The sequence below is a fragment of the Buteo buteo genome, chromosome 2, assembly GCF_964188355.1.
Source record: "Buteo buteo chromosome 2, bButBut1.hap1.1, whole genome shotgun sequence".
In the NCBI taxonomy this organism is placed as follows: Eukaryota; Metazoa; Chordata; class Aves; order Accipitriformes; family Accipitridae; genus Buteo; species Buteo buteo.
The window spans coordinates 33,143,276-33,215,364 of NC_134172.1; the positions used below are offsets into that span (position 1 = coordinate 33,143,276).

The following is a 72,089-nucleotide window of genomic DNA, read 5'->3' on the forward strand; positions in this document are numbered from 1 at the left end:
TCTTCAGTGGCTCAAGAGGGACAACCTAGGGAGTCCGGGCTTGGCTTTTTTTTTTTTTTTTTTGTAACATGCGTGTGGTGGAATTAACAGTAGCCACGGAGGCGGCCGTTAACTGGTTTAAATCAGGATAACGCATCTATTGATCACTGACCAAAGAGGTGCCTACTGCGGAAACGTTCTGTTCCTTAGCCCTTCCTCCTCCTCCTCCTCCCCCCAAATCAAAATTCAAAATAAATAAATAAATAAATGAATAAATAAATAAAAGGAAAACCATTGCGCTCCTGCAATTTAAGTCTAAATTCTTGGGTCCATGTGCGAAAGATAAAATGAATTTGAATTGCTATTGGAAAAAATCAGGAATTGTATGAGATTTGCAAGAGCGAGTTTCTTAAACGGAAATTGAGTCCTATTTTGTGGGAAATTAGTTTTGCAGACTTTCTAAAAAAAAAAAAAATCTAAAACTTTTGTTCAGCAGCTGCTCCACTTTTCCCTGCAGTTTCAGACTGAGCTGGAACCTGCAGCAGTCTTTCGACGGTAAGATTTTCCCCCCTTTTCTGACATCTAATGCTTTTTTAAAATTGTCTTTAGCTTTAACTGTAACAATGCGGTCTTTAAAAAGAGAGTGGCGTCCAAAGCAGAAGTTGCTGCCTCTGTGCACTGGTCAAAACTTGATATTTCTTCAGAATAAAGGAAATATACAGTTACAACACCGATGAAATATTTTGTGCTTTTCATTGTGTTTATCGTTTCAATATGTGCTCTAATATTAAGAGAGAGGAGTACAAAGGAAACTCGGTGGCTGAACCCCTCTTGGGCTTGCCGACTCGCCGGGCTGCCAGCACAGGGGTGCGTGGCGGGGGTCCCCCAGCAGCAGGCACTGCCATGAGGCGACAGAGTTACCGGCGCGGTGCGGTGCGGTGCGCTGCGTCGCGCCCGCCGTGGCCCCGCCGGCCCTGGCCCGTCTCCCCGCCGGCGACGGCCCGAGGGCTGCGGGGGCGGGCGGCGGGCGGCGGGGCCGGGCGCGGGCGGCGCCAGGTGGGAGCGCGGGGAGCGGTGGGGCGGCCCCCCCGGCGGCCGCCCCGCTCCGCTCCGCACCGCACCGCACCGCTGCGCTCGCCGCCGCACCGCTCCCCGCCGCGGCTCGCCAACCTGCTGCTGCTGTCAGTCCGCCCGCCCGGGCCGCGGGGGCGAGACGCCGTCGGGGGGGCCGGGGCCGGGGCCGGGGCCGGGGGTGGGGGGGCAGGAATGCCAGGACCCCTCCTGCAAGGGCCGCCGCCGCTGAAGCCCTGACACCGCCACAGCTGCGAAGGGGCCGGGGAGGTCCCAAACCCAAGCCAGTGTAAAAATGCCTCTTTTTTTAATTCTAGGGGATGGCCGCACAGGATTTCTCGCACGGGATAAAAAAAAAAAAAAAAAAAAAAAAGTCAAATAAGTGAAGGACAATGAAGAAAGTGAGAGGGTGCGAGGGGGAGGGAGAAAGATTAGGTTTCCAAGAGAAATAAGAGACGGAGCCAAATAGCACTTTTTAGGGAGAGGTAGGACAGGCTCCAAAAGGTGAAGAGGAAAAAAAAAGAAGAACACAATAGCAAAGTTATAATGGCACGGCTAAGTGTTTGCCATTAGCTTCGTAATCAAACCTCAGTATTCGGGACTGTGCTTCCTTGGGCTCCTGAGTCCCCTAGTAAGTACACAAGTCCTGCATCAAGTGTTCTTATTACTTCTTCAGTAAGAGGTTTTAAGCACGCAAGAACTGGAAATACAAACCTCTGTAGAGCTTTATGCTTTCATTTTGAACTATCTAAGGAGAATGCAAATATAGGCAACTAATGTAAAGGCAAATAAACAATTTCAAATGCTTATTGAAATGATTCAAAAAGTTTCTGTCAGAGTTATCAGATAACTGTGGCTATACGATACCATCCTTTGTAAAAATTTATGACTTTTCAGTCAAAGAAAGCTTCAGTGTAAAGCTTCTCAGTGAAATAATTGCTGAAGAAAGTGTAAGCACTTATTACCTCTCAGTATTAATGATTGAATTCTTGTTCATATTATATCTTTTCAGAATGTGCGTTTGACCTACATGTGGTACAAAAGCATAACTTAAATCAATGCCAGCAAGTTTGCCCAAAGCTTGTAACATCAAGTGAAAAAATAGAATGTTTTAAATATATGAAAACAGTAAACCGTTTAACTCATAAAAACATCTGGAGCCAACACAGTTTGGAACATCATTTATATTTTCATGTATGGGCTAATATTTGCATTTGCTTTCTGTTTTTCCGGTTTGGTGATTTTTTAATTATTTTTTTTTTAAAACTTATGATTTATGGGGAAAGAGATCGTATAAAATTGACCTGAATGAACCAGTGTACAATGCCTCCTCTTCAGGACTTTTGTAGTCTTGCTTGTATTTTTTACGTTGGAGGCTGAAAGAGCCATCTTCCTGAATATTTATCAGAATGTAAGTAGGATTCTTGAACAGTTCTTTCTAGTGTGCAGTTTGCATATTGGCAATACGCATACCCCAGGAAAATCAGACAGATAGGCATACTTGGGGACCACTGTTTGAGTGGTATAAATTGTCATAACTTTGTTGAAGTCAGCAAAAAGATGGCAATTTACGCCATTTAAGAATATTTTCCTTACTGTCAAAGAGAAAGCTTACAAATATGAATTCAGTTTATTTTAGCCAAAGATTTTATTGTACTCAAGAGCCTACCAAAGCAAGAGGACGAGGTTTTATTGTACTGTAATTATGATCAGTTCGTATTTTTCCATGGCAATTTGGTGAAGGCAGGCATCATTATTTAACCTTAGAGTCAATCCAGATTCACAACAGATGTATGTTTATTTTCAGGCTTTTCTTTTTTTCCCTAAATTTTGCCTGTTTAACTCCCATAGAAGCAATATAATTCGTTTCTCTTGATACCTGTGCTGCAATGGAAACCTACAGATATAAGCAATAATAAAGCCTGAGGATTATGCATCATTTCAGAGATGCTTGAATGCCTTAACTGAAGATCCTTGCACAGAAAATGAATAATTTGTTGACTGACTTGTCAAAAATACTGAATCCCTGACTAGTTAAGAATGACGATAATCACATTTACCATTCATAAACCTACGGTATACCAGTATCTTCACTATACTTCACCATAAAAACATTTTTTGTGAGAAATTACGCTACCACAATGCGTACCACATAACTTTAACATTGCATTTCTGTGGTGTACTTCTATTTCACTCTTTTTAACATTTACATGTGCCATGGTTTAACACTTATCAGACATAATTTTTGCTTTAAAGACTACAACATATGTATAAAAACTTCAAGCCTGAATCCATATTTTCAGCTACTTCTCCCATATACATATGGATTGTGTTCTAATTTTCATGATCTCCAAGTATTACAAATTTTAAAGCTATGCCAGCAATTTAGTATATTACATAAAAGTTGTGCTGAAGTATGAGGCCCTCATTGAAAATGATTTACAAGTTTGCATTACATCATTAAAAGTTATTTGAATTGCCAGCCCACTCTAACCAGTAAAATACCTTATGCTTCCTTTTTAATTTAAATAAACCAATGAAATACTAAAATGCTTAATGTACTTGAGGCTTCACACCTGAACTATGATGTTTCAGGAATGCCTTTAGAGTTTAAGCTCTAGGAAACTTGCATTCTACATTAGATACTCAAAAACCCCAGAACAAGTTCTCTTCAAAACTTTGGTGTGTGTTTGTTTTAAATAGATAATTTATTTGCAAACTGAACCATCTTGCACAATACTATTTGTTTCCCAATCTGCATGTTATATTGCAATTTAACAATTGTTTCATTCTTTCTAGTATTATCTCCACTTAAGAACACTGAACTAAAAAACAGTTATGACAAGCCTTGTGGGGTACTTTAATAATACGTATCTTTCATTTGTATTTAGAAATGTTTTCAAAATGCATGAGCAGGCAAGTCAACGATGCCTGAAAAATATGTTTTCCATTTTGTTTTCTCCAGACCTTGACAGTTAGACACTACACTCAGTTCATTCTCCTATTAAAATTACTAATGTAATCACAGAGAAAAAAAAGAAAAGGGCTTGTATTTTTTACATGTATTCATTTTATTATTTGATACAATTGCATTGTGGATTTTGATCTGTATAGGTATTTGAAAGACATTTTACCAGAGTCCCCATTGAAAATGCAGACACGGTTGTGCACGAAAGAAAGGCAAAGTCTACTTTCAGCACTCTGTATTTTTGACAATCCTTGCTTCTTACTGTGCTGCGCAGTTAGTATTTTGCTGAATATACTTCGAGTTTTAGTCACCCAGAATAAAAAGTACAGATGATTAAAACCTTTGCGCTTCAAATGTTTTACGCTATGACTTACACCCGTTTACTGGGTAAATACACAGTATGCTTACATTACAATGACCGAAATAGAGAAAAAAACCCTACCATTACCTGAAATATTTATTGTCCCCTGGCTGACATTTCCAGGCCCTTGCAGGACCAGCAGCAGGGGGCATATTTCATAATTCTGCCTCCATTGGGGATGTTAGGAGAGTGATAAGTCACTAATCTTCATCACCTCCTTTACACATTAATGAATAAAATACTTTTCACAGTGTGTATTCCTAGTCATTTCTAATTTTCTCTGCTCTGGAGGCAGAAAAAGACATATATGCATATATCTATGCACCAAGGATAACTAACTACAAAATATCTAGGTTTTAATAGCTGCTGGGATTATGTCACTTACTTTGCAGGTGTGTTTGCTTATGATTTACAGTGTGATGAGCTCTAGACTTGGAGCAGAACCCCCTAACTAGCTAGTATTTGGAAAAGAAAGATATTCACTGCCCTGAAGAGCTCCAGCTCTATTCGTTTCACCAGTTTCACGTGGGAGTACTCCTGTGTTTTTACAGAGTTCTGTCTGCGTTCATGGCAATTTGCTTGACTAGAAGCATTTGCAGGATTGGAACCTTAATTAATAATAGCTGTAGGAAACAAAGAGCTAAAAATTGCATGTACTTTTTTTATACATAACTCCATCATGCTCCTCAAAGCCTAATATCAGATAACGCTAACAACAGATACTGGATAGGAGAAATTAAATACAATGTAACAATTGTTTGAAATGATCATTTTAGATTAAACTGTTTTTTTAGATACAGCTATTATGGCTTGTGAAAGAATGAGAAAATTAAAAAAAAAAAAAAAGGCAAGCTAGATTTCCCTAAAAAATACATGCCAAGAAGAGCTTTATTTGCAGAGCCATCACCAAAAGACAAAATTGTATCTGTCTCTAAGATTCTGATTTGGGAAACTATTTAAGTTTGCTGGTGTCAATGACACTATTGATATTAAAAAAACATCGGCAAGTTCTTAACTATCTTGAAGAAAGGTCCAAGTGGCATACTTTAAGCAGACTGACACCTTCCAAAAACATATTTGCATAAACTCATTTTTTTTGTTTTATTTCCCCAAAACAGAATGTAGCTTTATTGATGAGCTATGAATATATTATACGACTTCTTAAAATGAACCTTTCCAAGACATTTGTATTTGTTGTGCTTTATTAGTCATCACACTTGCATGTCCTTTGATACAATGCAGATAGGTCTCAGGATTGGTTCAATAAAATATTCCAGTAAGGGACTGTCTTTGATGCACTTTCACTTCATCCAAGTATACAGACCAGACTTTGGCATACTGAATCACTCTCAGAAGCCACATTCCTCTCTTCATCGATGCCTATCTCATATATTTCATTTAAATTAGATGCCCACAATAAAAGTGTGAAGCCCATTTATTCCTACCCCTTCTTTTCCAAACAAAAAGTGCCTAGCACCATGGGCTCAGTGAAGCTCAGCTGTACAGCAAAGAAGAGGTATATTATTTGGCATACTTTTTGGCTGACTGAGACACAAATGCAAAATACAGCACATGGGGACACTGTCTGGATTTGTGCAATTCCCTCATAGGCATTTTGTCCATGAACTTTACGCATTTGTGCATTTGAGCTGTAGAACGTATCACTTAGGGATTTAGATTTTATTTAATAATCCAAGTATATTTCAATACAAGATGGTTAACTAAAAATATTTTCCATTTAACTGTTTCAAAACGCCATGTGCAAGAGAACACAACAAAACGGAATTAACTCGTAACATATGCAACTCTTATTTGTGCAAGAGCAGTATATGCCCCTAAATACAGACAGCAGCATCTGGAGGCATAGCATGTCTCTAATGGAAGAGAAAGGCACGAGACATGTCAGCTTCTTGGCTATGTTACACTGAAAGCCGTGCCTTTTTCTTCATGATACCCAATACAACTCTGATTAAAACTAATAAAACAGACACTGTCCAGGTAAACTGCCTTGGAAGCATTTTGGATTTTCCTCTCATTAGCTGTAGGCAGTAGGATTAAGCTGAGATAGAAACTTACAATATAAAAAGAAACCTTATCTAAAGCTCTTTTATTTGAAACCATCAAGTCTGAATGAAAACTAATACCCCATGGTATGAATCATGCGTTCATAGTGCATCCAAACATACAAACTGCGATTTGCAGAAACAAGTTTTGTTGTCACCAAGGAAATTTGTAGTGCCTTTTTCTTATTACTGCTTTTTACCTCTAGTAGTATTACAAACAATGTATTCTTCATATACTTTTACAACTGTGATCAGCTTGGTAAAGACTCTGAAAACATTTTAGAGAAACAATTAATCCTTTAAATGTTTTACAAGATGAACTGTCTTCAGACTTGACCTTGAGAAGTGCTGAGTCCTTTCTTTTCCCCATCGACCTCGCAGGATCAACTTCATTGTTAGACTGTAACAGCAATTTAAAAAAGTGCAGCTAAAATAAATACTGTTCTTTGTGGTTACAAAAAAAAAAAACACCACTGAAAATTGCATTTTGAAACAAACTTGTATGAAGGAGACCTGGTGGATAAAACATTTTACTAATGCATTTTCAAATTTTTACTGCACTAAAATCATTAAGTGATCTGCCATAGAAGTTGAGATGTCTGATTTTAAATTTTCTTTCATTCATTTTTATCAGTTAATCTCCTCTGTTATATTCATAGTAAGCAAGGGAGAAAGTATGCCTGTCTATTGTAGTTATTCTTATTTGCAGAAAATACAAGTAGAAACTGAGAAACTGCATTGCTACAAAGATTTGTTTACTGAACTTCAAAAATCCTACCATGAACAGCATACTGGATGTATAAATACACATATGCATACACTAAAAGAGGGTGTTCAACCATGCAAAAATACGAACATACCTCCAGGCTCAAATCCTTAATGTACGATTAAAATAAATTAGGTTAGTGCCTGCTTTCTTTTAATAATAGTGAGAGTTCTTAGATGCATTACACAAAAATAGAAAGCCTCAACATTAAAGCAAATGAAGGAGCAGAAAAAGCTCTTTGCACAGATTACCAGACAAAGTTCTGACTTTGCTTCCTAGCAGAGTAAAATGTTTGGGAATGTATCTGATCTAACACACCCTATAAAACTGTACAGTAGTCCCTGGTACAACAGTGAGCTGTATGGAAGAAAAGGTCACATCCCAGAGTAAAATTCCAAGATTTCAGCCTGCGATCCAAAAACGCCTGTTTAATTTCTAAACCGTGAAGCGCTGTACCCATTTTGGAAAGCAGGTAGGTAGTCTTCACTTATACATGTACAGTAATCTCATTGTGTATGACCCCCTGCAGCTGTGGTAACGAGGCTTTTTTTTAAAACATACCTTGACTTGATGATGAGAATATTTTGCTCTAAAAATAAGTCTTATAGTGTTATATTTAATTTCTAATATGGCAGGCATGGTGTTTATCCAGGGGTGCATGCAGTAAGTTTACCCCGTGCAATTTGTAGTCAATCAGACCTTCCCAAATGAAGTCCCATAAATGTGAACATACATTGCTTGTTTGTTTTCTTTTTTTTTTTCCTCCAAGTTTCCTTTATTGGTATCATAATAGTATGACCCAAATATAAGGAAATAACCATATCATATTAAACACAGGAATACGCTTTCACAGTCGTTTATTGTGCATAGCTAGTAAACATTTCCTGGCAAACAATTTAGGGAGTCCATAAATTCCACCCTAACGCTACTTCCGTAGCTAGATGCAATGCACCATACACGAGGGTATTAGCTCAGTCTCTCTCATCCGGAATGGGTGGATTGGAATTGAAAAATCCCCACCCCCCCATTATAGCACCATATGTCTCGAAAGTCTATCCTCTCTCAGGGCAAACAGCTCCTCTAGATCCGCCTGATGGGTCACGACTAAAACGCTGCTGTCCCTCGCTATTTAATCTAACAGCATTTCTGAAGTAGCTATCAGGAGAGCACAACGAGCCAAGCATCCCTTTGGTGTTAGTGGCAGTTCCCCACAAAGAGAATATCAGGGATATGGAAAAGCAGAGGGAAAATCTACCACACCATGCCAATTTGTATGGAAATTTTGATCCTCAAGCTAGGGGTAGGGAAAAGAAGAAAGCCTCTCACTCCAGAAAATTGACACATGCTCATGATTCCCTGGTTCCTTATGTAACCAGTTAACCAGTGTTAGTAGACCAGCTTTGCAGCATCTTCAGAGGTACTGAGTCTATAAGAATTTCAAACAATTTTCTCTAGATATCTAATTTAGGTGTTTATAGATTGAAGGATTATTAGGGGAACGGTTTACTCACAAAGATTTTTGGTGGATTAGATTTCTGCTCAATCTTTTCCAGTTGTCTTTCTGCCTGTGTGTCAATTTATAATTGGAAAAAAAAAAATCCTTTAAATGACACTGAAACCATTTGGCATTTGAAAGAATTTGTGTGAGATGATCATGTTAAGGTAAAGTTCATATCGCTAATAGAAGAGAGTAAGATGACATATTTCCACCAGTTTTTGTCTTTATTACAGGTATACATTAATATCATTCCTATTACAGGTATTATTTCCAGATTATTTTGGATTGAAAACAAAGAGTTAGCAAAAATCTGGACTACTTCCAAGTTTCCAAAGACCAGCTCGCAAGCTCAAAGGGGTTCAGTCACCATGTCAATGTTCTGCTTTACGATCTTTAATTTTACGGGTTGTAATATTAAAACCTCTCCCCTGTACCCCTTGAATCAGAATCTGAGGAAGGGTTGTGTGACAACAAAGACGACTAAAGGTAGAAAGATTTTATTTCACTGGTCGTGGAAGTCTTTTTGGTTTTTAACTCCTTGCTTTTAAAATCATCTTTCATTTATTTATATCGAATAGAACCACTATTAAACAAATAGTCGTCATCTTAGTTACCAGCTTCATTATATATATTCGATAATCCATGTATATTATCATAGTCTTTCATCAAATGTGCCCTCCTTTGGAAGATTATTATGTGAACAACCAAAGGCTTTGGAGTAAAAAGTACGGTGGATTATTGCACCTTTTGAAACTAATTAACATGACCAGGACTTCAGGTCTCTAGAATTTCAGATTTTTTTCCTGTGTTCTTTGCCTACTGCTCGACAGCAGACTTTGCACAAGCATCCCTCATTTTCTGGCTACTCATCTTTAGACAACCTCCCTGTACTTCCTCCTAGTACTTCTAAGGCACTGAGTTCAGCCACGAGTCCTTCAGCGGTACTCTGAAGAGAAGTAGTTTGTGATCTGCAATTTGCTCAACTTATTGTCTGATGATGAAGCCCCTAATTCCTTTCCTGGACCAGGACCTCCGCCAGCTTCCTTTCATTGTGCACATGAGCAAACAGAGCAAGAAGAAAGATAACGCTCCGCTTGTTCAGCACAACTCCAGCAATCATTTTCTCTTTTATGTTTCCAGTGAATCTGATTGCTGGCAAAAGCTGCCAGAAAAAGACAAGTCTGATCAGAAAGAGCATGAACAGAGAAAGTCCAGTTTCCCAGATACGTAGCCACAAGGACTATTTTGTACTGGTGATAGGGTATATTAGTCACTGGGCCCGGTCAACCTTGGCCTCTCCCAAATCAAACAAGTGTTCCTGCTCATGTGGATGTCCCCTAATAATCATTTTGCTGTGAATACTTGTCTGATTGGCACAATACGCTATCTTCTCATATTTGGCATTATGCTCACGCATGGTTATATGGATTTTTTTCCTGACGCTCCTCATGGTACAGAATACCAATAACAAATTCAATTCATGTGTTTTATGTACATTAAATAGTAGGAAATACATCTGTGTAGAAAATGTAGCTAGTTCCTGTGTTTGCAGAGTCTCTCTGGATTTATTGTATTGAAGCCAAATCTATTGTTAATCCATTTAATACTGATTGTGTTCTTCAAATATGTTTGGTGTTTCCTTTCCAAACTGTCATATACGTAAGTCAGTTATTATACACTTACAAGGTACTGACATAAAATTGCTGAAAACAGGTTATATATTGTGTTCTTGCTGATAAAATACTTACAACCTCACCAATTAATTTTAGATGGTGACCAGCTGAATTATCAGTAATATTTTAATAGGATCTCTGTGGCTACCTTTGCCCTTTTGCATCAGGTGCTGTGCACTGAACGGGACAGCTTTTCATCTAAGTAGGCAAGATAAAGGGTAAAAGAAATGAAACTGGATCATTATAAGGCAACGATACCTAAAATTAGAAAAGTATACTGTAGACATGCAGTTCAGGCCTGTTGTTAAGAATAGTTTGCTTACAACACAAGTAGAAATGCAATATTCCTCTTTAAAAATGTTTCTAGGGAATCATGTAGCAAGAATTAGGAGATGCATTTCCCTGAAAGCATTCTTACTTAATACCATTTTTTAATAGGTTTCACCCTCTTAAAGAATGGGATTAAATCAGGGTGAGGTAATTGGGAGTTATGGTCCAGTTAGTGAACTTTACCATGAAGCTAGTGGCAAGTTAAATCATTATAATATGGAACAGCATTTTGTGAAGAAAACTGCTGGAAGTCTAACAGTTTGAGTGCTACTGACTTCAAAGAGGCTGGATTTCAGACCCAATTTCCAGAATTTTATAATTTGTTGTAACTGTAGCTGCATTTCCAGCATGTTATGTATTTCTGCTTAAAGCACTGAAGTGAGCAATCTGCATATGACACTGTAAATAAACAGAGGCTGCGAGAGAACACTGTGAATCCAGGTTCAGACTTTACTCCTACCAAAAAAACCCAGACGGTTCCTGTACTTTAAATCTTTCACACCTCTCAGTAACTGTGTCAATATTTTTAAAACCACACTCTATTATGAAGCAATAATTCAAATTGTAGTTGTATAAGACTGACATGTTCTATCTCACCTTTTATGCCTCGTTTGAAAGATTCTCACTGCTGTCACATTTAAATAATAATTTTAAAAGTCTGTATTTCTTCCATACAGGTCATGAAATATCTTAACATGGAAAAAATGTTTATGGGGTATGGAATAATATTAACATGAGCTGGAAACTTCAGAGTGTCCATAATAAAACATCAGCTACATTAAACAAATAAAAAATGGCAATTTCCCTAACTGCGTCCAACACGGAGGAATTCTCTACTAGACTTTGGTGTGACAGAGGAATCAGAGAATTAAAAATTAATTGCTTATGTGCACATAGCTACAACTTGATTAAATTTGTTATGAGCAAATGAATTAAAATCCAATATTTATATTTGTTGGTATAAGACAGTCAGCTTTTACAAAGTTGACAGTAAGTGTGAATGAGTTATTTGGAGAAAGTATTAAAGGAAAAAAATTGATTGACAACTTCGATCTGCTAAAGGTACTGTAAAGGACACATCAAAAAAGTCACAATCAAGGAAAAACCTCCTACGCATTTGTTGAAAATAATAAAATTACTTTGTATGTGAAGGCAGCTATGAAAAAAAGAAACAACAAAAGGGAGGAGCAGAGAAAAATGTAGCAATTAATGTAAATTAGAAGTTGGGAATTATAGAGCATTTTTAAAGAAAGCCAAAGGTCACAAAGATAAAACAGAGATAAAGACAATATGAAGACATTTATAAATTATATTATGAACAAAAAATCCTAACAATTGCCTTGCACCATTATTAAATGGAAATTACTAAGACTTTTTGTAATAACATTTTTTAAAAACGGCATTCTCAAATACTTTTCTTCTGTATTTTGGGAAAAAGTCAAGTGATGTATTCATATCAGATGATTATGATGAAGCTCTATTTCAGTAGTAGTGCAGGAGAACGTTAAATAGCAGCTAATAAAACCAGACATTTTTAAAATCAGTAGACCTGAATAATTTGCATGGAGGTATTTTAATACATTTGGCAGAGAACCTGTCTGCACGGTTAGTGAGGATTTTTAGTACGTCTTGGAGAAGTAGGGAGGTTCAAGAGAACTATGCAAAAATTTTTGTGAATAGTTAGGAAGAATAAATGTGATGACCTAAATGTCTACAGGCATTTCAACCTCACATTGATCTCAAGCAAAACAAGGAAGGGCTTCTAGGAATATTAGTTCATTTTAATCAAAGCAGTGAGAACAGAAGTTCATGGAAAATTATCTTGCCAAAGCTAACTAGATATCGTTTAATAAGAGTATATATTTGGTAGGATAAAGGTAATTTTAGTAATATTAAATATGCAGAGGAATTTTAGAAAGTCTTTTAGTTGTTAATCATAATATTTTGATGAAGAAAAAAATTATTAAAATCAATATTGTACCTATTAAATAGAGTCAAATCTCAGTCTCAAGCATATAGTATGTGGGGAAAAATAATCAGTGGTGTTTAATGGTGACCCACAAATGCATAGCCCTGTGATACTTTTTTTCTATCTGTGACTTTTTTATCAATGATAAGAAAACATATTTAGAAAGTTTGCATTTGAAATGATTGGAAGATTAGTAAATATAGAGCAAGCCAAGTCACTGTGGAACCCAGATTACTCAGGAAACTGGCCACAGTTAAACCAACTGTAAATTTTGGTCCAGACAAACATAAGACACTGCTCTAATAACAAAGACTATATGTCACTGCTGCAAGGTAGGGACCCTGCCCACAGATTGAAGTCAGTCTGAAAAAGCCTGTGGAGCAGATAATCAGCAGGGAAGAGCTGTGAGTACAAGAGGGTAGACACGGATCTGATACAACCCATGGGCACATCACCAGAGAAATATATAATATGGTTGTGTTACCTCTGTCCTTGGCACGGATGCAACCAGTTCTGGAAACACTGTGTCCACAATTCAAGAGAGATTGTTGAAAAATTGGAAAAGGTTCAGAGGAAAGCAACAAGAACGATGAAAGGATTGGAAAACATTCCTTGTAATGAAAGATTCAAGAAGCTCAATCTATTTAGGTTATCAGAGAGACGTTTAAAAGGCTACTTGATCACAGCTTATAAATAACTATGTGAGAAACAGAAATTTGATAACACTGGAGTTTTCAGTCCTGTGACAAAGGTATAACAGAAGCCAGTGGTAAGAAGATGTAGTTGGAGAAACACACTGGAAAGTTTAAATCAAGATCGAATGCTTTTCTACATTAAAATCACACACACACACACACAAAAAAGGGTAATTCAGAAAAGTTCTGGTGCCCCTTACACAGGGGGGGTAGACTGAGTAGATGACCATAATAGCCTTTTAGTTTTATAGGCCATGAATCTACGGCTTCAATTGCAGGCTTCTCTGCTCCGTATTTTCTTACGCCATCACTGGGCAGATCCAACCAGTGCGAAGTTAATCGGAACCAGGTGGAGCCTGCTTTTTGCAGCACAAGGGAGCTTCCCCCTGAAGCTACATTGGATAACACCAGGATTTGACTGGACTGAAGGAATTAATAGAGTACGAAGAGCTCATGTCTATCGTATTGACGCCTATCCTTTCTAATTATTGCAAAATGTATTGATATTTGAGTGAGTATAAAACTCTGTCTTGAGGGGTGAAATGCGGTAAATTTTATGGCAAAGTGATTTTAACCCACACACACCTTATCGGCTCCAGAGAAATAAAAGGAAATAGAAAATTATGCCAAAAACACAGAGCCCTGTTTAAGTGAGGCAGAGTACAGGAGAGAGAGCTAACTCATTTCGCCTGACTTTTGTGCTCTTGAGAGTAGCATAGGTCTGAAAACTTTCCTTCAACCACAAAAGTTTCTGAATTAACATTGTCGTTAGGAAAGACTGCAGGAGGAGGTGGAGCAACAAAGGAAAGAGAAATGCTAACGGAAAAAACACATATAAACAACATACCATATGTAGGACACTCACCATATGCCAGCCTCACTTTTTTTCTCTCTCTCTAATGTGGTCCAATAATTCCAGTCATGTAGAGGGTTATTCACACTGTCTACTTCAGGCATCTGATTTAGGTGCTTTGAATTGCGGCTGCCCCCCCTTGCCTACAGCCCCCCGGCACCTCTGTCTCTCTGCCAGCTATGCAGGGAAGCACAAACACCCAGGTTTAGTTCTTAAAACTGTGCCTAAGTTAGATAGCTAAGTTAGCCTAAAGCTGTTGTATAAATACCACTCTTTCCTATTAAATTTAAAAAAAAAAAAAATCATTGCTATGGAAAAAATTACTTGTTTAAATTACAGGGATATAAAAGTGCAAGAAAGTTTACAAATTCAAGGCCAGCTCCTTAGCTGGTACAGTTCATCTACTGGCATTCAAATAAACAGACCAATTCCCATTTGCCCTGGCAAAAGTGCAGCCTTCAAGTTGGTTTTACAAACCAAGTCGGCCACCTGATTCTGCTAGGTAAAGCACATACGTTTTCATAAAATACAGAAAAGAACATTTTACAATGTAACTCCATTAAGAAAAAACCTCAGAGGGGAAAAAAAATAAAAAGAAAAAGTTGTGTAGGAAATGGCAGCTACTGCAGTCTGCAGAAAGCACTTCTCATAAAAGCAGAGAAAAAGTGGTGAGAGATCAGCATCAGGCTCAATAACGATTGAAAATAATGTCTTTTTCTAAGGAAGTCTCTTACTTCCCTTCCTAAATAAATAGTCATTTTATTTAAAAAACATTCTAAATGCTTTAATGCCTCATATTAACTCATAGCCTTACTATATACTTCATTTTTATCGTGTGGTACAGCAGCACACTGAAGTAAGCAAAGTGTGCGGATCTCAGCTCAGTACAAAGCTAGACGTTTCACAACAGCAGAAAGGCAACTTTGCATAAATATTGTTGAAAGACAGTGAAGAGAGAAGAGGAAATTCTGCATCTTTGGTGCAAGGTCTTTAATGCTAATATATATCAAAATGCTGTGTATACTCCTGGAACCCTTCTGTTAAAATGTCTCTAACTCTAGGGACACATTGTATGAGGCAGTTATGCACCATTTAAATGTGAAAAATGCACACTTTACTTGGAAAAAGATGTGTGATGTGAAGTGTTTTTAAGAATAATTGAATGATTTTGTGATTCATTAAATGCTTTTTCCTCAGCAAGCAAGTAATGGCTTTTCCACTAAGCACCCAAAGGGTGAAAAGTCAAACAGTTAGAAGGAGTAAAGCATCCTTAGAAAGAGGATCATTTACAGTGCTTTTTGTTTTATTCCTTATCTCTTTTTTGTTCCAAGAGGAACAGAAGAAAGAGGGAGCAAAAAAAGAAAAGGGAGTAACTGCATGTAGGAAATTAAAAAGATTGAATGCTGGGGACAAAAGGGTATGTGGCAGTTGTCTATTCTTCGGTTTAAGAGGAAATAGAGAAAAATTGTGGCACCTAAGGTTTATTGAATATGACTTCACGTACATATCCCTGCTGAGACCATGGGATCAGTTCTTTTATGGGAGAGAAAAAAAAAAGAGCTGTTTTCATATACCCAATATATCTTTAAGCCAAAGTGTAAATCTTCAGTTTCTTTCCCTTTTTTTTTCTTTTCTTTTTTCTTTTTTTTTTTTTTTAATCTAGGGAAACAATACACACCTTGACTGCTGCAAAAAAGATCTCTGGCAAAATCACAAGACGCCTGCTTAAGTAATACCCAAAAGGTAACTCCATGCATTCCACTGGCCAGAAATAATTCACAGCACGATGAATCCACAAGAAAGTCAATAGCATATTATAACGCTCTTAGGGGAGCTGTAGCTGTAAGAGCAATGTGAGGCAATGCCTTAGCATGAGCTATCACTTTATATATGTGCTGTATACATGATCATGAATTATATTACAACATTTGACACGCTATGGCTTTTGATCTACTGTGACTTATGACCTCTGTCCTATTGTGACCTTTATGCCTAAACCTGTAGAGAATAGTTCAAACAATAGCACACACATGATAGATGACACTTAGATAGGATAAAAGTGTATAAGGAATATAAACACTCCTGCTCAGGGCAATAGCTAGCCAAAAACTGCCAAAGATTAGGAAGATACTTCCCCTGGGATACAATATTACGAATTTTCTTGCACCTTCCTCTGAGGCACCTGGAGCCAAGGATACTAGCCTAGATGGACCACTGGTCTGATTAGGTATGGCAGTTCTAATATTTCTGTGAACATATGCTAGTGTGGAAAAATACAGCTTATACAGTTAATAGAAAGTTCTGCATAAGACAGCAAGGAATTTTTGATCAGTGATAAGATCCTTGTGAGCTTTCAGCTGAAAAGCCAGTTGAACTTTGTGTAGATCCTGTTTCCACCCAGACCAACTGTGATTTTCAGCTGATTTCAGTGGGAGCAGAAGGAAAGCTGCAAAGAAGCCCCATGTACTCTCTTGGATGGGGGAGCACTCAGACCCCACAAGCAACTACATTTTAATTAAAAAAAATATAATCCCTGTAGAACTGGGGTCTCATGAGATTTTCCAGGTAGCCAGGGTTGGCTCTTACTTCCCTCCACAGGAGGGAGAATTTGAAGACAGTCTTTTACAGCTCATCTTTATCAGCCCCTGCTGCTTCTCTGTTTTTTAACAGTTATTTGGTTAGCCCGTTCCAGCAGCTTCCTGCTGCAATCTTGGACTCCAAATATTGGCTTCCTGATCATCAGGTACCTGGCTCCACAGAACAGTCCAGGGACCAGGCATTCAAATACAATTAAACTGCTCTCCAGAAGAAAGCTGGAGAGCAAGTAGTGTTGGCATGCTGCAGAAAAGCAGGAAGACAAAGAATCAACTGACAGTCTACATGGCAAGAGACTGGAGTCTTTGGCTAAAATGTGGAATTATATTGCATCTTGGAAAAAAAGGATGGACAAAAAAAGCAGCCATGGAATGAAGGTATCCATAAGGCTTTGGCTGGAAAAGTTTTCAGCATTTTTCAACAGCTGGATATAGGCAAATTAGTAAAACTTTGATCATAAATCATATTTTCAATATTGTTGCCAGAACCTTAAGACCTGAAACTTACTATCCTTTCATAAAACTTAAAAGCTATAGCTTCTCTGTACCATGTATAAATGTCAATTTATTTAACTAAACTGATTTAAAACGAAACAAACAGAAAACTTTTTCTGGGATAGACTTTGAGCTGTGCTAAAACTAAATTTATTTCAGTACGACCCTCATTGATTAGTTAAAGCAAAACAAGCCACTGAACCTGTAGCCAGGCCTCATATAGCAGGATTTATATTTGTTTGAAAGAAATCTATTTTAAAATCCAGGAAAGATATGCTGATATGGCTAGGTCCTATCACCCTGGTTAGCCCACTTCTCAGCCCTGTGGGAACTCTGCTCTTGCACCGCTCTGTGGAGAGGGTGGAAACCTGTGAGTTCGGCCGGCAAAGTCTGCGGCTGCCACATGCGTGACTGCCCTCTCGGCTGGCTGCAGATCGGGAGGTAATTCTGGAGAAGTACGTGGAATTTACACTGAAGAGAAAGCAGTGTAGGACAGAAAGATAATGTATTAAGCAAGGCCTAGAGATTGGCAAGCCGCCCTTTCTGGTGGAAAATTTACACATGGGCAAGCTATTAGTACTACCTCCTTCATACAACAAAACAGATGACCCCCAGCTTAAACAAGCCTCAGGTGGTGCCTGCCACCTAAACATGCCCTTGGATATTCCTGATGTGCTGTTCTTGATATGTTGGGGGGGGTGATGTGAAGTGGTGTTTGGAAGTGAGACGTTGCAAATGACAAGTTGGATGGACTGGCTTTTGCTGCTGTCCTCTCATGGTACGTGCTGTTATGGGGGATAGATACAAAGTTTGCCAACTTCCTCTGTCTTAAATCTAGCGAAAGCAATATTACAGAAGCTAGACAAACTGTAAATAAAGCCCATTTGGGAATTTAGTAAATTTTTCCTGAAATATTTCTGTTCTCAGAAGTAGAACTAGATATTGTTGTGCTGGCTAAATAACACAGCAGCATTAGTGGTGAAAAGATTAGGCATCCTGAACTGAGATTTATCTCACGTAACTTAAGCCATTTGTAGCCTTAACGACAATAGACAAACTTACAGTTGGCAATGCAGGTACTTTAAAGCACAACTCATCGGACTTATGGTAGGTATCTACTTTATATAAGATTGAGCCACTCCCTAGACTCTGCTGACTAAATCTCCAAACAGCTCTTGGTAGCAGAAGAGAGGCCAATTGTTTTCAGTCCATTCAAGGAATACTGCTGTCACCAGAGTCCCTAGAAAAGACAACACTTCTCTCACTGTTACACTACCATAAAACAAATCTATAAATACGTGGATTGTCACTACATCCCATCGAAAATCTAGCTAAGGGATTGAACTGTACTATTAACTAAATATATAAAAAAGCACATGGGTTGTAAAATAATAGGCTGTCAGCAGTACATGCCAATCTATTTAGCATGAATTGAGACAGAGATGCATTACAGAGAGAAAGCTGACACCACTGGAGTTTCTATTCCCCCTATGACACTGAGCACGAACCTTGCCTCCAGACCCTTTGTCTTCACACTTCTCTGACATTGTTCCTTTCCCTGTGTTCCTTCTGTCTCTCTGCTTGTCAAATTGTTCCTCAGACACCTGGGCTTTTTTTTGATAGATTTCCTAGCCAGTGCTTTGGAACTATGCATTTTTGATCTCACAGATGTATGAACCAAGACATTGTATTTAGTTTAAAGAAAAAAACCATCAAAATTTAGTACATATTCAGAACAGAATCAAATGTTATAATCTGTTTCCTGGAAAGTAGTTATGCTGTGCAAATAGAGATTTTATTTTTTCAAGACAAACCAGAAAAAAAACCCTGAAAACCACAACGGATTCTGGTTGAACCAAAATGCATTTTTTTGTTTTCTCTTGCCCAATGTGATGCATTGTACACAGCATTCCATTGATGCAAAATAGTTTATTTTCATGGATATGTACCAAAAGCTGAAGAAACAAAGGGTATGATTCACCAAACTGAAGGAGGAACCACACGCTTAATTTTACTCAGAATCAGAGCTGCCGTTCGTGCCAGGTGAGAAGTGTGTTTGATTCCCTTTTTATCATGTTAACAGAAGTTAAACCTGTATTAGCCCTCTTCAATGCCCCCTCTTAAAAATGCCTTTGTTACTGATGGACAAGGCAGCAGCTAATGTGATACCAAATACCTAGAAATAACAGATCTGTGGAAGTGCAGGTCAATAAACTGATTTTGTGGCAGGAAAATGAGTTAAAGCTATAATAAAAAGTAAAACTGTTGGATAAATAAATGACATAGGTAATTCCTTAAACAAATATAAGGACAATGATAACTCTTACTTGGTTTTTTACAAGATCTTTCACTAAAACCTCTTAAAAAACCTCAACAGCCTTGTGATAAGTGAGAAGGTCTTCTTATCTTAACTTGCTAAAGGGACAAGACAGAACTAAATGGTTAATTTTCAAATTAGAAGGAGGTCCCAGAACAAAGAAGCAGCAGGATAGACATCTATGGAATCATGAATGGTGTGAAAAGGGTAAATAAGGAACCAGTTTTTCTCCTCCACTTTAGGAACTAGTGGGAATTAAATGAAGGAAGCAGGTACCAGCTCCAAAATGATCAATGAGAGGTAGTTCTTCATACAAATGGAACAACAGAAGTTGTGGACGCTAAGTTTGCCAAGGTCACCAGCTAAACTCATGGCAACAACCAGTGACTATTAAGCATAAGACAACACTTTGGATCAAAAAGTTCCTGAGCCACTGTTGGAGATGGAGTCGTTTGGGGAAATATCAAATATTTGCTTGTTGGTTTGGGTTTTTTCCTTCACTTGCCCTTTAACATCTATCTGTTGCTGTCCATTTTCAGTCGTGTGTTACTGGCCTGCAGAATCTCTGGTAGAATCCAGTACCGTTTCTCCCTGGGCAGTGCCTAATCTCAGGAGCTTTCCTACTCTCTCTGGATGACACTGCTGCACTCAGTACAGAACACAGAATGTGCAGGAAACTTGACTGAAAGTATAACACCAAGGTTAAAAAAGAAAAGAGCAATGAAGAGTTAAGGTGGGTTTGGTTTTCCTCTTCTCTGTACAAGATGATGAATGAAAGGTTCCTGACTGACTCCTTATATATGTCCAAAGTGTCCATAAGAGTACACCACTATCTGAAGGTGATTATTGTCTGCATAGACACAGACAGACCAGGGCTGGCATGTTTGGATCCAGAAGAGTAATTAGCTCAGGCATATTGCAGGCAAACACTGATATATTACTTGTACGGCCACTTCAAATCCGGAAGCAGTGTAAGCTCATTTCCATAACGCTGCACCCCCAGGGCTACTCAGACCCAACTCAGATGTCTCAGAGATATATTTCTGTTATGGAGAGTACTCATAAACTATAGCAAGAAAGTGTGCATGTACTGAGTCTACTCCACACTGAGTATAGCTGACACTGAAGTGGCAGTAACAGTGCTTTTAAGACTGAAGGCCTCGAAAGGCTCACCTTCCAAATAACCTGACACTGCACACAGCAAATAATACCCTGGGGCTGGTGCTGCACCCCAGTGTAAGGAGCCCGGCTGCCGTGCAGCGCGCCGGAGAGCACCAGCTCTGCAGGAGACACCTCAGTCACGGGTTTTATTACCGTGGCTCGGAGCTGGGCAAGCTCAGCTTGAGCCATCTTCACAGCTCTCCACTCGATCTTGGCCATAACATGACTCCCAATGCCCATTTATGTAGGTTTGTGAAAAATTTTTAACACTCCAGCCCTTTTAATTGTTATTGTGAGATTATAGGAAGTTGTTGGTTTAGACTTCTCATTTTTCTCGGTCTCATTTATCTTTGATTGCTGATAATCCTAAACTTGTTACAACACTTCTGAAGTAGTTTTCTATGTGGAAGAGAGAGACAAACTCCTTTTCATATAGGTATTTTAGGAGCAGTTGAGACAGGGTTTTATTTTTTTAAATTTTTAGAAAAGCAGTTCCGCTTGTTTGACCAGAGTAGCTGCTCCTAAGCTCACATGTGGGCAAAGAGCAGAGTGCCATCAGCACCACATTTTATTCTATGTAAATGCTCACAAAATGGAGGAAGTGGAAGTGATGAATTAAGTGAGAAGCTTTTGTTATGATTCTTTTAGGTTTTAAGGGTAAAAAAATTGAGAATGGATCTCCTTGGAGAGGAAGGAGAGAGAATGGTATATCTAAAGGACGCAATCTATCATCCTAAACATTGGTAAGTGACATTTCCTTAGGCAGCTGACATCTAAATATGTCTGGTTTTTTCAGCTTGTACTGGTAGAAGAAAGAAGGAGTCTTATGCCCCTCATTTTCAAAAAGGATATCCACAATTCAGTGAGCATAATTTGGTACACAAGCTACTGGTAGAGTTGTATTTAGCATACTCAGCTACATAGCATTTTCCTGTGTGGATATTTTGGGAAGAAAGGAATTTGTTTATTTTCATGTGTGTTTTTCATGGTTTTTATTTAAGATGCCTGTGATGTGCTAGAAAGTATCATGTGCATAGAGGAACTGCAGCCCTTCCTGTAAATTCAACAAACTGGTATTTGCTGAAAGCAACCTCTGAATGATTTACTTTTTTCACAAAGGGAGGTGAAGAGTAGGAGAGGGGTGGGAAAACAACAGATTTTTTAAATTATATTAACACTCACTACCTGCAAAAGCATTTGTAGAGAGTTACCCAAATCTCTTGTGGGAATTTCAGCGTAAGTCCAACACAGAAATACACCAGAAAGGAATGACTAGTCAATTGGGCTACGGGCCAATCTCAGCTACAACTGTATGGTATCATAAAACACCTTGGCCCCTTCCACAAGAAGAAATAATCAAGTCTCCATGATACTGTATTCCTGAGGAATGTGGTTTTTCCAGATAATTTTCATTTTCTGAGTCACTGTTAATTTTCTTCAGGCCCATGTACAGTTCACATTCCTGTTAGAAAGGGCAACACCTTAAGAAAGTACTGAGATGGCCAGAAAGCAATAGGAAAAGAATGCTAAAACCAATTACTTCCTCCAAAAGACACCTGCAGTTGTTTGGGTGTTTTAAAAATATGACAGGTTAGATTTAACCAGGAGGCTCTGAGAGCCAACCAACACTCTCTCCTTGTTTTCCTCTCCAGCGTGGAGCCAGAAGATCCCTAGACAAGTCCTGCCAGCAGCTTGCACCACTGCTCCACTCTGTCCTCTTTGAGACTCTGTCCAACTGGGAGCAAATATAGTGTCTTGTTACTAAAGTTACTGCTTTAAGACTCACCACCATTGACAAGTCAGTAAAGCTCCCTCCCTATGATTATTCTAACCACACAAATTTATCAGAAAAAAAGACCTATATATTACTACATAAAGTTGTTCCAGCAATTACTTTAATTAAGTGATTAAGAATGGGCACAGTATTATCTTCCATATGTTATTAGAATGCACAGTAGTAGTCCAATGCTTACAAAGATTTACATTTGTGTTGGAATAATATTCATGAACTGGGAATTAAAAATCTCACTCAAACGTGCCTTCACACAGTGGGCCAAATAAAGCAAAGTTGTTCAACAAGGGACTTCTGTGTTAGAGACCTTGAAAATAATGACTTAACAGTATGCTAACTTGTTGAAAAGAATCTCATCAGAGGTCTGTCCAGCTATGACATGTTATGGATTTACTTTGGACTGAGCCAATGGGCTGAGGTATGCCATCGAGATGAAGGAATACAACTTGAAAGATATATATGTCTGTTTTAAGTAGGAATGTTCATTCATTAGCTCACTGCTTCATTCACGGAGCTGTGCACAAACTGCTGCACAAATGAATGATTCAATACAGACGTCTTTAATACACCACATAGCAGTAACGAGCAAGGTACTTGCCATCATGACTCTCCTGGTGAGACAAGGAAGCAATTTCTTCATGGCTGCGCTGGGAGGCAGAAGCCTTGAAATGGAAGAATACAGGCTATACTGGGCAAAGTATTCTTTAACCAAAAGTGATCTGTATGTTAATATGCTTACAATCCTCCCTCATGTCTTCAATGTTACGAATTTATTTTGGGGGAGCAAGGGACAGAAGAGATGAGTCCTTTCAAGGTCCAGGCTGAGCAAAACTGTCCAGAACAGCAGCTCCAGGAGCCACTGAAATAATATACAAGCTTTCACGGTGCAAAGTATGCTAAAGTGGGTCACACAGTTTATTTCCAGATGCTCCTACCCTCGGAGTATTTTCTAATGATATAGATGAAAACTTTTAAAGACTTTCTGTATGAGGCCAAATCTGTACAGAAATGAGCAAAACTTGTGCAGAATAATTTACTGGGATGTAAAAACAGAACAAGCAAACAAACAAAATCACATAGTCCCTGTATTTAGAAATGAAATTACTAAATTTTCACTGTTAATGAAGTAACTTACCAAAGTTCACAGAAAGCCTTTTTTTCCCTTGGAAAGTTTCCAAGCTCAAGAAATTGTCTAAATAGAGGAGAAAGTTTAACAAATACAAAACATTGGCAGAAGTGTAAGAGGAAGCAGAGAAAAGCCCAAACGATGTAAAGGACAAAAGCTTTCAGGTAAAGAGTTGTGAAGTGGCTGCCTATTTGAAGGAGCTTTCAATTTTAACAGTATCTTTTTGTTGCAGTCGTTAAGTGTCTGTAACTAAGATAGATTGTCAAGAAGTCATTTTGGTCACCAGCCTGAGAAGGACATATGTGTTTTACTAAGAGGGCTTGAAATATAAACAGGGGCATATTCTCAAAATGAAGCAGAGCATAAAAACATATACGGTTTTGGTAACTAAAGAGAAGGCTGCCTGTTACAGTAGAAATGAAGACAGTGCTTTACATAACATTATATAAGGACTTGAGCCAACAGAGCTGCATTTTGGCCTGTATGTATAGAATACAAAATATAATGCATGTTTGAATCTATGTGCCTTCCCAAAGATTACTAGATAACACTAAAGGATTTATGTTTCTTAAATGAATATACATGCCATTGCCGCAATACAGCATTTTCTCTTCATAGACCTTAACACTTTCTTTTAGGGGGAAAAACAAACAAAAGAACCCCAAAGACTTAATGCCTTTAGTCTTGCAAAATATTGTAGCCGTTAATACACCCATTTAACAATAGAGTAGAATGAAGTGCCAGTGGAGAACCTGATTTAAGAAGGACAGAAGACCATAAACACACATGATATATTTGTATACTTCTTTCAGTCAGACCCATCTGCACTCCAGCTCTTTTTAGAATAGCTAAAGAGTAATTCTCTGTGCCTTTTTGGTGCATACAACAACTGTATATCAAATCCAGTATTTTTTGTAGTGGTCACTGTGTTTGATTTGCATGCTTTAAACTTATTTCAGACTCATAATTAGCAATTACAAAGCAAATTAGACAAAACTGTACCCAGCAAAAATTACTTGAATTGGACAAAGTAAGGAAGTTAGAGGCAGGCTTAGTATCAGAAATATGGTCTTTTAATTGTCAGCTATGCCTTAAAAACAGTCATCCTATTTTCTGTCTTTTAACATCATTTTCCCTTTCCACTGTATTTTTTATTGTGATAGTGGTATTTGGAGTACACATGTGCTGTCGTTTTTACCACAGTGTACCTTAGTTACTTTTTCCTGACTGATTTTATAGCCAGGAGATACCTTTTGGTCTTCTAACTTGACCTGCTATATAAATCAGAGAACAGGACCCAGCAATTTCTGCATCAGCCATAATATCTGTTCTAGACTGGGTGTCTTTCTGAGAGATATGTTACAGCTCAATTTAAGAACTTCAACAGATGGAAAATCCAGCACATTGCTATGTCAGAATTTGTTCCAAACGTTAACTACTATCACTTGATATTTATGCTCTGTTTCCAGCTCAGAATTGTCAAAATTAAATTCCAGTAGTTCCATCTTTATTATTAATTGGATAATGATCAAGAAACAATAATAATTAAAAATTAACAATTAATTTTAAAGACTTTATCAGTTAACTAAACAGAACTGGTCAAGAACATCTTTTCTATGAAAGGTCTTACAGACTGTGATAAACTCTCCTTCTAACCTTGAGTAAATTGAGCTTCTTTAGTGTCTCAGTGTAAGGCACATTTCCCAGACCTCATACCTTTTTTGCAGTTTTCTTCTGAGCCCATTCCAGTTTGTCAATGTCCTTCTCAAAGTGTAAGTGCTAGAACTGGACAGAATATTCCAGGAATGCTCTCACTAATGACATACACAGAGGGACTATCCCTTGCTTAGACATGAAAGGATTGCATCTGACATTTTAATCATAGCATCATTCTGGTAGCTTACTTTCAAATTATTATTTAAGTCTTTTCTAGAGTACATGCTCTAGAGGATTCAGTTCCCCAATAATAAGTGTTAGGCAAATTCTTTGCCCTTTGTCCTCATGTTTGGCCATACAAAAGTATCTTGTTTTAATGGATCTATTGTAATGATCTCCAGATTAGCTCATTCACCTTTCATCATCATTAATTGTTTCTGAAATAATTTTGTCACCTCTAAGTTTTGCTATCTCACATTTTTCCAGACTTTGCTAAAGATATTGAATGGCATTGGAGAAAGAACAGAACTTCAGAGGACAACACTAGAAATATTTTTCCCTACATGACTATTTTACATCTATACTCATTTAATCAGTCTTTTGTATGATTTTTAAAGATTTTTAGTTGAAAATCTCAGCATTAATTAAGTCTTCTGCAATTTCCCTGGCATTCTGTAATTAAAAAATGATTAGTACACTGAAATAAACTACCTTAGCTTGCATCAAGGCTATTATCTGATCAACAATTGGCCTTTCAATTTTGAAAAAAAAAAAAAAAAAAGTAATCATATTTTTTCAGCATTGTTTCTAGCTACTGATGAGATAGAAAATACTTTTCATTAGCTTCAAGGTAGAAATAGATATTCCTGTCTTTTTCTAGAAAAACAGATGTCTATAAGCACATCTGCCTTTTGCACATCATGATCCACATTTTTACTGTCCTTGCTGAGTACTTGATTTAAACCATTACTAAGATCACACTTTTTCTTTATATACTTAAAGTATTGTTTCTTATTCCCCCCCGTCCTCTACAGATTTTTTCAAAGATAATTTCAGTTTCCTGTATCAATTGTCCATATTTCCCAATAACAGTTTTAAAATCACTGCTATTGCTCTTGGGTTTAGTTTTGTGAATTTTTATTGCTGCCTTCATTTTCTTCTCAATCAATAGTGTATTTTTGGATTGAAGATGTCTTTTAAGTATTGCAAAGTAGTGTGTCTTTTGACACCAAATTTATCAAATCTGAATTATATTTCATATTTTCATGTTTAAATGTTTCCTGCCACATGATTTTGCTCACAGTTTTTCTCAGCCTTGGGAAACCACTTTTCTGAAAGGCGAAATATATACATTACTAGTAAAGTATTGCCAAGGCAGATATTGGCAAACTACACAGATATTTCTGATGGGAAAAAAATAACAATCATCTCGCTCTTCCCTTCCCCCAAATACACATCAAAATAAGGCTAACTGTAGAAATATTCTGGGTTGTTGGGGTTTTTTTTACTCATGAAATTCAATTAATAATGTTTTGTTTTGTTTTCAAATAAACATTTAGCAGTTTAATTCATTGCTTGCCCTTATTTGTCCTAAGGAAAGATATATAGTAATTTAGAAGTTAATCTTAAATGCAAGATCATTTAGCCTGCTCTGACTCATGTCCTCTGTGATCTGGAAAAAGTCTCTTAGTCTCTCTGTACCTCAATTTCCCATCAGGAAAATGGAAATAACAGTTTTCTAATATAGATAGATGTTATGTACATATGCAAAAAATTATGCGATGACCAGGAAAGTATGCTGAGAGAAGTATATAAGTATCTCTGATTAAAAAACAAAACCACCAGATGCAACTGCATCTAGTGCAGTTTGTTATTTTGTTATTTGCATTTTGGAAAGTACAATTTGGAAAGGACAGTTGTGTCTCTGTTCTACTTCAGAAGTTCAGAACTTGTTATTTTCAAAATTAAATATTGCATACACACGCGTAAAGCCAACAGTACTAAGGATTTTTTAATTTCCTTTCCTTCTGTATGAAGATCTTAAAACATTATGAAAAACTGGTTTAATATATTTGACAGGCTTTTTAAAGGTTGTATTAGTAGCACTGTAATTCATTTACACATCTGTGGATTCTTTGACTTTTTAGTGAGTGTCCCAAAAAGGAATCTTAGAGTTTGTTGTCTGGATCTTTAACTGAAACATGTGTGAAAGAGTCCATATAGATAGACACATGACAACCTTCCTTAATAGGCTGAAGAGCATAACTTATTCCTTCCAAAATCAACAGTGAACTAGGATTAGATTCTCCCAGAATTAATGGCCCAGAAATAATTTATGTGCTTTGAAAAAAATGACCTACTCACTTGGGGCCAAACCCATACTGTCTTTTGGAGATTCACCAGTGGAACTGAGAGACAATAGAGAGACATGATCTTTCCAGAATCGCAGAGAAATGGTGAATGTAAATGTGAAATACTGGCTGCCATGAGCCTTCAAATTCTCAATTTTGTAGCTGACCTGACAAGCAAATTTGTCTTTACATGTTTAGTTAAAGCATACATAGGACAAAGACTAACTGTTTTACCCAGGCCACCAAAGACGCTTCCTCTACTGTTGCTTCAGAAGTGACTTGCTCAGTTTTAGCTCTTAAGTCATGATCTCTAATTTTTTTTTCTTTAGAAAGAGAGAACATTTATGGAGACATCTGACACACAAGCATTTCAGTTTTGAAAGGAAAGATTTTGTCTTATTTCCTACCAATTACCACGTATTTCAACTCAGATCAGAGTACATAACATGTACCTCTAAAGTACACAAAGTTCAAACGCCAAACCCAAACGTCTTAGACCTTAGCATCTGATCCAGATTTTGAATCCTGAAGTGCTAGCACTTCCATTCCAGCTTGAGGTTCTGTGCAATAAAGAACTGAGAACTTCAATGTTCGCAGGTGGTTTTACGTGTGTGCGTGTGTGTACACCTAACCAATATTCACAGATTTAAATAAAAATGAGCTTATAGAATCAGGAACTTGGTTACAAATATCTACATGTATGAATTTGCCTGTTTGGCTGAAAATACCTTATTAATTCTAGTTCACTAAAACATAACCCAGCTGTAACTTGACCTATTTTGAGTAGCTATACTTAAACCTGTGTTATGTTTTCAGTATTAAAGACCGATAACTTGATAGCTCCCCAGGGTTTGTTGGTTACTGTTTAAGTACAGAGTTGACATTACATGCTATTTTTCTGAAAATCCCAGCAGTAATATTACAGATGAGATACTGGTATTTGGAGATATATTCAATGATTAAGTTAGAGTGTGGATATCTTCAAACATACAGCATCATTCACTAACGTGCAATTTTATTCATTTTCAGGTCCCTTTAATCTTATGAAAATGGAACTGTGAAACCTAACAAAACCAGCAGTTCAGAAGTACTATTTGGGCCAAGACAAAACCAGCCTGGATTCTGTCATCCTTACTCACGGTGAATGGTAGGTTACTCTGTAAATAGTCCTCATTATTTCAATATGAATAAAGGTCACCCAATTTGGTGCTTAGGGATTACATAACAATTTTTCATCTACATTTTTCAACATTTTTAGAAAGCATGCATAGCTCATTCATTCTTGTATCACAGTTGGGAAGCTGGTGTAAAGTTAGATCAAATGAGTTATCCTATATTGTTCAACAAGACAAAGGGAGCCAAGAACAGAACCTCATTTATTTTTTTGAACAGATTTCAATAGAACAGGGTAGCATACTATTAGCATTTCTTTCTGCTGCTTTGCCATTTCCAAAAAGCTACATTTCAAAGAAGACAGAGGCCTGCTGTATCTGTTTTTATTACTGTCATTTCTCAGCCCATCAATGGATGCAAGCAACAATGCTGTCTGATCACAATGGACTCTTATTCCAAATGCAGAAGAAAAAATTACCATAGGTAGCAAATCTATGAATCTGAATGATTTAAGGCTTTCATGCAGATTAATGGAGGGTTTTATTCTATTTCCCAGAATTTATGTGTTTGTTTTCTCATAATAAAGGAAGTTTCTAGCTTCTGGTTGTGAAGATAGCCTTGACAATGTAAACCAACATACTTTCATCTTGTTGAGTCCTCATCCTTAGCAGCTAAAACAATAGCATCAAGCAGAGTTAACTTCCCCCATTCATCTTACAGGAGTGTCAGCCTTGAAGCATAAACATGCACACTTAAGTACGAATACTGTTAACTAATTCACTGCTTATTATCAGATTAGAAATAACTAGTCAGCACAATTCGACGGTGACTGTATGTTTGTGATGTTCTTGACATGCTGTCACTTGAAAATGTTGAATACACTATTGATATGAAAATAGAGAGAAATCTACTAAGTTTAAGATATATTTTTCTAAAATAAGTATCTGTGTACTGTTGCACACTTAAGTCTTTGGAATGTTTTTTAAACACCTCCTCCTTCTGCATATCTAAAAAATCTCCAAAACAGTGACTCTAAAGATTTCTCACCTACTCCCCACTTCTAATTTTGGTGCTCTGTGACCAGTTGCTGCCTGACAGCCAGCTTCCTCTGCCCTGACAGGGACTTCACTTCATACTTATGTTCAACTTCTTTGAGAGAATGTTAAGGAAGAAGCATTCAAAATTGGCCCAAAAGCACATGGATACTCATTTACTCTGAACTGATTGCAACAACCAAGGAGAAATTATAAAAAACACACTAACACCATCCTTACAGTATTGCAAGGATGAGGGAGAAGACAATGGGACCACACAAAACCTGCCCTCTCTTCTTAAACATCCCAGGCAAAAATTAATAATGTCCAGTTAGTATACATCACATTTTAACTCTAGAAAGAAAAACACTTTACTGATGGCTTCTGCAATGCTTACTGCATTCATTTTACAGCTGAAGAAACTGAGGCATTAGGGTGAAAAGTTCATTCAGCAGGAGAGCAACAGCAAAGACAGGAAAGGGTGCAAAGTCCCAAGACAGCTCTCAGTTTATTAAATCACTCTGCCTCTGGTCAGGTGGCATCTTAAGCACACATTGCAAACGCTGTTAAGAGCTGCTGAAAAAGCCTATCTGCCCTCTGGCCCCCTTACGTTGAATGTCTGAATTATAACATGAACGCAGAGCCACAGCATCAAACACAGAGGCCAAATCCTACCTTTGCTACAAGAACATAAGCAACGCTGCTATCCACGCTTCACCATGCTGCCAGCCTGCCGGAGGACAAGACTGGAGGAGGAAACCAGCCTCTGTGACAAAAACACTTCATAAAGTCCCCCAAAAATGCAAATGGACCATAACAGGAACAAAATACGTATCACTGATTCATCTCACTGTATTGTTCAGTGTACTTTGGTTTGGACCAGGAGTAGATTAATCTAATTAATACACACAGTCAGTACCTGATTCCTGGACGTCTATGTATGTTACTGACTAGGGATTTTCCTTTTTTTCTTACCTGCATTCATTTGCTGGACATAAGTTTATTGGCAGCTTTTCTCAAACCTTTTTCCTTCCTACATCTTCCTGCTTCTGCCTCTTTCTTGAAGCCTCTTTCGGATAAATTTTTTTACACTGAAAATGCAGTTAAACACCTAGTAACTTTAAAAAGGATGCTAAAGTATGAGGAAATGGGATGTATTCTTTACATAATGACAGTGAAAACACTCAGAATGAGCGTTTTTCAGATAAAAATGTATTTTCTTTTCTGACATAGTTCTGAGAGAACACCTATGTTGTTCTGTTTATTGAGCAATACTTGACATGCGCTCACTGAGCAGCCATCATGATAGCACTTAATTAAGTCCATGTAGCTTTAAATGATGGGAGGCCTTTAAAAAAAATAAAATTCAAAAACTGTATTGACTTTCCCTGGAAAGTGTTTAGCTATCGCACAAGGATTCTTTCTAACTATTTTTATTTAGAATGCAGTTTTCACGTTCAAAGCAGTTAACAAAGATTCCGCTAAGTATCACATGAGTTGCACAATTATTTTGTTAATGCATTTATATTTAGGTACCTAGAGGAGCGTGGAGAAGCGGCAGTTTGAATGAAAAGCATGAACGAAGGCAGGAGAAGAAGATACCAGACTGGCAGCGATCCCAAGCGGCTCACACGCTGATGTTCAGGACAGCACATGTGGGTGCCACATGAGCAGGTGAAACTGTGATTCTACATGTGTGGAAGGGAGGATAATAATTAAACAATCAGATGTGCTAAGTGTATCATGCTGGGACATCGCTACATTTCAGATGGGTTGTGAGGTTTGAAACCGAAGGCGAGAACTCGGGAAGTGGCCGAGTTACAGCTGTATCCGTCAGGTTTTCTGCGTGGTCCCCGGAGCACCACAGTGCCAGTCTTGTCCTGACACGCTCCCCGGTGGCGTGCCAGACACTTCACGGCCTTAGGTGAGTGTTCCACATATTTCAGCTGCTAAAACTGTGAGATTTTCACTCTGGGTATGCTCCAAGGATCCTCTCCCTGCATGCCTGTGCATACTGCAGCCCTCCCTAGCTACCCTCTGCAGAATTCCCCGCCGCTGCCTGCTCCTGGGGACCGCGACTTTCCCCTTGCAGCGGGGCGAGCCTGGCGGGGCTGGGGACCGTGGGCTGTGGGTCGGGGACCATGGGCTGCGGGTCGTGGGTCGTGGGCCAGGGACAGGGCTGAGCTCTGGCCTCTGCCGACGGCGCGGCAGCCCGGAGCACTGCGCTGGCACAGCCCCGTGGCAGTGGCGGTGGAGGGGCGCAGGGAGCCCGGGCAAGGCGTCGTTTCATTCTGGTTTTAATTGTAGCTACTGCAGTAGCTCCAAGTGGTAATGCAGAGGACATATAAAGCTTGAGGTGTTAAAATCTGCCCTCTCAGGGCTTTACAAGCCATCGAAAGCTTTCATTGCACTTTAGTATGGCCTTCTGCATCCTGAGTTGTCCTTCCCTCTCCATTTTGGCTGACCATCTTTGCCTGGACGTTTTTTCAACTATAATGTGATAGTTAAATTATTAGTGGTGGTGGTGGTGGTGGTTTTTTTTAATTGTTGTTGTTGTTGTTGTTATTATTATTATTATTATTATTTCTTTTGAGGTAGAGGCTGTACTATCTGGAGAACATGGATCTAATCTTTGCACTGTAACTGAACTATTAACCTGAACTGCATGGAAACGCTACACCAAATAGCCATACATTTGTTCAGCTGGTTCTGGCCCTTTTTAAAGCAAGCCCGGGGTAGTTTCTCAAGAAGAGAGACAGCAGGGGGTCACAGAGGGCACCCACCCCTCCGCTCCCAGGCCCTGACCTGAGGAGCGCCGTGGGGCCCTCTTGTTTCTCCTGTCCAACACACACACAAAGCTGCTGGAGGGACCTGTACGGCTGCACGGTCGTGTCAATGTGCATCTGTCTCTTTCCTTACAGTCTTCCCACGCGTGGAAGTTTGAAGGGAAAACAAACAAACCCACCCTCCTGTGGACTGGCAGTCCACTGTGCAGCCTCTGGGACCGCTCCTCCTTCCACTGCTGTCACTGGCTTCCATAAGTTGTTTCTCTTGAGCATCTGCTTCCCTTTTGCCAGCAGGCCTGAGGCATCTGTATTTTAAATTATAAGCTCTTCCGGGTGAGGACGATGCCTATCTCCACACTTGCACAGTGTTTAGCACAACAGCCCTCATCTCTTGCGTCACTTCCAAGACCGGCAGTCATACAGTACTAGCAGTAAATGCACACCAGTGAATATTTTACTCCACTGTCTCCAGCTGAATACGAAGCAACTCAGAACTTTGCCTCTCATGATAGAAATCTTGCACAGCGCAAGCCCAAGCTATTTCACAGACCACCTGCCTCTTCTTAACCATGTGTAGAATTGACTATTAGGAATCCCAATGTGGTTTATATGTTATTAATAAAGTTAACATTTCTATTAAATACTACTCCCTTTTGGGATTCTCACCCAACCTTGAGCATAATAATCAAGAAGAAAACTTTCTGTCACATTATTAAATGTTCAGTTGCAACAGTATAGAAGACTCTAGTAGCATAATGCCATGTTGGCATCTTTCCAGTATGGGAAATTTTTTCCATAGATCTTTTTTTCCAAGTCATTTTATTGCAAAACAGTTGCTTTCTGTAATATCACAGATTTATCCAGAGTTTACAATGCAATCATTGCTCCTTGCTATTGGAAAAGATTTATTTAGCCAGTTTTGGCCTTCATTCCAAAAGGCTGAATGCCAAATCATTACAGTGTATCTGGTGTTCTGTTGTCAGAAAATATGATCTAGCATTAAGATACTATTCAGAGACTCTAAAAGCCAGAGAAAATAATTGTGGTAAATCAAAACCTCATAAATACTTTATAAAGTTGTTTTTAATGTCTGTCCTCATGTGTGACAAAAAAAGTACCAGTTTACATGCAATGAGAATACATGAGTTTGGAGGCTTCATTTCCTATATCGTCTAAGTTTTAAAACAATATTAAAGTCTATCCCATATAGATGCAAAAGTCAGGCAGTAGTTGTCGCATTATATTTTCTGGTACTACTGCATTTTAATAAGCCAAAAGGCAGCAAACTGCTTTTCTAGACTTAACTCCAAATGACGGGTTTTGTTTTGGTTTGGTTTTTTTTTTTAAAAAAAAAGACACCGAGAGGCTAAGAAACATATATATGACTCTGAAGCAGAGGCCACAACTGTGCAAGCACATACACACAGGCAATGCTCAATGTGGTTAAAGAAAAGCACATGCCAAAGACTTAGGAGCAGCTGGCCCCGAATTTTGGCCTCAACACACCATGTGAAATTGAACATATGTGTGGACTAGGTTTGACTCCCTTCAGATGCTTCTGAAACACAATATCTCACTGGGTAAGAAAGCTGTTCTGTCTTCCAAACTACCTATGCCAATAACTTTTTATTTCTCCACCAAAAAATGCAGAACAATTTTCCTGTGTAGCACATCAGTGTGACAGATAACAGTGATTGCCAGAAGCTTGGAGATGGCAGTATATCTGGGATGGATAATAAACTGAGTCTGTCTCAAGGCATGGGAAGCATGGGGGAGCAACAGGCAGAATAATAAACTCAAGCGAAGATCATGTCCAGATCTTACTCTGTAAATATTCCTCTTATTTTTGGAGCACCAGAAATCTATCAATAATTTACCTTTTAAGGTTGTAAAATTACATAACCTGTGGGCCAGGGAATCTGCTACCTCTCATCATCTTGCATACAAATTCAGAAGCAGCTAACCAATGCAATATGGAGAGGTGCTTTTTGCAAAGAGGAAACCACAGAGGCCAGGAGGGAACAGTGGGTTGAGAAAAGGGGCTTAGCTTGGAGGTAGCACTCAGCCTGATCTGACTCAGTTGCCTCTGAGCTGCTTAAACCGTGGCCATATTCCAAAGAAGGACAGAACTTATTTAATCACTGTTATGCATCACTGGTGGAAGAAACTGAAGGTAGTGAAATCCTGCCAAGCTCTGATGTTCATGGTAATCTATAGAATAATAGCAGTTTTGCCAGCTGGGGTTTTTTTTGCTAGTGGGGAAGGAGACTGATCTATGTGTGCTGAGGTGACCAGTAATTTTATGGGCCTGGCTCAAAGGAAACGGATTTTCATAAAAGAGGTGTTGAGCACTTTCTGAATATTAGGCAACTTTAACAATGTTTCGTGTTGAACACTCAGAACCTGACAATATTCAGAGTTTTTCATCAACTTTGAAAATTCTGACTGTCATACGGACCTGTTTCTGGTAAGAGTACAGAGGGCATCTCACCAAGAAACCCAAACAGAGGAAGAGGTAATCTGAGAAGCACCATATACAGTGTGTCTACTTATACCCTCCCATCAGAGCTTTTATTCCATCCTAATTCCTATTACATCAATGTGCTTTATGGAAGTCAGCCCCTCTGCTGACTCTGCGATGACAGTTTCATTTTTAAAAATCCCCCAGAGGCAGTAAACCTTAACAAATCTGGAATCAAAACCCAAAATTCTAGAAGAGCTTGGTTTTGAGCTGGATATTCCAGTTTAGCAGACTGCAAGTGTAATTAAAGTGGATTACTCCCAATTTACTAGAATTATGGAATAAGAATCCTTCATTTGGACATTGTCTTCAACAGTCCTTAAATGCCCTCATAGTTTGATGATAAGGCTGAAGTACAAAAGGAAACTCAAAAGCAGTGAAAAAGGGAAAACATGCAACACAGAAGAAATAAAGTTTACTCCGGTTATTCAGCTTCTAAGAAATACAAATAAAGCTTTGTACCAAGCACAGTTATTTTTTACTGAAACATCCTAATCAACATATTACTTACATGCACTTAAATACATCCTTACAGTGAAAGCACACTGAAGTTTCATAGCAAAGCAATCAAAATACACAACTAATATTGCTGCCTGAGCAATGTTAATTCAGTCCCCTTAAATACATACATGACAATTACTGTCTTGCACTTGGTGTTCCCATGATGTATTTTCTTAGGGTCTTTGTTTCATTGGGGATATTCTTAGCAAGCATGTAGTGAATATTCCATTTTATCTATGTAATTCAAGGCGTGACTTCACATCACGTTTTGGTACACAGGTCAGTCTTACTCTGAAAAAAGAATCTATGTTGATTCTTTCAGATTCAAAATTGCATTAATTTGTATAGTGTGTCAATCAGCTACAAATTATGCTAATATCCCTATAAGTTCAGGGGAAATCACTATCCACATTCTTATTCAGAAGTAACAGAAATACAGGCGCAGCTAGAGCTGGCAAACCAGTTTCACATATGTAGGAATGATTTTTTTAAAGTAATCTATCAATCATGGCAAGTATTCTATAGCTTTTAAAATCACAATTCCCCATTCAGTTTAGCTACAGTTGTGAGTGTTGGGTGGCTCTGCAACTTGGCCCTCCATAGCCTCTGCCATCAGACACCCAGAAAGCAAATAGCACGCAGTTTCTGACTGCCTCTGAGAAGCCAGCTGTAATGGAGTAACCTGGCACCACCTCCCAGGAAGCAGAGGTAGGAAGAGAACCCAGGGCACCAAGGAGCAGCTATACAAGCAAGATGGTCTTTCTACCTTCTGCAGTTCCTGACTCATTCAGCACATCTCCCAAACTCTGCAACAAACAAGAATGACTCCTGTTGCTACAAAATCCCGATTCACCCCTTAATATGTTCACCCTGTACGCAGAAATTTTCTCCTTATACAATAGTAGATAATCATGTAAGCAAAGCCTTTTATAATTGAAGAAGCCAAAAGAATTCAGGTTATCTCCTTGTGTTCCATAGAAAATTCTGCAGTTAAGAAATGTTGAACATGCCCCACAAATGTATAAAAAAAAGAAAGCTCCCTGAAGCTGATCTGCTTGTTTTGATTTCAACTTTTAAAATTGTTTGTAGTTTTTAATATTGTATATAATTCAAAATAAGAAACAAGATGACAGGAAATGTCAAAGCATTTCATTCTGAAAATGGGGAAGCAAAACCATGCAGCAGCATCAAACCACCTTTTCCTCCCCTGCCACCAAAGGAAATCTTTGAAATCAGCAGATATCACTATAAATTATCTGCAGCCTCAGTTCTGATACAACCAAAATTTTGAAAAGTTCAGAACCACAAAAATATTATTTTATGCTTCTTGGGTATATGTTATTTTCTCTTAAAAATGTAAACCAGAAAATCAGAAAAAAATCTGTTGGTATCATACTATCAACCTCGTGATTAACAACAGGGTTGGGACACTGAGATCTTTTGCAGAGTTCAGCACTGGGAGTTAATGGAGGAGATAACAGCGACAGGAGGATTTGTGTTAGGGTTTTGTTTGCTATCAGAGAAGAAATGGTGACACCCAGGAACTCAAGACTCATTCAAGACCCCGGAAGAAAGCGTTCTCTCACCCACCACCCCCCAGCTTCCTTTCCCTTAAGGCTTCATTCCTTCATCTTGCTGCTTTGTCATGCTGCTCCGTTCCTTCATCTGAGTCTTCTCCCTGACTCTGAGGTACCTCTAGCATCCTACATAGTTGTAGTGGGAGTCTTATGTGTGAGCACAATGGCTGTGACCACTGTTCTTGACCGTGAGCAGAAATCCAGTATTATTCCTAAACACACCCTACTCTGTTGTCTCCACCAAAAGCAGACCTTGTGTCAAGTATAGCTCAGTATTTACACTGACACATTTTCAGAGGGCATATAGTGAAAATGCAGAGCTTAATTTATTCAAGTTCAGTGTTGTTAATAGTGTTTACACTAAGAATATTCTCAATATCCCTCTCACAATAGCTACTAAAACTGAAACATTAGCAAAATAAATGAGATTTCCCATTTTACTTTCCAGGAACCCAGGTTAGTTTTGAACAATGTGAATTTTTGGCACCTAAAGATGATACCATCCTACAGGTAAAGGTCCAAGCAGCAAAGTTTCATAACACCTGTATAAAGGTCAAAATATATTTTCATAGCCTCTAAGTTTTAGAAACTATGAGCAAAATTCATTAAGTATTCTCCTTTTCCTCCTCTTTCATCTCCCCCAGTGTCCTGGTTTCAGCTGTGAGAGAGTTAATTGTCTTCCTAGTAGCCGGTACAGTGCTATGTTTTTGAGTTAGGTATGAGAAGAATGTTGATAACACTGATGTTTTCAGTTGTTGCTAAGTAATGTTTAGTCTAAAGTAAAGGATTTTTCAGCTTCTGATGCCCAGCCAACAAGAACGCTAGAGGGGCACAAGAAGTTGGGAGGGGACACAGTCAGGGCAGCTGACCCAAAGTGGCCAAAGAGGTATTCCATACTGTGTGATGTCATGTCTAGTATAGAAACTGGAGGAGTGGGGGTGAGGGGATTGCCACTCTGGGACTAACGGGGCGTCAATAGACGGGTGGTGAGCAATTGCATTGTGCATCACTTGTATATTCCAACCCTTTTATTATAACTATTGTCATTTTATTAGTGTTATCATTATCATTATTATTTTCTTCTTTTCTGTTCTATTAAACTGTTCTTATCCCAACCCATGAGTTTTTACTTCTTTTCCTGATTGTCTCCCCCATCTCACAGGGTAGGGGGGAAGTGAGTGAGCGGCTGCATGGTGCTTAGTTGCTGGCTGGGGTTAAACCATGACACCCGGTCAATGAGAAATCCTAGGATTAGTAGAGACTTTCACATTACTAGAGTCTACAGTTATTCCATGCTTGGTCGTGTTTTCTTGCTGGTGGCTTCAGAACATGTAATTTCCTTGTGACTTTCCCTTAAAATACTCCTTGACCTGAGAACTATTTTGTGTTTATGAGGAATTAAGATCAAGTTCAATGAACCCACTGTAGACTGAATATTTGCAACTGTATGTGAAGTTTTACTCCAGTGTACAATCTCTGACACAGCACACTGACAGCAACTGGGCTCCAAAAGTAAAAGGCAAATCTATCTTTCACATCCTCTGTGAAAAACATCCATTATTTATAGACATGAATACAGTGGCCAACTGTCAATGTCAAAGATATTTTTTCTAAAGCTGTGAAAGCTTCTAGGTTTTGAAAGTCAGTTTCCATGCTAAAACTCTAGGTGCTAAACCTTACAAAACAGTTATATTCTTGTCAATCTGCATATAAAATTCACAGTTACATCATTCAGATTTTAGCTGTGAGGAAGCCTATATTTGCCCGCAAGGTTATCTGCCGTTTCTTAAACCACAGTCCTGTCTAGGACAAAAGAGAATAGTCAACAAACACACTGTGCAAAAGTAGCTTTATTTTCTGCCCTGAACTTGTATAATGAGAAGTTTCATGTGGGCAGAATAGTATCAGGACTGGTTACACTTTGTTTCTACTTTAACTGCTTTTCATCTGATTTTCAGGTTTAAACCACTCTTTCATGACAAATGTCTGTTTTCAGTGAGTAATTTCATTTTCTATAAAGAATATTAGACTAAATGGGGAAAAAACCAACCTTCCCCTAAACAAGAATTGCCTTGATGCATTATAATAGTAAATTAACACTTTGGGAGGCATCTACTAAGACAACGCACAGTAAATAGTGCTTCACTTGCCACAGTGTACCTGGCCCAAGGCCCAAGGCTTTCAGGCAGCACCATTTAATGCCTGCACCCTTCCCTGCTCCACCAAAGAGGTACAATGTGATCAGGTATTCTAGCCCTGGGGGGGGGGGGGGGGGGGGGAGACACAAGACATTATGACAATTATCAATGAAATAATGCAAAACAGATTACATTTTAAAATTTTATTTGTTCTATGCTACAGAAGGAAATAATAAGATAAGGACCAAATTACAAATTCCCAGCTGAGGGAATTTCCAGTTTCTGTTGCAGTTGTGCTTTTTGAGTTTTGAGTGTTTTACAAAAACTTACAGGAAATGCTGATGAAGATAAAAATTGCTTTCAGTCATTAGCTATCAGTGAATATTTCACGGAGGGGGTGGATAGACAGAATGAAGAGAGAATGAAAAAAAAAGTGAAAAAGACATTTTCAATTAGCTCTAATAGTTTTGTCATTTCCGCTGACAATATTTGAACCATTTCTGTACTTTTTTGCAAGATGTGATAGGATTATTATTATTACGATGCTTTGAAATACTTAGTTTTGGTCAGGTTCTTGATTTTTAACCTCAGAAAAAAACAGCAACATCCTTCCAAACACAATGCTCTCAATCCAGAAGAAAAACAAGTACTAACACAGTAGGTGGTCTTCCCACTGAATCACTATCAATGCCTGCACCATCTGGGTTTTCCTTGGAGACCTCCTATCCAAGAACTGACAAGACCCAACCTTACTTAATTTATGAGACGAGATCATAGCCAATGATGATATGAATGCAAGCATGTATAGTAACATTTGTGAGGTTTACAAATATTGTATGAAACAACTGGTGTATAAGTAGGCTTTTAGGGTCATTATAACACCTTTATGGAATTCCGTGTCAGTGAACTTTCATGGCCCATTCAGTTTGCACACTATTTTCCTGGGGAAAGTACCCAGTAAAGAAAATAAAATTTCATTTTTGTTGGAAAAAATATGAAAACTTTATTTAATACACATGGATTATGTTTTGAAACTCCAGTATGTACCCAATTTTTTTTTCTCCTGCAGAACATCCAAATGCAGTAGTCAAGTAGTAGCATAGTTGCCTACAAAAATTGACTTGAAGAATAAAACAAAGTTTATGCAGAAATTCAACAAAAATTTTGTGTCCAAGATCTTTATTTTTTTAAGTAACTTAACTTTTTTTTCTGCAATTTCATTTTATCCTATCTAGAATTTAACAGAGAAAAATGTCTATCCATGTTTAAAGGACTCTGAAGAAGAAAATGATATTTTTCAAACCCTGAAACATACATATAAATTACAAACAGAAGTATGTAAGTATAAAGAACTACAAATGATAACAGAGCAGCAAGCTTTTCAAATCTCTGAACAGTACAGCTGAGTCATCAATATCCCATATAACTCAGAATTAAACTGATATATTTAATGATTAATAATTTCTTACCAATATCCCAAACCAGAAAGTTAGTGCAAAATCAAGTTCAGAAGTTCATATCCAGGTTTAATACAAACTGAGCTGAATTACAAGTCACTGTAGTTCTGACCTCCTAGTCACTCATGAATTTTTCATTGTACTAAAAGTTTTTCTTCCTACCCTTTTATAGTTAGTAATTTGGCTACTTTCCCAAAGAAGGATTTTTCTACTAACCTAAATATTACTCACTAGTTTCTTCTTTTTTCTTCATTATTTTCTAATTTTAATTATTTTTATTTCTTTTTCCCTCTTTTTTAATAAAATACTCTACTATGCAGACTTTCACAGTTCCCTAGAATATGCAATAAAGAGATAAGAGATGAAACTTTGCAGCCAATGTCCACCAACAATGGGCAAGTTTTCACTTAATTTCCTCTTAAAATCAGAAATACATCTAGCTTATCTAGACAAAGACACAGGATAAAGACCTTAGGCACCGAACTTACAAGCACTAGCTCTGCATGAAGGAAGGATGGGAGAAAGGTTCTGTAGTATCTGCAACTTCATGGTGAGAAGACTTCCTTATAGTCGAACCAGGCCTCAAGCTGTGAGAAACAGCTGTAACACCTACTAATTCAGTGGTGCCAGGGATGATGTTGAAGACTGGACCTAAGAACTGGGAATCTCCATGAGCAGCACTGCCAGCTGTTCCTGGGCAGCTACTCTCAAGCATGCCCTCTTGAGAGCAGCTGCCCAGTCAGCATGGGTTTATGAAAGGCAGGTCCTGCTTGACCAACCTGATCTCCTTCTGTGACCAGGTGACCCACTTAGTGGATGCGGGAAAGGCTGTGGATGTTGTTTACCTGCACTTCAGTAAAGCCTTTGACACCGTTTCCCACAGCATTCTCCTGGAGAAACTGGCTGCTCATGGCTTCGATGGGCGTATGCTTCGCTGGGTAAAAATCCGTCTGGATGGCTGGGTCCAAAGAGTTGTGGTGAATGGAGTTAAATCAAGCTGGCGACCAGTCACAAGTGGTGTTCCCCAGGGCTCAGTGTTGGGGCCAGCTCTGTTTAATACCTTTATCAATGATCTGGATGAGGGGATCGAGTGCACCCTCAGTAAGTTTGCAGATGACACCAAGGTGGGCAGAAGTGCTGATCTGCTTGAGGGTAGGAAGGCTCTACAGAGGGATCTGGACAGGCTGGATCGATGGGCCGAGGCCAGTTGTGTGAAGTTCCACAAGGCTCAGTGCCGGGTCCTGCACTTGGGTCACAACAACCCCATGCAGCGCTACAGGCTTGGGGAAGAGTGGCTGGAAAGCTGCCTGGCAGAGAAAGACCTGGGTGTGCTGGTTGACAGCCGGCTGAATATGAGCCAGCAGTGTGCCCAGGTGGCCAAGAAGGCAAATAGCATCCTGGCCTGTATCAGAAATAGTGTGGCCAGCAGGACTAGGGAAGGGATTGTCCCCCTGTATTCGGCACTGGTAAGGCCACACCTCGAGTACTGTGTTCAGTTTTGGGCCCTTCACTACAGGAAAGATATTGAGGTGCTGGAGCATGTTCAGAGAAGGGCACTGAAGCTGATGAAGGGTCAAGAGAACAAGTCTTCTGAGGAGCAGCTGAGGGAACTGGGGTTGTTTAGCCTGGAGAAAAGGAGGCCGAGGGGAGACCGTATCACTCTCTACAACTACCTGAAAGGAGGTTGCAGTGAGGTGGGTGTTGGTCTCTTCTCCCAAGTAACAAGTGATAGGACGAGAAGAAATGGCCTCAAGTTGTGGCAGGGGAGGTTTATGTTGGATATTAAGAAAAATTTCTTTACTGAAAGGGTTGTGAGGTATTGGAACAGGCTGCCCAGGGAAGTGGTTGAGTCACCATCCCTGGCAGTATTTAAAAGATGCTAAAGATAAAAGATGTGGCACTTAGGGACATGGTAGTGGTGGGCTTGGCAGTGTTAGGTTAACAGTTGGAGTCGATGATCTTGAAGGTCTTTTCCAACCTAAATGATTCTATCATTCTTTATATCTCAAGCTGGTCTCTGCATCCTGAATTTAGCAGATCTTATTACACTATTGAAGACCCTCAGTTTAGCTCAGATGTTGCACTCAGTTGTGAAAGCACAATTCTTACCTGTCTGCAGTATACAGGGGCAATTCTAGTGACTGCAATAGATACAACTATTTTCATTCTACTGTTATACAGTACTCGGGATCTACAATAGCCTTCTAAGACTGTTAATGGCTATTGCCTTCCCTTCTCAATGGTAAGAAAAACACAGCAAAACAGATGATGCCTTCCTGCAAGCAACTCTTTTCCTATAGGTGAAACCCTGCAGAACAGAACAGATGTCTACAAGAAGATGACAACGTGAGTCATGGACTCATCAGTCATTCTGGGCCCAAGTCAGCCACAGATATCCTCCTAACATATCTGATGTTTTACAAGGTCTGCTTTGTGTGTCTGAATCTTAGCCTTACAGACACGTTTAAATTTGAGCTCTCATACACGAATTCTTGTTCAGATCTAACTCATGCACTTTTCCTTATTACTACCACAGATACTTGCCTGTTCTGTTACATGCTCAGTTATTTACAAAACTGTTTTCAATGATTTGGATTGTCCTGTTTGAAATCCTGCAGTCTCTCTCAAATCCTGAGCAGCCTTTTCTAACTCTTAAAGGATTATTAAGAATTCAGGTGCTTACTGGTTTAGGTAAGGGGTCAGAAAAGTACACACGGAGTCCCAGAGAAGCAAAAGTCCATGTGATCATTGACAGCAGATGTCACTGGACATTTTGTTCCTGACTGACACAGGCACTGCACAAAATGCAAGTTCAACTTAAGAATCCAGTTAAGGGTAATAGTATAGGCTAAATAATATTTAAAAGAAATAAATAAAGCACTGTTAGTGCTAGAACACCTTGTATTTTAAACTAATTTTAAGTTATAGAAATAAAATCCATCTGCAAAATATTTCTCTCTGTATTCACACAAGAAAGCAGATAGGAACTCCAACTGAAGTTATGTCTTCTTACAAAGGTACCATGACCTGCATTATTTAAAAGTCATTGGGATAGAATGCAAAGCTCTGCTTCTTTCAGATATTTTCTTTAGCTAAGAATTAATAATCAAGTCTAAATTTTCTAGCTATTTTGAAGTCAATGAGACTTGCAAACACATGGCTAAATACCATACAAATTTAATCATACATTTTCAGGAAGACGTCTGAGCAGGAAGGCTGTTCTGTCATTCAGAGAGGAAAGCAATAGATAAATACAGCGTTTACGTTTTCATTTGCAGGTACACAACAGGGTAAGGAAAGAGCATTTTGAAAAACACAGGGTTGTTTTAACACAAAAGTCAAATGCGGCTCCCGTTACTGAAAATACATCTATGCATTATGGGTATCGTATCTATGTTGCAGAGAGTTGCATTATGTAAATGCATAGTCCTTCCTTTTGCTTCAGTCCCAGACTGATTCAGACATATGGTTTGCAGAATGCTTGCAACTGTCTCATTTTTGGCACTTCAAATACAGGAAGCAATACGTTATTTGTATATTCTGTTAGGGACTAATACAATACAAAGCCCACTGAAACAGCTCAACTTTGGATCATACCCTTCAATTCTCTCCTGACGAGTCTACATTGCTTCCTGAAAAGGCATCACTTAGATTTTTTTGTAAAGGTAGTTTGACAGCTGCTCTAGTGGTTATTACTAGTCTTAAGGCTTTTCCTGCATTGTTCTGCATTTACCCTGCAATTTTTTTTCCATTGCTTCTGTGTTAGGCTCCAGACCTGATCTCAGTGAAGACAACAGGAATCTTTCCATTACTTCATGACAAATGGTTTAGATTGGAAATCGAGTTTGCCCTCCGGGGTGAGAAGTGAATTGCATGACTTCCAACTAGAGACACTCCAGTCTGCATCACAACACTTGGCTATCCCCCCACACCCTAGTTTCTGAGTACTCGTAGGAAAGCTACAGATTTGCTGTGTCAGCATGTTAGGCAGCAGTGCTTGTAAAGACAAGACATAAAATATGTTTCTCTGATTCAGTGTCAACAATGCTTATATGTCATTTCCAGTTACATTTTGTTCTAACATGGCTTAAATTAGTGTAATTTAATCACAATTTTATTTTTACTCTCCTTGCATCTCAGTCCTAGTGAAGTTGCCTTTTTAAAAATCTGACTGATCACAGAGAATACAATGATACTAAATATTACACCTTACTCTTTTTAAGCAGTGCACATGGTCATTAATTTACCCTTTGTAAAAGGACACATTTTTCAGTTCTGTCTTCCAAGATCTACAGTAAGGTCTTTTCTTCTAGGAAGAAAACAGGTTAATAAATAATCCAAAGTCTGAGGTTTATTGGCCTTTTTTGTCATTCACCTCCAGTGGGAATTATAGCAAGGAACAGTTGCCCTTGTTAACCTGCAAACATTTTTCACTCAGTTAGGTCATTGCCTCTGGCTCAAGGGTCCAATTTTCCTTTCATTCATTAAGCACATTGGGAAGCAGAGTTCCTAACCCTTTCCAGTCTAAATGTGGAACAATCACATCCCCTCACAATCAAGTGCCAATGTGCTGGGACCTTTACGTTTCACTGTGATCTCTCAGTGACGCAAGTTTTTAACAATTGAAGGATATTAAGTCAAAAAGTTGTTTTCTAATTGGAGGAGCTCAGGGGATTTCAAATAATGAACTCTTATAAGCTGGAAGCTGGTACATGTGCCTTTCCAATTATTTTTGTTTAAAATCAGGCAAGAGGGCACTGCTAATCTCAGAAAGCAGATTCCAGAAGTTCTGCCTAGGAATTAAGGCCACGAAACATAACATTTGAGCAGGCACAAACCATTAGTGCTTTGGGGAGATGAACTTACATAGTCTCATATGTCATTTTACCGGATGGTGTAATAGCTAAAGAACTGTGTAATTCCATTTTTTTCTTGGTATGTATTTGGTATAGCTAATTCACTTATTCCTTTTGGAGCATTCATAACGAAAGAAGGGAGAATGACTGTTTCCTATTGGTAAAAGACTTTGCCTCAGAGAGTCTCTGGATGCAGAAATGGATAAATGATGGATGCAGCCTGGTAACTAAGAGCTAAACACTTGAGTCTATATAAATAGACCTCTCTATGCACATCATTGGCTGTGCCAAAATATAACAAAAATCTTATCTCTGTAATAAGTTAGCAGTAGTGTTTAAACAGGGCCAACTCTAGAAGATAAGCAGAAAAATCACTAATCCTTTACAACGGTATAATTGGAGATTTTGTTAAGTAGAATACTTGAAAATGGGAATGAAATAACTAAAAGGGTAACCTCTGTAAAATTGCTCTGAAGAGGTTTTGGATTATGGCAAAGGAGAAGACAACTGAGTGAGAAAAATGTGGAACATGGAAAAGAAGAGCTTGAATTTCACATCTTCATCTGATTTCTACTCCTCCTGAGTGGCTGGGAAAAGTACAGGAAGGATTTCTCAGGACCTATATGTAATGATTTCATGGCATAGTGTGGAGGGGTAAACTGGAAAAGAAATGCAGTTAGGACATGAGATAAGCACAGTATGAACCAGAATCTTGGCAATATAGGATGAAGGGAAAGGGATGCAGACTGAAGACTGAGCAGAGGGAAACAATACACAAGAGTCTGGATGTGTGGGATGCATGTAAATAGCAACTCAGCTGCAGATGGATGAAGAGAAAGGTTGACATTAACACTGGCATTAAACAGAAAAAGGAAAAGACCTGATGGTCAGAGGCTGGCAGAAGAAAAGCTGATGTGGATTTTCATCTTGAAAATATTAAGCTTATTGTGGTCTGTATAAAGATTCCCAGAAAAGTTAGCAGACATGTCAGGGGAAGTAGGATATTGTTCAGTGGGGAGAGATGGAAAGGGAAATTTGGGAATTATATCTTGGCCAATTGTTGAAGAAATTGGAACTAAGTCAAATTTTCAGGGAGGATCCCAAGGAGAAGGAAAGGCAAAACTGGTGCTTTTCAAAAAGACACACATCCAGCTTCCTTGTTACTTATACAACTTATGTGTCAAATGTCACCATTTTGTTATTTCTAAAAAAGGAGGGAAGAAACATGCTTTGTTTGAACCATGTGACTGCCTACATGCAGATAGCAGAAATGAAGACTTCAGCTAAAAGAGCTTAGGGTAATTAGACACACATTTTGATGTCTTTCCAGAATAAGGTACCCAGGCAGGCAGACTGTTTAGCACTTCTTACACTCTTAAAGGCTCAGAGCTAAGTTAGGCAGGAGACTGGTCAGCAAGAGAGTCAGTCACAAAAATCCAGAAACAATTTTTTCCTTCTGTTGGGATTTGTCAAAATTAAATTCTTAAAGTTTGTATGCATAGGTACATTTAAGTATATGTGCAGAGAGAGAGAAAGAGATATCTATATCAGTATAGTTACAGGGATATAATTCCCATCTGTCAATATTGTGCCAGATACCAGCTAGATTCTGGGGCAGGCCCTGGTCTCCTGTTTAACTATGTTTGCATCCAGCCCAGCAGGAGCACCTCCAAGGCGAATCGGGAGCCAGAAGGAGTATCTGGAGGATACACACTCCTACACTCCCTATCCCATCAGGTCCAGGACAGGCAGACTTCCCTACAAGCTGGAGGTTCCTAAGGCTTCCAGACTACTACTGACTCCAGAACAAATTAATTTTCTTTTTCCTTTTTTTCCCTCTTTTTTTTTTTTTTAACCAAACATGGAAGTCTTTTCCATACTGGAATGAAAACAAAGCTTCTCAAATTTGTATGTGTGTGTGGCAGATTTATGCTGGAGGAATTCAACTGTGTCTCACATGGTGGTTGTTACAAAAGCCTGGGACATCAGAGGTTCAAATTCTTGCTCTGATACAAAGAATAGTTCTTCATCCATACAACAACAAAAAAAGCTGAGTGGGACCTATCTCTTTTTTCCAACCTGGACCAGAAATATTTTTTCTCTTATCTTTTGCCCCCCAAAAGCAACTGAACAAACCTGATACATTTCTAAAAGCTCCCATTTTGACAAAACACTGTATTATTTGGAAACTCCAGTGCAGTGAAGCTTTTCTGACTACTCTACTCAAAGCTCCTTGGAGTGTTTGAAGGACACCATGAGGCCAATGCCATTTTCCAAAGTGCTCCCTCTGAGTATGGACTTCAAGTAAAGCTGTCTGAAATCTAGCACACTATTTCAAAGAGAATGTCTAAATTTGGGTTTACGTGAATGAAACTACATTTAGAAATATCCAAATACTCTGTGAAATAGCATTTCTGCTTTCTCCACAGTTCTCGTCCACACAGGAGTACACACAGGAGTTACTGGAAGCTCAAAGGTCTTAGCTAGAGGATAAACTGAATGACAGAGAAAGAATGATGTTGTCAGCTCTCATCCCAAAACCTGTGATGCTGTTGCTGCAGATTACACACTTTCAATGTCAGCAGTTACTACAATTTTACTGCAAGTCTGCTGTTATATGGTGGTGTTCCTAAAAGCCCAACTTCTGGAATCTTGTGAAGACACATGAATTTAAGTGCAATTTTCCCCTTTAAAATAGATTTAGGATTGTATTGGCTGCAGAGAAACGTTTTAAATTATGAGTCAAAATGCTCAACCATCACAGACCAGATGGAAAGACCCTTCTCTTCAATACATTTTTTTTTAAAGTTCATGAATTTTAAAGCAGTTTGCTGAATTTCTGGAGCCCAATTCATAATGTTTGAGTGCTCAGGTTTGGCAATACTTGATTTTTTCTTTGCCCACACACAAGCTGATGCAAGCAAGTCATGAAAAAGGGCTGAATACGTCTAGTTATAAGGCTCTGCCAAACCTTTGTTTGCTGACAAGAGAAGCATTTTGGAAAGGCCTGAGAAGCACTGAAAATCTTTTTGCCAGCTTTAAAAAAAAATCCAAGTTGCACCTCTGTATTCCAGGCCACACAGACTGAAATAATTTCTGAAATGGAGATTACACAGGAAAGAATGTCCTCATATACATTTGTTAAAGCACTGAAATCCAAATGCAGTACTGATTCTTTACATTATAAGTCAATGTTACAAGACAAACTTTAATTCTGTGAGTGTATATGGTAATAACAACAGATTGTACTAGTCTGTTCAGGAAGAAACACTTGTAGGTTAACTTCTTGATCGCATTGAGAAATTATTTAAGAAACACTGTGAAAGCTGTTTACACTTTCCATGTATTATACATAAATATTTGTTTATGGAGCAACTGTGTGGTGCTTTGCCTTTGTCAGCAACTGTAAATTGTTACTAGTAACGACATTTAGGGTTATAAATGCCATAACCCCTATCTGACTCCATGCAGTACTTTCCAAGAAATTGCAAAGTGAGAACTCTGGCCTGAGCTTCAAGGAAAAGTTATGCTGAGATACACAAAAGTGTTCTATGAGAAACTTGTCAAGTTCTTTCCATACTCCCCATTACCCCCATCTCTACAGCCACATAGAGGACACTCTGTAGCCTTACACAAAAGTGTATTTACAATGTCATTTAGTAAGAAGTTTGAGACCATTCTTAAAATCAGACCTAACCCCTACCATACACTATAATATCACATCATTCTTCTCTGTCATCCAGTTCAAACTTCTCCCTTCACTAAGGACCTAAGTCCCTGAACTAACCAGCTCTGTAGGCACTACTGTCATATAGATATTCTTACTAGCCCCAAACTTTATCCTCCCCTTACATTTCTGTGTTTGAATCTCATTTCACTGCATTGGAATGTTTAATTCCAATTAATACATGCCACATAACAAAGAGCAGAAAGTCTGAACTGTGTGTTTGAGACATGTTAGCAATCAGTTAAAAGGGTGAGCCAAAATGGAGCATAATCAGAAAAATTCCTTTCTCGTATTCCAGATAACAATATCAGACTTTGGCCAGCTATTTGGGTACTAATAGAAAGGCCTAATGAATAAGCATTTTTGTATACTTTTAAGACATTGGGTCTTACTACATTGCCTTGCCAGGTGAAAGACCAGTGGTATAGAGAAACGTTATGCATCAGGATAGACAAATAAGCTCAGGAAAGAGTTCTGGGCATTCTGCTGTACGGTAAGGGTCTGCTATCCTCCTTCAATGAGCAAAATTCCCAGATTCCAAAAGTTATCCCAGAGAAATTAGTACAGTATTTGGCCCATTGTTAGCATACTATGCTTAGCAATCTCTAGCATAGAACAATACCCAGTGGATTTTGTGGGTTCAGCTTTCTACAAAACTATTTCTTTCCTTCGTACAAAAAAGGACAAAAAAGAAGAAAACAAGCAGGCATGGGAAAGTAAGTTAGGCAGGAAATAAGTCTGTATTCACATTTGTTATCCAGAAGAAAAGTACATTTGAAAAAAAAAAAACAAAAACCAAACATATTTTAAAAAGCTGAACATTTTAGCTTAATTTTAATTAGTATTTATTCAGAGTCCTATGGGAAAGAAGAATGAATGCCGTATAGCATATCTGATGCTGGAAAGCCCTGAATATCCTAAAACTCATGTTGATTAAAGTAGGCACTGGAAACATGGGAACTGAAGGTCCTATTCTATATTTTATTTATAAGTGCAATCTAGGCCACAATTTGATAATAGTTAAGTAAAGCATTAGGGAATTTGTATCATGTAAGATTTCCTAGGAGAAGAATCCTGTGTAAAGAGTTATGTTTAAGGCTCTGGAAGAGATGAACCTCATCTGCTTTAACTAATTGTGTGTGTGGTCAGTATGCTTAAGGTCATCTCTTTTATACCAATTTTGTTGTAAGATTTTTCTAGTTCACATCTACAGGGCCAATAAATGCAAATGCAGGGATTATAGTAGACGTGTCTCAGTTAATCTTACCTGTCATTAGAAAAGCAGTTTCAGAGTAGTTCTGTGTCAAATTATACCACTTAGAAAATTCAAGAAACAAAAGGCAGTTCATAGAGCTTGGGTGCAAAGTAACTCAACTCATTGATGTTCATTTCGTACTTGTTATACTTCATGGGAACCAAGAGTAGTCTGATGAAATCCTTATAAATCAATAAAAAAGCAAATTACATATGAACTGACTATATATGAGAATAAAAGTAAAAAAATCACTACTGTTAGACTCATCCATATTTCTTATTGCTTTCTTATTAGTAGGTGATTCTCAGTTTCTTATTAGTAGGTATATCAAGCTCTAGAACTTTAGAAAGTTCTCCAATGACAAATCATTCAGACTTTTCCTCTCCACCATATAATTACCCCAAAGACTTCTCACTCTAGTATCAGAAATCCCATCTGCTGGCCACTATCATCAAAGGAAAGGTGAAGAAATTCTTGATGGTGACTCCCTCCCTATGTTCTGAAGGCTTCCCTTCAGAAGAGAGGTTATCTTTAACAGTAAGTATCATCCCTATTGGCAAAACCCTCCCATTATTAAAATCTTACCTGCAACACCACATGTCACATTTCTGTTAAGAATGATCACTGTCACCCCTCAAAATCATTTTTTTCTTTACATTGCACCACATGGGAGGGCATTGCCCAGTGATGGCTGTGGTTTGAACAATTGGTACCACAGAGTGGAGCTCTGGCTTGAATTTACAGAATTCAGTCTGGTCTTTTTGCACAAGCCAAAGTGTGCAAAGAGACTAAATACTCTGACTTGATCTAATAAAGTGGAGGAAGAATGTTATGCACATACACTCCAAACACACCATTATATTTCTGAGCAGTCTATGCAGTAGACTCTGGCTGGGAGAGGTTACAGCACAGATCCTATGGCAGTGTTCACGAAAGGACTCCAACTAAGAAAAAGAGCTTTCTCTGCATATATACCCAAATATATCAGTATATATCTGAAAAGAAAGGAAGAACAGTTCCAGTGAAGATCTGCTTTATGAAACCATGGCAGTGTTGACAAGACATTACTAAAACAGTCTATTTAGTTCTAAGAGCACTGGCAATTGTTTATACTTAGTTGGAAATATTTTTTTTTCTTGTATGGGTTTGTCAGTAGGAGGGTAGAACTATAAAGTTCAAAATATTTCCTGAAACACTTTAAAGTTTTTAAAAATTAAAGGCATTTTCAGTGAGTAGGAAACTATTTGATACATATTTCCATTAAAAAAGACTTCAGCTTTGAAAACAACGTAATTATCAGCCTACATGCCCATTCTCCAAACCTTTATCAGAGTGAAAGAGTACAGATAGTGATTTTGTTTTTCTTGCTGCTCAAAATTAAGTTCTCCACCTAATTCTGGACAAGTGGGAGAGAAGAATTTTGCAAATCCAATTTCCTTCAAGTAGAAGGAAAAAAAAAAAAAAAAAGCAGTTCCAAACCTCTTCTTATGTATAACCCACCAAACTCAATTGCATTAACCATTATCCTGGCTCTCAGATACTTTCTTTTTTTCAGAGAGAAGATGCGTTCCTCATTTAAATCTGCCTAACTCACTTGCAGTGAGCCTGCTCTTGGAATAGCAAAATCACCTTTAGCCTGTCCTGGACAGGATGCTTAATTAACTCCTAACTTTTGAATATTTTCTAAACTCACCTAGAACACACACTGAAGACAAGCCCCCAGATGCCTATCTGTACTACCTTGAAAGGTAATTAGGTTTTGTATTCACACAAACTGTATACTTAGCAGGTTTTCCAGTATCAGCTGCTTCAGGATTCCTCTCAAGAAAATTTTTTATTGCTTTGATTCATATAATTCCAAAGGTCTGCATTTTTCCTTATCTTATTTTCCTTTCCAGCAGCTGTTAGCTACCTTTGATCTGGGAACATAACTTGATAGACTAGGTTGCTGTGTGCTGGTTCCTCTCTCGCAGTACCTGAGGGGTCAGCCATCCACATGTGCTTACTTTTCAAATGCCCAAAGGTAAATAGCCATAATTTTGGCAGTCTCTCCTTGTGGTATCTTTCAGCTCTTCAACCACTGGTAAAGCTTTTAGATAATATTCTTAAAATCAGACAACATTCTCCCATTGATGTAACAATGCCCAGAATTTTCTAAATTACTATCACTGTCTGTATTTCACACTAAGTGTTGAGACCTTCTTGAACACTCTAATTTGTGAGTATAGTTTTCTACCCACTGTCAACTGTGACCACAAATGTTCAGATGTGGGAAAAGAGCACAAGTGTCAAACTTCAGTGTGACAATCTTACAATGCTGTCCTTTGGGATCAATCAATCAATCCCAACCATGAAACACCTGAAGAACAGGTGCCTAGTTTCTGCTCTTTGGAGCATTTATGTCCTGAACACGTCCCTTTTTCTTTCCTTTCTTTGTTAGGCTAAAACTGAAGTTACCCTTTCTCATTCCTATCCAGTTGCCTTTTGTACAATGTATTTATTTCTTGTCTTTTGTGTTTGCATAAGAGTCTTGTAGCACTCAAGTACACACACTGAAAAATAAAGATTAATCACATAAACTGAAAACTCAGAAGAAAAGAATCAACTGAGCTGAAATGTTTAAAGTCCTGCGAGGGTTTAAAAGGTTACAAACTGAAAGGACAAGGGTTTCTGGAAGCAGACTTATGAGTAAACAACCTCACCATGACCTCGTGCTCATACAAGGAGTGAAGAGGAGGAGATGGACCCGTTAGGCAGGAAGTTACAAGAAATCTGCTGAGCTAAAAAACAGCAGAGAAAATAATATATGAAGATCTGCAGTTGAATCTGAAGAGGAGGAATCTCCAAGGACTAACTGGAGAGAAGAAACTACATTACAACATTTTCCTGGCCTATAAGCCTAAGTTAGGAAGTAAGCAAAGCCCAGACCCAGTGCCAGATCACCGGGATTCACTGAAGCTTACTGTGTGCCAGAACATCCTCCAAATTGAACAAGAGGGAACAGAGACAACAATGACCCTTTTTTTCATAAACTTTCTCAACTAGGAGCTGTAAAGCAGCAAGACGTAGGGACTGACCTGGAGATGGTCCACATCAATCTCCTGAGCTGTCCACAGGAAGAAAACTCCCAGAAAATGCACAAGAGGGCTGAGACAAAAGGGATTTGGATGGCTATGTAAATGTAGAGAAAGACGTTCATCTCTCCTACCAGACGGGATATTCAGTAATGTTTGAAAGGGATTTCTTCAGACTGACCTTATTATTTTTCTAGCATGAGAAAACATGCCAGGTACCTAACAAGCAAAGAGACAACACCAGTTCAAAGAGCATCTGACTTTAATATAACATGACACCAGAAGCAATGACTATAGAGAGAAATTACTGGAATGGCAATCTGTACCTATTTATATTCAACTTAACTGGAAAAGGGGGCCAAAGAGATCCTGAGGAAAAGTGGTTAACTGAGAAAGCACTATGCTAAAGTCAAAAGGAAGTATGAGAGCCAGGTTAAGAAAGAATAGGGGCTAGAGGTGAGCAAAAAGCCTACAAGGAAAAAAAAAGTGTTGTTGCAAGAAACTATCAGGTGTTTATTTTAGAGAAAAAGCAAGGACCCAGGGAATGGAAATCCAGTAACAAATCCAGTTACTGGTTTAGGATGCAAAGTTCATGATGTATGAACTTGTAAATAATTAATATAGTTAAATAAACTCAACCTCCTCAGGGTAATGGATTGTTTTCATATGGTGATCGAGATACATAAAGGTAGCTGTACTGTGTTCTGCTCAGAGTAATACATGGGTTCAAGTAATCTATCCCTTCATAGTTTCAGAGAATTGTACAACAGCTATTAAACTAGGGGGGGACTCATCCAAAATACATGCAATGTCATATATGCCTGTGCTTTCCAAGCTGAGAAAAAACCCCACTTTGCTACATCTTAATATAATTTAAACTTGTGGAAAAAAAAAATTGGAACTGACAGAAGCCAGTGTGGGATCATACAGGCATTTCACACCACATACCTTAGCCTACTGACCTAGGATTCTTTCTTCCTCCCTGATATTTCCACAGTGAGTAGAGAGGGACAGGCAGTTACACGCAGTTTTCAGAAGTGGTCTCTAGATCAGTCTGTATCCTCCATTGAGTACATGTAAGGAGTTTGGAAAGGCTGGTTTTCCAGGCTGGGTGCTTCGGTTGAGTGCCAGAAGTCAGACAGTGTGGCTATCCTCAAATGATCTCTTATCCCAGTGGTTCAGAGATTAAGGCAAGACAAGGCTCCAGGAGTCAACTCTCTATATAAACTAATTCATCCAACTCTAGTCTGTACTTTATAGTATAACTTTGAGGAAGGTTCCTATACATAGAGACTACATAAGGTCAGCATTTATGTCCTGCAAATGAGTCCCTCAAAAATTCTCCTGTGCTCTTGAATTGGTTTATAGAAATATTTGTTCCACATGAACATTTGCCTTACCACACTTGTCCCAGCTTGTTATATATTTCTTTGTTCAAAGGCTTGGCTTCTCATTTCACAGCAATCATTAATATAAAATATAAATATAAAAGCTACAGGGTGTATGATGTATAATTGCATCCCATTCTTGACCTGTCAGGTTTCTTCCCCCACACATAGTCATGGCACTCATTTAACAAAGAGATAAAGAGAGAAATCATCTTCCTGGAACATTGTAAATGTCACTGAAGCCAGTCAGCAAGACAGAAGGGCCAGTATGAGATAAGAGTGGAAATAATAACCTCACAGAGGCGAAGCATGTGGAAGCTGAATGACGGACTTTCATAGGAGCAAGTTCAGTGAAGCTAATCAGGGTGTGGGTGGGTGAGCAGGTAGGTACAGCATATAAAGGCAGTAGTGTGTGTGTGTACACATACACATGTGTTTGTTTATTGTAGATGAAGGAACAGAGTGAATTCAAAGCTCTATAACTCAAAATAAAATGAGCTGAATTCATAACACGTATTTGTGTGGCAGCCTTTACTGCACATGTCATATCTGCAATAATCTGGGGTCCAGATGGCTGGATAATGAGAGCCCACTGGCCTGTCCTGGACGAGGTTCCCAAGTCTTCTCACACGTGTTGACTCAGGGAGCTGCAGCTGCTGTGCCAGTAGGCACACCACTGTGCAGGCTAGATACATATATGTTTGAAACAAGTGCAACCTCTGTAAATTAATCCATTAGGGTGGGTAGGACTGCAATAACACAGACTGGAGTAACCTTCTTGACAGTGACATTATGAGGAGGGACTTTTCTAAAGGAAGTATTACACTGTTAGACTAAGAAAATTGTGATACAGTTCACAAGAAAACTACAATCTGAATTTCAATTGTTTGTACTCTGTGAATTACCAATAGTTGACTGCTCAGCAGTCAAAACTATGGGGAACAGCCATAAAAACAGCATATCAGTACTTGGGTACTTTAACCCCATTGATTCTTTTTTAAAAGTGCTGTCAGGCTGTTGGCTCTGCTACAAAAATAGTATGAACTAAAGAAAGACATGTGAACTCAAGCCTGAAGCAGCATTTAAAGGGAAACAGACTATACAAAGTATTAAGGCTTGTGGTGGTGATGGAGACACATACGCACAAATGCTGAGTCTATAGGCTAGTCACAGAGAAGGGATTTTCTGTAGGCGAAATAAACTCCAGTCCTGTTATTAATATTATTAATTCATTCTGGATCATCCTTTGTTCTAGCTCCACCTATCATTCACACTTCATGGGTAGTTCAATTAAAAACACTAACAACTGCCAGCTTTATAATGTTAAAAGAAAACAGTTGTTATTAAAATAGAAAATAGCAGCAAGCCATATCATCAGACCACCATAATATTGCACAGCTTGGCACAAGTCTTGAAGTCTCTGCTCCACTGAGGCCCTGTCCAGACCACACACAGAGCCTGAAATAGAATATAAATCATAAAAAAAAAAAATAAAAATTAAAAAGATAAAAATAAGAAGGTATGTCTTAATCAGAATTTGAAATATAACCATCTGCTTTGCCTAATCTGTAAGTGGCATAGCTGATCAAAAATGAACTTTCCACCCTAGAGGAAAGTCTGATATTCTGATACTTATTTTTATAATTAACTGAGAGAGAAGTTTAAAATTCCTCTTTATTCTTTTTCAGCTTTTTAGCGGAATTATTTCAATATCCCTGAATCAATGTATTTTATCTGATCTGTCAAATCCAAACTGAAATAAAAGGATCTATTCTCTCTGCTAGCATGGGTCCCCAGGGACTGACTGCCATGCAGTATGGAAAACATAGTCCAGATGCACAGCATCTTTTCTATTGGGAAAAAAAAAGCATGAAAGATCCAAAACAACAATTTCTAGATGTCATTGCTAAGCTTATGCTGAAGCAGAAATTAAACACTGACAGACCTGAAATATTTCCATCTCCTGTGAAATCTTCAGAAAAGAAAAAAAAAATGCTTTCTTATGAAAATTTCTATTTTGATAAAGCCACATTTACTGACATAGAAAATCCTGTTCAAATGTAATCATCTCACACATTAAAACTACTGTCAATTCTATATGAACATAAAGAACAGCCACTCCCAAATGTGTGTACACGTATACCTTACGACAAAATCAAAAAACTACAAGAAAACACCCATTCTGGCAGTTTAAATGTCACGCATGCAAGTTAAGAAATCCGCAAATCAAGTATGTCTTTTCAACTGTACTACAGTTCTCTTGTGCTTGTACTTTATGATACAATCTTTAATTACATAAAACGCATAATATTTTTTCCACAGACACACCCCCCCCCCCCGTTTCATTCCCTGCGCAGAGTAAAAGGTGATGCAGAAATGAATCAGTGTTCTGCAGTGAATGAGCCCATTGTCCGTCGGTCCCTCGCCTCACTTGCTGCACAGCTTAGAAGGTGTCCGGTAAATGAGGCAAAGGGCTGCAGGAAGAGGACTCTTCATCCTGTGCTCAGTGTGCCTCCTAAAAGTGCTGTCTACAATTATGCCATTAAACATACTAATTGCAGTTCTCATGCACAAGCAGACCAAATTGATGTTATCTATAAAAACATAATGATCATTTTCTAACTTTTGAAGGGTAAATTTGCAATGTTCTTTTATATACAGACCAGTAGGACTTCTGCACTTGAGATCAGACTTCAGCTGGCTCAAGCTTTCTGCAGAGAAAGAGACCATTCACTAACAAACTTTAATTCACAAACACACACACCAAAAAAAAAAAAAAAAAAAAAGTAGGGGAGGGTTTAAAACAAATTCCTGTAACACTTGAACAAAAGTTACTCAGCCATTAAAGAAAGTGAAATCCAGTTTATACCACTGCTGCTAAAAGGGCAACCATTCATTTCAGTATCAGAAAGCTTGTTATATTGTGTCAAGCTGATGTTGCTGAAGACTACTGAAGTGCTGATATGTGAACCTAATTTGGAGGATTTGCAAGCTGCGGAACTAGTAAGATCACAGATAACAAGGGGATGGATCTATTACACACTTTCTCTGGTTTCATCATGACATAATGCTCCAAAAATCAGAAAGTAAAATACAGAGTTGGCTCCCATCCAAGCAACCCAATATGTTAACTACAAAGCTGGATTCATGGATGCAGTATCCAATTAGTTTATTTTTAAAAAATCATTTAATTTAAAAAAATAAACATAATCAACGTTACTGAAGGCTAGATGTCCTCATTAAACACACAAAGCAGGCTTCTTCTTAGTGGTAGGCTGCAGTGGAAACTCAGGAGGGCTATAGTGCTCTCTCTTTCCTTTTCCCCTCCAGTTAGCATCACTTAGCACACCACAAACTCTGGGTCACATACGGTCATATGGTTTGCAGAGCTCCACTCCTCCTTTCCCTCTCTGCATCACAACCGTGCTTAGCCCCTGCCTTCTGCTGCAACATACCTCTGGCCTGAACAGAAAAGATAATTTCTACAATCAAGCAGGATATTCTGGCTCAAAGTCCGTTCAGGCTTTGGCTGCTTTAGTAAAACTGTCAAAAACTAATGGAAATGTGTTGCATTTACTGTAACGATTTTTGTGTTGTAAACACCTGGTCTTGATGTCTCAGATGTTTTGTATAGGCTGTATAATGGCAATTTAGATTGCTGCTGGCTTTGAACAAGTTATTAACAGACTATTGAAGCTGGGTGAGAAACAATATTTTCACAGAAAAAAAAAAAAAAATTCTGAAGATTTTCCTATGTAGTGTTTGGATGAAACAGACAACTTTTAGAGTATTTTGACAGAAAACTGCAAGAGACTGTCACCAGCACAACCATGATGCAAAAGAACCAGGCTCAAATCACCATCCTGAATCGATGCAACACAGACTGAGCCTTTTTTCCCTAAACTGAGGGTAAGCACCCCAACCATTTAGCCGTCATCACATCCAGTGTTTCTGGGTTGAGTTTCTGTAATGAGAAATTCCATCTTGAACCTGCAAAGCCTCTCCTGAGAAAATATTCATTGAAACTAGCATATTTCCCTGCAAAGTTTGATTTGGTTTCTGCACTTTCCAATAAAAATAATCATGCAAAAGTATGTATTGCATTATAATTTATATCTCATTTATTATCTTGGCATCTGAATTACAAACAAATTTACTTTAAGCATAGGAATCACTGAACTTAACTTACCAGATTCCTCAGCAGCCAAGCTCCTGAGTTTTGTCTGATTTTTAATCTTGAATCGAATGACTTGGACCAAAGGTATGAGAAATAAGACATTTGGCTTCTATTTCCAGTTCTGTCACTGAGTCTCTGTTGCAACTTGGATAAATCATTTAGCATCTCTGTCCCACAGTTTCTTGATCTACTAGATAGATACATCAGTATGCAATCTGAGTGTGTTATAAACCTAAATTAAAAGCCTTAAACAAAAGGTTCTAAGTGTCATTTCCCCCCCTTTTTTTTTGCTAGTTACAAGATCAAAGAGAGAGAGGGAGTGTATTGTGTTTTTAAGCAGTGAACATCTGATAAGTTTTATAGTCTATGCCAATATCACTGTAATGCCCTTTAAACCTACTGTCCCCAATTACAAATAATAATAATAATAATAATAATAATAGTAGTAATAATAAAAACTCCTATAAGCAAACAGCAGTGCAAAAGACATTCCAAGGTGCAAAGGACAGTTATGTATATTCATATTCCATTAGCTTTGTGGGAGTGTAACAATTACTGCAAGCCACAGCAGGCTTCCCAGTCCCGAAAGTTTTTTGATGATTACCACCACACAAGTTTTCAGTGATTGATGTAGACTCCCTGTTACTGATCAAAATCACTTTGCTTGACTCCATTTTTATATTTCTTAGAATCATTAATCCCTCCTAAAACTTAAGATAAAATGGCAGCAAGAACACACTTTTCCTAAGTTCCAAATGTAATTGGTTGTGCCATGCCATGTTGATGCTGCAGTTGTGTATCAGCTCTTGTAGCCTTATGCACAGATGGATAATAAGGAACATTAATACCAAATCTGCATGGAGTTATACAATTGAAAATTGTTCCCATACGCACTTCCTTCTCTGATTTAAATGTTTGCCTTATGTCTTTAAAGTACATGTCAACAGAATCTGGGAGCATACACTTACTCACATTATCATCAAAACACTATCATGTCAGAAATATTCATACCTCCACTGAAATAATTACATGAACTAACCTTAAATGTATTACTCAGAACATTTCTCTCTTATTCAGCACTGCTACCTAGTGAAAAAGCTTACATATTTGTTTCCTGCTGTAGGCACAGTGCATTGGAGAGTAGAATAAGTCTTTAATTGGAAAAGTCTTCTACAATTTAGTTTTCTGTTCATTTTCTATTCCCCTTTCATTGTGCTTCCAATGCAGACGCCCACTCCACACAGAATCATAGAATCATAGAATCATTTAGGTTGGAAAAGACCTTCAAGATCATCGACTCCAACCATCAACCATGCCCACTAAACCATGTTCTGAAGTGCCTCGTCTACGCACTTTTTGAATACTGCCAGGGATGGTGACTCAACCACTTCCCTGGGCAGCCTGTTCCAATACCTCACAACCCTTTCAGTAAAGAAATTTTTCTTAATATCCAACATAAACCTCCCCTGCCACAACTTGAGGCCATTTCTTCTCGTCCTGTCACTTGTTACTTGGGAGAAGAGACCAACACCCACCTCACTGCAACCTCCTTTCAGGTAGTTGTAGAGAGTGATACGGTCTCCCCTCGGCCTCCTTTTCTCCAGGCTAAACAACCCCAGTTCCCTCAGCTGCTCCTCAGAAGACTTGTTCTCTTGACCCTTCATCAGCTTCAGTGCCCTTCTCTGAACATGCTCCAGCACCTCAATGTCTTTCCTGTAGTGAAGGGCCCAAAACTGAACACAGTACTCGAGGTGTGGCCTTACCAGTGCCGAATACAGGGGGACAATCCCTTCCCTAGTCCTGCTGGCCACACTATTTCTGATACAGGCCAGGATGCTATTTGCCTTCTTGGCCACCTGGGCACACTGCTGGCTCATATTCAGCCGGCTGTCAACCAGCACACCCAGGTCTTTCTCTGCCAGGCAGCTTTCCAGCCACTCTTCCCCAAGCCTGTAGCGCTGCATGGGGTTGTTGTGACCCAAGTGCAGGACCCAGCACTCGGCCTTGTTGAACCTCATACAATTGACCTCGGCCCATCGATCCAGCCTGTCCAGATCCCTCTGTAGAGCCTTCCTACCCTCAAGCAGATCAGCACTTCTGCCCACCTTGGTGTCATCTGCAAACTTACTGAGGGTGCACTCGATCCCCTCATCCAGATCATTGATAAAGATATTAAAGAGAACTGGCCCCAACACTGAGCCCTGGGGAACACCACTTGTGACTGGCCACCAGCCGGATTTAACTCCATTCACCACAACTCTCTGGGTTTGTCCATCCAGCCAGGTTTTTTTACCCAATGAAGAGTACATTTGTCTAAGCCATGAGCTGCCAGCTTCTCAAGGAGCATGCCATGAGAGACAGTGTCAAAGGCCTTACTGAAGTCCAGGTAGACAACATCCACAGCCTTTCCCTCAACCACTAGGTGGGTCACCTTGTCACAGAAGGAGATCAGGTTGGTCAAGCGGGACCTGTATTTCATGAACCCATGCTGACTGGGCCTGATCCCCTGGTTGTCCTGCACATGCCATGTGAGTGCACTCAAGATGAACTGTTCCATGATCTTCCGTGGCACTGAGGACAAGCTGACAGGACTGTAGTTCCCCGGACCCTCCTTCTGACCCTTCTTGTAAATGGCCGTCACATTGGCAAGCCTCCAGTCATCTGGGACCTCCCTTGTTGACCAGGATTGCTGATAAATGATGGAGAGTGGCTTGGCAAGCTCCTCCACCAGCTCTCTCAGTACTCTTGGATGGATCCCATCTGGTCCCATAGATTTGTGAGTGTCCAGACGGTGTAGTAGGTCACTAACTATTTCCTCCTGGATTAAGGAGGTTATATTCTGCTCGTCATCCTTGCCTTCTAGCTCAGGAGGCAGAGTACCCTAAGGATAACTGGTCTCCCTATTAAAGACTGAGGCAAGGAAGGCATTAAGTACCTCAGCCTTTTCCTCATCTCTGGTGGCAATGTTCCCCTCTGTGTCCATTAAAGGATAGATATTCTATTATTAACATATTTGTAAAAACATTTTTTGTTGTATCTTACAATAGTGGCCAGATTGAGTTCTAGCTGAGCTTTTGCCTTTCTAATTTCCTCTCTGCATGACCTAACAAGATCCCTCTACTCCTCCTGAGTTGCCTGCCTTTTCTTCCAGAGATGATAAACTCTCCTTTTTTCTTGGGTCCTAGCAGAAGATCCCTGTTCAGCCAGACCGGTCGTCTTCCTCAGCAGTTCATCTTGTGGCACATGGAAATAGCCTGGTCCTTAGCCATTAAGATTTCCTTCTTAAAGAATGTCCATCCTTCCTGGACCCCTTTGCCCTTCAGGACTGTCTCCCAAACATGTGTTGTTTCCAAATTTTTTATGCAACCTATACAAATCTGTATGTTCTTTGTCTAACCACATCGATCAATTTGGATCTGGCTAATATGGATCATAATTGCATGATTACTCACAGGTTCTGGCCTAATTACTGTGGTATTTCAATATGATCAACACTTTTTACTGACCTCATTTTTCCAAAGTTTATCTAATTTTTATTTAAAGTCAACCTTCCTAAATTTTCTTGTCACAAGAGCCAACATTTCTGTATTGATACATAAGGACCTCAAATCTATCTTCAATCCAATGCAAATTTGCTTTGACAACCACAAAGTTACTTCCACTTCTGTTATACCCCTATGTTTCCACTTCCTGCAAAAACACAAACTCCAACTTAACCCATTCCTTGGACCTACACAATTTATAATACCAAATAGGCCTCCACTTCTTATGATGTCCAATAAGTGAGATGGACACTCTTCCAACTGAAGTCATCATGATGCCATACTTCTTTCCCTATATTTTAGTTCAAAATACCAAGAGCTGTCATCAAATGTAAAAGAAGAAATAAGAATCCAGACTCCAAACATTTATCTTCTGTCCTACCGAGGGAAAAAGAGGAATGTTGAAGTCACTACTGACTCATGAAATATCTGTTACCAGGAAAAAAAATACTTCTTCAGGAAAGAGATTTTCCAGTATAGCCTGTATCATTGATGTTTGGTTACATGATAAGAGCCTAAATAGCCTGGACTAAAAAAGTGGAATATGGACAATTAAAACAGGCCAAGAAGAAAGGCATAAATTCATTCATTTTCTCAAACATCAAAACAGTGTTTCAAAGAAGACAATGCTGTTCAAGATGAGAGTCAAATTTCACACACCTTTATGAATGCCTAAAGACTGATAAAGAAATTCACTGATAAGGGTATTTCTGATTTCAGCTAGGTCATATTGGTAGATTACAGTGTTAACTGGAGGGGCCAACAGTGAAAAGCTGTGTAAGTAATCTCTTTGCTCTCCTCGCTAGCATTTTCATGGCATCCATCCAGTCTAACTCCATTCTGCATCCTGTTACATCCCAATCTTTTACCAACAGATCTTCAATCTAAATACACAGTGAAAATGCTGTCTTCATTGGAGCATGAGCTTAAGGCAAGCTTCAGACACAGAATATGAAGTCACCATGAGGAAACTCATTATCACAGATTATTACATCAATCTCAGGCCTTCTCTTCCAACGTCCATGTCTCAGGGCATTTATAAAACTGCTTCAAGTCTGGGGTGAAGACTGTATTTAATAACTGTCTTCCTCTGGAACAGTGCAGCTTTCTAAAATAATTAAAGAGTTTATCTAGGCAAGAGACAAGATTTTCTCACAGACTTTTCAAAACTGTGAAATGGACCCACTCACCAAGTAATAACCTTTAGAAATCTCACCACCTCTTGCTCCAAATGTGTCAAAGCATATTTCTTTTAGATGGATTTGTAAAACCATAACTGTATCTATAAAAAGAGAGGGACAAAACAAAAGAAGCTCTACCAAAACAAATATAAACATACTGTTCCCTGTGGGAATGAGATCTGAAAAACAAATACATCATGCTATTGCTCAGTGTCTTATTGAGGGTGCTCAGATACTGAATTAAGGAATGTGATAAAAGAACAAGGTCTGAAAGTATACACATACAAAGGTACTCACACAAGAAGAGTACCTCAAGGTGAAATATCTGTAGACCAGAAATACTCACCATTTAACCATATTTATTGTTTGACCTCTCACCCCTAGGTCAAAGTTCTGAATAGTTACAGATTTAAAAGTTTCCAAACAAAACAATCCAATATTACATGTGGAAATACCTTTTCAAATACTCTTATATACTTTTGCATAGATGTACTCTTAGTCATTTTACTGGGCAAATCATATTCCCTAGGTTTAAGCTATGATCCATCCTTCAGAGCTTTTTTATCTAAACAAGCATTGCATGACTTTTTTTTTACTGCATCTGGAATTTTCAGGGACCAGACATACCTTTTATTGTAAAAATCCCACATCTAGACTAGAAGAGATCTAGTAAGCAAAATTATTATGTAATTTCTATCTAAAGATTCATATCGACTCTCACTAACATCATAAGCCCATCTGCTTCATTTGACTTTATCCCTTTGATTTTCTCTGATGGTGTTTTAAATCCCCTGTCATTTTCTGTTTTCTGCCACATGTCTACCATATGTATTGCATAAAAATAAAGGTTATTTTTCTACCACCCACCTATAAAGACTATTCAGCTACCAGAGTGTGAGGAAAATTCTGCTTGGGAGTTTACTCTAAACTGAAGATAATCAACCTGTGAAAAGCTAGTCTACAATATACAATAAGAATCCTAGAAGTTGGCAAACGGAAGATAACCACTTGACTAAACAAGCATGTTATTTATTACCTACCCTGGAATGAGAATCAGGTCTCCAGAGATGAAGGGCTAGGGCACTAAGCCCTGATTCAAGGGCTGGAAAAACTATTTGCCTCTGCACGTTGTTTACTGAATTTAATCCTTTCTCTGTTTCCTCATTGTCCAAAATTCAAAGCATAGTTTGGCTGTACTGAAGCTCTAAAAAGTTTTGGCTTCAGCTGGAAGGATTCCACTTAATGGGTGTGTCACACTTGTGGAGATTGCCATTTTTTGAGACAGAGGATAACTTCATTCTACAGTGTTCCTACAGCAATCCAAGTTTGGATGGCACAAAACCAGCATTACCCGTGATCTCAGATTTCCTCTCCATTCCATCCATGAAACATTCATACAAACATGGCATTCAATATTCCATACGGAAGTACAAGTTCTGAGCTTTGTTTCTTAAAGGTGTCTATTGCTCATCATAAGTGCATTCAGAATGCACTACTAAAATGCATGATTTCCATGAGTAAGCCACTAAAGAAATGTTTCTTTGGTTATGTCCTGGACTGCAAGCACAGAAATGTGCAAAACCATAAACAGAGCAAATTCTTTAAATAACAAATGTGTACGGTTTTTTTTATACGTAGCTCTTCATGTCAAAAAATAATCTTCTTGCTTTAGTGAGATAAATCTGATGACACAGTCTTGAAATATATTTTTGTTCTATGCCACTTTTATCTCCTTTGTAACATTCTCTAATGTGACTGCCAGAATGCTGTTCTAATTTGGGGGATAATTTTCTATATGAGAACTGACAGAATGAAAATAAATTCAAAGTTCCAGGAAATAATGAGTTCCCGATTATGCATCTGATTACTGTCAGCTCAAGGAATATACAGACTTCAAAAATGGAGACCACTTTTCCTTTCACCAATCTGGGAGCCCTGAGTTTATGGCACAGGGAGAAGGCTTTCAAGTACTTCTAATTCCTCCCTAGTTCTACATGAGAGTTATTTTGAGGTCATGTTCACGTTTCTAGACTGAATAAGATTCTCTGGTAGAGACATCTGAGTCTTATCTGCCTATTTCTGGCTTTGTTTGAGAATGTTTATATTATTCAACGTGGGAGACTTGAACTCATGACAAGGAACATGATAAATTTTCTTAATCAAACTGGGTATCAAGAGGTGGTCTGTCATCATTTCCCTTTTGTTGCACTGTGAAAAAAAGCAAATAAGGAGCATCCAGTGTGTTCCCCACTTCTGTTTCAAGTCTCCCCACCAAGTCATTAAACATTCTCTGGCCTTTGTCAACAGCCTGGTAAACATCCAGAGAAAGAATCAGAATAAAATAGTTTATTTAACATTCCTCTCCTCCAACTGCTGATTAGGATAAATAGTTTGGATAAAAAGCCTATCTGATCCAAAAATCACAAAAAGAAAGGATTCAGCTATCAGCAAAGTTTAGATTTGGTTTCAAATATTTTTAAACAGCAAAAGAGTTTTTTGTGCTCTTTGATATTTTCTCCATCCTCAGCACATCATGTTAGCACCGTGTCAAAGCAAAACATCAACATCAAATGATCACTGGGTAAACTCCAGTGAACTGGAGTGAAAGGCTGGAGGCTGAAATTCCAGGCACAATATAAAATTTGGAAAGATGCCAGAACAGAGTTCTTTTTAAACTGCCTAAACAGCTGAGGAATTGATACCTAGCAAATCCCATCATTGACCTAATAGTTTAGAAATTGCTAATTCTGGTCAGACTGATGAGTCCTTTGAGCCAGGATCATTTCCTCTGACAGGGAAAAGTGTCAAATGATTCAAAGAAAAACAGAATCTTCTTCCGCTGACCACCATTGTGCTCATCCATAATGAAAACAAAGCAACACTATGCCTAACAGAAAGCATGTACCTAGCACGCAGAAACTTGTGGTCGGCTCAGGAAGTGAAACACAAGAATTCAGGACTGGTTTATATTTTTATCCTGGACAAAGTGATTTTGTAATCCTAATCTCCTGCCTTAAAATACTGGGGGGCATGATACTCTCCAATAGTTAGTTATGTGCTCTGAAAAGTATTTCTTTTTATCTATAGTAATCTTGTTGCCATTTAACTTTGCCAACTGTCCCATTTCTCTTGTATTATACCACAGCAAACAGAAACAGCCAAATGATCTTAACAGCATTCACAACTATTGTGTCAGATGCTTAGCTGGTGTAGATTAGAATAGCTCTATTGCATTCACCCATCATTTAAAATATTGAATGACTACGAAAGTCTTAAATGCCCATTCTCTGTGATTGAGTTCTGTAAGAAACAGTCAATCAACAGTTATTTTTTATTGTATGTCTGATATGTTTAATATCCTTTAAACATTGGGTCAGATCATCAGTTAACATAAATCAGCAAAGCTGAAGTTACTGGATCAGTTTACACAACCGAGAATGTTGCCTGTGGCTTTCCCACAGTAATAAAGTTAGACCACATACCCACTTTGGCTGAAATATTTTAAAACATCCAAATGATCTGCATGCTTAGCTCTCTTTAACAGGAATTGGGGATAATCTTATCCATCTATCTGATGGGTAATTTCTATTTGTAAATCAAAGATCCCCATGGTGCACACACATGCCAGAATGATAGAAGACAAGAAAATTCCACAAATGAGTTCCACAAAGGAATGTTTTTTTATATATATTCTTTTATCAAGAAACTGTAACCACAGAATATGATTACACTACTCAAGTGAAAACTTCTGCTGAAACTTAAAATGGTGAACTCACTTCTAATTTTAAAAAATATATACCATTAAGTTTCTCTTGAGAAAAAGTTGAACAATATTGGCACATTAAATAATGTATAGCTTTAGATTTCATGGTTAATATAATAGTAAAACAGGAATAATAGAACAACTTATGAGTCCAGAAGCAGTTAAATATAGGATAATTTTCATTTTTGTTATTGTTTATGAAAAGAAAATAAAGATTTACTTTTTCAAAACCACTTCTAGGAAGTGGCTACATACCTGCACCAGTTGACTGAAGCAGAGAGTTTATCACTAAATTCACCTCTGAAAATAATGTTCCCACAGTACTGTGAATGTGCAGTGCAAATTTTTAACATCCCACACCATAGGAGTCACTTTAAAAATCTTACAATTTTATCAATAGTCTCAAAAATATTCATGATTTCCTGAAAGCTACAGCTGGTTTTTCTCTTTTAGTAAGTCCCCCTTTCTTACAGTTTAGGAGAGCTGGCTGAAAAGGTGATCAAAACAAACTGCATAAATGCTGGAACCAGAATCAGAGACAGAGAAATGGACTCTCCTGAAAAGCAATGTTTGAAAGACAACCATCTTCACGACACCAGGGAGCGCTAGGGAGTATTTCACCGGGACGGAGAGAGCAACGCCTGTTGGCTACTTCATGCAAAGAATTTCATGCATGTAATTCAAAGTAGGGCCAGTGAAATACATGTATAAGGACAGCGTATTATCATTGCAGTGAGAGTATGTAAAAAGGCCCAATTCCATTATTTTGACATCAATCTGAAGCAGGGTGAAAACAGGAACATTATTCAAGAAATATGAAGTCTGAAACTTCTCACTTCAGAGACACCCTCCTGTACTTCAGCATTTCATTTCATAAACTATTGCAAGATGGCTCCAAGCAGCTCAGCCACAAGAAAAGAGCCCAACACATCACAGGAGGGTGGTCTGGGCTGGCACAAAGAAAGTGTGAGAACTCCAGCTCATCATTTCAACTCATCCTGGTGAGCTGGGGAAACAAAAATAAATAAATAAGAGAATCAAACAAATAAATCAAATTAATAAAGAAAATAATAAATCAAATCAGTTATCTTCTTCTTACAAACAGGGGAACAAATTAATTTTGACTCAAGTTCAACATTTCTACTTTAACATTTTGGTATTGACTCCTTATATTCACTCTCTTAGAATTAAGAAGAAATTTTTGCTGAATTTAAAAAGCTTCTTCTGCAGTATTGTGGTTTCTTTGCATTTTTTCAGCTAATACCATTCATAATAGTGGATGTAAGAGGAAAGAGAAGCAGCAGCTGTATGCCGCCACTGAAGGTGAGGAATATCATGATACAGCAGTATCATGCAGATAGCAGAAGAGAGAGGAAGCCAGATATCATTTCTTATCTGCAGAAGTCAGACTGGAGCTGGATCTCCTGGAGAGGATTAAAAAAAGCGTTTTGTTTGGGTTTGGTTTTTTTTTTTGTTTTGTTTTTGGTTTGGTTTTTTTTGCCAAAAAGGCAATATGATTTGAACAAAGAAAAAGTACTGGAACAGCAACACAGAAAATACTAGTTAAAATTGGTTATCCTAGTTTGGAACTGACAGCCTGGAAAGAGTTTGTTCCAAATCGTTGTATGCCATCTGTAAAATGATTACATATGCATAAAACAACCTTGGGGAAAAAGGAAAAAGGGAGAAGAATTGACCAGTGGACTCCCTTGTGAAAGAATGTTTAAAAATACTGAGGTTTAACACAAACCAAAAAAAAGCCAGGAAATTCTAACTTAAACCTAACAACTCCATCCTGAACCCATGCTGCTGAGAAAAATAAAAGGAACAATGCTGAGATTTCAGAACAGATCTGCAACTTTAACTGAGCTTCCTGGTTCCTCTCCCTTTGTTAAACACTTCTAATGTTAATATTTAAATAATTAGTTAACTGCATTTATCACTGCTATTAATAAATAATAAATTTTGCAGCCTTACTATAAGGTAGGTTCATTTGTTGCAGCCAAATCACTGGGTTTAAGCACTTTTTGTGATGTTTCTTGTGTAAATAAACATCAGTGAAGCTTTGTTAAGGTTCAGTTTTATTGCAGCTTCTTAATATGGTGCCATACCTAAGCAAATGAGGGTTTTTTCAGGTCCTTGGGATGATGTAGTATTTTTCATTTTGTAGAAATTCATAAAATTATTGAGTAATAATTTTATTTGTATGCCAAAATAATCATCTCTGATCATTATTTCTACTGTTACAGTGATATCTTTTTATTATATGCTGCCATTAGAAATTATTAGTATGTTGGCATTTTCTTTTCAGTTGTTAGTGATTTGCTGTTTAATCTTGGATATGCTGCAGGCATAAATGTGCTTCTGCAATGTGCTTATCTGCAATATTTAGAAGATATTTATGATAACGGTATTTATTTTGAGCAATATTTGTTTTCCTTTCTAATGATTATTTCACTCACATTCAGCACTCAGAGAAAAGAAAGCTTAAAGCTTGCTCAATCAAATGAAATGTGTATTTTAATGTTGTCCAATAAAAGTGAGACCATTCATGGTCATATTCTGATTTAGCAACAACACTCACCCAATCAGAAGATAGACATAAAACCATGCTATTCTTCTGCCAGTCAACAAGAAGCAATATTACTATGCAATATGAGTTTCCAAATTCAGACAGCACACTGCAGCTTGGATTTTATTTTATCAACTAAATACATTTACATACATCTACAAAAGTTCACATCATTTCCATTGGTATACTGGAAGCAGGAAATGACCAAACAGTATTAATCTGAATTATCTGCTGAATTTTCCCGTCAACTCCCATCAGTGACTGAGCCCTTCCCACAAGACATGGACCATTTCAATAGTTCTATTTCCAAAGAACATGTCCATATACACTGATTTTTTGGCTGACTAAATGGACACTGGTTGTATAACAGCCGCAGTTTGATAGGTGCAGAAGATGAGCCTGTGGAAAATGTGGCAATGTGTTTTGGAGACTTAAAAAAAGAAAAAAAATACAACAGTGCTTTGTTCAAAAGCAGGCACTCACTTGAGATTATTATTATGGTTATTTATGTTTTATTCTGATAGCCAATGTATGAATATTAAGCATAAGAGAGTCCCTTTACTGAAACCAAAGTAGGCAAGATATCCCTGAACAGAGCAGAATGCAGCATTGGGGCCACATATCATTTTAGTCACATGCTTTTAGAAGGACTGAGTAGTTAAGACTTAAGCTAAGCAGGAACATAGAACTGAGCATAGAAAACAAAGCAGAGAAGGTACAAATCAAAGACAGCATGGGCATATGTGAAAAGACTGTCAGAGGATGGGAGGAAGCAGGAGAAATTTGGAGCTAACAGTATTTGCTTAGTGAGAGAATCCAGTCAAAACCATGAAAGATTCATCCAAAATCATCATCATTTTTGTTTGTTTTATTAGGTTTTCTCTGTCAGTAAGTATGAGCAAATGCTGCTAAACGGCTATACTGAAGAACAAAAATATTTTCAGATACAGAAGCCTCACATATATATCTGTTACACCTCCAAGTGTGGGATAAATATGATCCAAGGGTGGAACAAAGTTCTGCAGAGAGAAGAGAGAAATTATACATTCCAGAAGTCTTTTAAAATATCGTAGTGACATCTAATGAGCAAAGCATCAGTTTCTATTGGGAAGAAATTCAAATGTGGTATTGAACACTGAATTAGCTAGAAAAACAACACATAGGAGTTAAAAACACCTCTAGTAATTAAAGGATGAATCACAGTTCTGACCAGAAACTACATCACGTGAAAGATTAACATGTAGATTTCACCATAATAAAGAATGTAAGAAATGGAAACGTTCCTGGGCCACATTACTTCTGCTCTGCCAGCAAATAAAAAAAAATAAAAAAATAAAAAAACCCCAACAAACTCAATCTCCTCCACATTCCCAGTGGCTTGTTTTAGTAACTTCTCTCTGCCTACATAGAGAAAGCAGACTGTATTTTCACAAATGGAGATAAGTGACTCTCCTCTGCCAGGATTTGGCAACTGCTGCCCCATATTGGAAGATATAGGAACTCGTAACTGCAGTAAATTGTGCAAAATGTATGTTATATACAGCATAGTTTGTCTTGTAAAGTAGCAAGATATTCAAGTAAAGGGAACTGATTCACGTAACAGTGGAGAAAATTCTACAGCAGCTGTAAGGACTGATTCAGACCTCTTTCTCAAAATGCTGAAATATCAGTACAGACATTTGCACAATCTTATAGCTGAACATGAAACA

General features: G+C 38.3%; 1 long non-coding RNA gene across 5 annotated transcripts; it reads left to right on the forward strand.

Moving 5' to 3' along the window:
• Positions 1-491: 491 nt before the first annotated feature.
• Positions 492-38,359, forward strand: LOC142041374 (uncharacterized). 5 transcript variants are annotated; one of them, XR_012653438.1, is made up of 7 exons: positions 492-534; positions 15,890-15,969; positions 20,172-20,365; positions 21,442-21,536; positions 28,748-28,865; positions 31,398-31,539; positions 31,634-38,359. It is a non-coding gene; the product is annotated as an uncharacterized LOC142041374 (long non-coding RNA). The 5 variants fall into 5 exon arrangements; XR_012653449.1 differs by lacking the exon at positions 492-534 and having other exon boundaries at positions 15,638-15,969; positions 31,634-31,789; positions 32,464-38,359; XR_012653439.1 differs by lacking the exon at positions 492-534 and having other exon boundaries at positions 15,638-15,969; positions 31,634-31,789; positions 32,787-38,359.
• Positions 38,360-72,089: the final 33,730 nt, after the last annotated feature.